The sequence below is a fragment of the Humulus lupulus genome, chromosome 8, assembly GCF_963169125.1.
Source record: "Humulus lupulus chromosome 8, drHumLupu1.1, whole genome shotgun sequence".
Classification (NCBI taxonomy): Eukaryota; Viridiplantae; Streptophyta; class Magnoliopsida; order Rosales; family Cannabaceae; genus Humulus; species Humulus lupulus.
In genome coordinates, this window is record NC_084800.1 from 94,885,286 (window position 1) to 94,957,374 (window position 72,089).

A 72,089-nucleotide genomic window follows, 5' to 3' on the forward strand; every position below is an offset into this window, starting at 1 on the left:
CTGCATGTCTCTCGGATGACTGTCCCGGATAACCATACCGGACCCTCGTCTGGCCCAGAATTGCACTAGGCCCGTGCCCCCTTGGATATTCCCGTACCAAGAGGCCTTGGGTCGGGCCCACATTTTGAATGCCCTAACCATGGGCTTGGACGGTCGTTCCGGGGCCACGCAGGAAATGGGGATAACATTTACCCCCCAAGCCTTCGCCTAGGCCCGCCAGGAGGAGGCTTGCATTGCTCCCGGACGCTCGCACGGTTGCCTTCCCAATTCCTGCTTAGGATCGTGGGTCCATGACAGAGGGCAGTGATGCTGGCCGTATGCTGGGCCCGGACCGTTTACCAGTGTCCGGGTACGTTTACCTTAGTCCCGCTTCGTGGCAAGGGTACACGTGTCACCAGGTGATTGCTGCACGGATGGGTCTCGAACTCGAAAGGTCGCCTAGACATCTCAAGGGTCGCTAGGCCTAGGCTAGCGTGTCAGCACAGATCGCGAAGCGTCCTATCCGCACGGGGGTCCATCATTAATACTTTCAGGTTGAGGTGGACCGTAGGATGGGGCGACCTTTGGCATCCGCCCCTCCTGGACCGTTAGATCTGAGATGGCGAGGATCCAGCCTGAGAGGGCTCATAAATGCACCTGCACGATTCTGGACCGTTCGATGGGGAGACACTTGTCCGTTGGATTGGAGGCCAGGAGTCAGTCCTTTATAAATACCCCGCAGATGCTCATTTGACGTTTTTACGCTCTCGAGCCATCTTAAGCATTGATCAGCTTTGCATGTCCGACATCGCTGGTGACATCCACCATCGTCTGCTAACTCTACGCCGTCGCTTGTTCCCTACGACCCCAGCGTCCGCCCGTTTGCTTGAGAACTCGCCTGGTGTCTATCCTATCGACGAGCTGCTGAACCGGCTGCACCATTTCAAGAACGAAGTTCTGCCGTTCTTGCCGTCGGACAGCCACCATCTTCTACGGCCAACAACTCACAGTAAGTCCTTCTGACCTTCTTGATGAATATGTGAACTTAGGTTGTTCTTTTAATTCGCATGTTTAGGCTGCTAGAATCTGATTGCATTTAAGAGTTGTCAGGAAGGCCGCCTAGTTCGGGTTGCTCCGTATCCGGATGCTTTCCGGACAGAGGGCGGGGCCTTAGTAGCTCTTTTTCCTTTCCCGATCAGGGTCTCGTGGCTCTTCGGTGATCCCGGACCCAATCCGAAGGGGCTCCAAGCAGTCCTTAGGAGACCCCCCGTCCCTTAACCGACTTTCTTGGGTTTAGGTACTGACTGCTTGGCTTTCTTTCTTTGTTCCCAGATCGTCAACTATGGCCATGGGCGTCACACTCCATTCCGAGGAAGAGGTCAATAGGGCCCCTGTCATCATTCCTGGGTCCCGGACACCCAAGGGCAACAAGTGGGAAATGGACGTGGTGCCCAACCTGTTCCAGAATTACCGGATGATGTTGCTCCTGGAGCAGCGTCTGGGCATCAAATCAACTCCCGGACTCTTTCACAACCGCATGGCCAGGATTGAAGAGCGGGCGCACACGTTCATGGAGGGATTCGGGGCCTGGAGCGCCGGCCACATCAGCGCGGGAGCCACGCTCTCGCTTCACGACTATTTCGTGCGGTTCTTGACGTATGTGGGAATCGCGCTGTTTCAGCTCCTGCCGCAAGCGTATCGGCTGCTCGCGGGATGGCGAGTGTTCTGCATCGCGCAGGAGATCACGGAGCCGACTCCTGCGGAAATCTTGTACTTCTACAAGATGGAGCCGCAGGTCAACGTCAAGGATAAGACCTTGGACGGCTTCTACAGACTGAAGCCGCGAGGTAGCTACCCCGCTCCCACCAGCTCCTGGAAGCATCCCCTGGACGTCCGTCATTATTGGTTTATGACGTCCGGGTTCCTCGTGGAGAAGAACCCTACACTGCTGCTGGACTTCCAGCGAGTGGGTAAGTGCTTCCCCGATCCATTTTCTCTATGTTTTCATTCTCTTTTTCTCCGCTTCTTATCATGCTCTTCCAGGTGGCAGGACCTTTCGCTCAAACTCCCCTCACCAAGTTCATCATGGAAAGGAGGAGGTTTTACTCCGGGCTAAGTGCGGAGGATCTGGACGTAGGTGGCTACGTTACGGATGACAATCTCCGACTGGTAGGGATGCTCGCGGCCACCCAAACCTCCTCATCCCGAACCTCCGGGGCATCGCCTGCGAAAAGAACGTTGTCGTCCGGGAACAAATGGCCTTGGACCACATCATGGAAGTGGAGAGGGCAGCGCGAGCTGACGCGGCCCAGCGGAAGAAAGACCAAGCCCTGACGGAGGCGGCCTCTTCGGAAGAGCTGGAGGAGCTCTTTGAGGATGCCCTGCCAAACACGGGGACTCCCGGGGCTAGCGTATCGGGGCGAGGTAACTCCCCTCTAATCTTGACTTATGCTCCCCAAGTTGGAGACTTAGCTAGGGATAGGCTAGTACTTCGAGGCCCCGCGTTCGGGGCTGACGGGGAGGCGAGACCTTCAACTCCCGTCCCCGTAGGCTCGGAGGTCCTTATGTTTTTATCCGGGTTCCTTCAGTACAGGAACTTCCTGAACCCGGACGACATGGGGGACCGAGTCCATTCCTTTGCTTTAGAGGAGTTGAGTCGCGCCCCGGGCACAGATGAGGGTTCGTCCCGGGTCGTTATTAGATTGGATATTTATTTATGTTTTTTCTTTTTTTTGTCCGGCTTGCCATACTAATTCCCTTTTTCTGTGCTTTTGCAGGAGACTCTGACATGTCTACTCCCGCCAGCGAAATGAGGCAGCTGCTCAAGGACAGGGCGGCCAGGAAAGCTACCAGGAAAACCCGCGAGGCGAAGGGCCCGGAGCCCAGCCTCAATAAGGAAGTGTCCGGGACGGAGCTTCGTCCCGGTGGGGGAGCCCTTGCCGCGGTCCCCGTTCAAGCCGTGGAGCAGGCTACAGTCTCCGCCCCCGTCCAACACCCGGTAATTGACTTGGAGGCGGGTGCAGCGGCTAGCCGAAGCTCTTGGAAAAGGGGCCTGGATGCTGGCACCGAAGAGGGCAACACCGGGAAGAGGCCCCGGACGAGGCGGGCTTGCTCGGCTGACGATTCGCACGATGAGAGTCGGCTCGCCGCGAAGGAGGTCCCCGCCTTGCCCATTCTCCCCATACGTCCGACTCTTCTCGAGGAGGGGGAGTCCGCTTTGCGGGATGAGCAGTCCCGGCTGATCAACCAGACCTGGGAAAACGGTCCAGGCTGGAGAGACAAAACGTACAGGGCCCTGACGGTCCGCCGTCAGGTAGAATTTGCGGAACGCCCGGCCGCGTTCAGCGCCCCTCAGCCGATCGTGGATCGGCCAGCCGCCGAAACGGGCTTCCGCCCTAAACTCGGACAGGACACGGCCCCCCTGGCGGCTGACCTGCTAGACCAGGTGGGGAACACCATGTCCAACCTCCAGCTCAAGAGGTACGCCACGATAGCCAACCCGAACATGCTGTTCATCTCCCAGGCGCTCCGCCACCAGGCCACTGCGGTAATTTTTACTTATCTCTTATTTTCCCCCTCTTTGCTCCAGGTTGATCTGTTGTCCCAACGGAGTGCCGATCTGGTGGCCGAGCTAGCCATGAAGATGGAGACGGCCAAGCTGGAGCTGGAGCTGGAGCTAGCCGTGAATCAGAGGGAGGCCGCCAAGGAGGCCCTTGGCCGGGAGATGGCCCGTGCCCAGACAGAGAGCGAGGAGTTCAACCGCGCCAAGGTCGGACTGGAAGAGGCTTTGTCCCAGAAATCAAAGGAGTTCGATGAGCGGGCAATGCTTTTGGAGGCGGTCGTGGCTCAGTCCGTCTTGGATAAGGAGGAGATCCAGACCCTGAAGGTCCGGGTCTGCGAACTGGGCGACTCTCTTCTTAAGGAGAAGGCGGCGCACGAAGTATCCCGCCGCGAAAAGGAGGAGGCAGAGGGCATGCTGGAGGTCACCTTCGATGAGGCCATTTACATGGCCTGGTGCAAGGACAAGAGTATGAACCTCCTTGTCTTCCCCGATCCGGAGTCAAAGTGAGCCGAGTTGGAGGCCAAGGAGAAGGAGGACGCGGAGCTCCGGGCGGATGAAGTCTAGGCCCGAATCCTGGCCTTGTCTCTTGTAACTTTGACTTGTAACTAAGTTCAAAACACTGCTATTTTCTTCGGTTTTTATATAGGTTTCTTTTCGTTATTCCGAGTAGAAATTTCATTTTGTCGCCGCGCCTAATTTATTGTGAGGGTTTGGTCCCGGTTCCAACGGCCTGGACTAGACCGAACGACTTAACTCGCCGATTTTTTAATCCTGGCTCCAAGGCCAGGGCCAACGGGGCTAAGTTTAACCTGGAACCTTGTTCTCCCTTTATTAGCTATACGCCATGGCTTTGCCCTAGGGCATACCAGATGGTTCTTCTTCCCGGACATCACTCATCCGGAGCGGGATGAGCCTTGGGCTCGGTCCTTTATAATTTATATCCCGGACATCTTTCGTCCGGGGTGGGACCGTCCTTGGGCTCGATTCCTCTTTACTTTATACTCCCGGACATCGTTCGTTCGGGGTGGGACCGGCCTTGGGCTCGGTCCTCTTTAGTTATACCCCCGGATATCGTTCGTCCGGGGTGGGATTGGCCTCGTGCTCGGTCCTCTTTACTTTATACTCCCAGACATCGTTCGTCCGGGGTGGGATCGGCCTTGGGCTCGGTCCTCTTTAGTTATACCCCCGGACATCGTTCGTCCGGGGTGGGACCGGCCTCGGGCTCGGTCCTCTTTAGTTATACCCCCGGACATCGGGGTGGGACCGGCCTCGGCCTCGGTCCTCTTTAGTTATACCCCCGGGACATCGTTCGTCCGAGGTGGGACCGGCCACGGGCTCGGTCCTCTTTACTTATACCCCCAAACATCGTTCGTCCGGGGTGGGACTAGCCTCGGGCTCGGTCCTCTACTTTATACTCCCGGACCTTGTTAGTCCGGGGTGGGACCGGACTTGGGCTCAGTCCTCTTTACTTTATACTCCCGGACATTGTTAGTCCGGGGTGGGAACGGCCTTGGGCTCTGGCCTCTTTAGTTATACCCCCGGACATCGTTTGTCCGGGGTGGGACCAACCTCAGGCTCGGTCCTCTTTAGTTATAGCCCCGGACATCGTTCGTCTGGGGTGGGACCGGCCTTGGGCTCGGTCCTCTTAACTTTATACCCCCAGACTCGTTCGTCCGGGGTGGGACCGTGGGGTTTGCATCACCCGGACCTCGTTGGTCCGAGCTGGGACTAGCCTGAGCTTGCGCCCCGCCAAGTATTTGCCTATACCCGGGATACCCCCCGCAAGTGAGCAGAGACGGGTCTGGGGTCACTTGAGAAAGATTATCATTGTTTTATAATATTTCTTTATGACGTTTTGTACACGCCATTTTTATTATTCAAAGGGGGTCGCTTTGAGGCGTACACTGTTTACAATGAAAATACTAAATTGGAACGCACTCTCCCGACTACTGATAGTATTTACGGAGATGCTCCGCATTCCAGGCTCGCGGGACTTCCGAGCCATCGAGTCGCTTTAAGCGGTATGTCCCGGGGCACACCTCGTGCTAGATCTCATACGGCCCCTCCCAATTTGGGCCCAGAACCCCCACTCCCGGATCTTGAGTAGCAGGGAAGACTCTTCGCAAGACCAAGTCGCCAGTTCCAAACTTTCGACTTTTGACTTTGGAGTTAAAGTGTCGTGCGATCTTGCATTGGTACATCTTTAGCTTCACCTGCGATTCCTCCCGGATCTCCTCAATGAGATCTAGCGATTCTTGGAGTAAGGTGTGGTTCTGGGCGGGGTCATACGTGTCTCGTCGGTGGGACGGGACGGTCGTTTCGATCGGGATGACGGCTTCGCATCCATAGACCATGGAGTAGGGGTTGTGGCCGGTTGATGTCCTCTCGGTCGTCCGGTAAGCCCATAGTATGCGGGGTAGTTCCTTGGGCCATTTGCTCTTGCAGGCCTGGAGTTTTTTCTTCAGCGTCCCCTTTAAAATTTTGTTCACGGCTTCTGCCTACCCATTTTCCTGGGGCCTGGCGACCACGGAGAAGCTCTTGACGATACCGTGCCTTTCGCAAAAATCCATGAAGTGGGCGCTATCGAACTGCTTCCCGTTTTCGGACACGATTTTGTAGGGAAGGCCGTACCGACACACTATGTTATTGATGATGAAATCTAAGGCCTTTTTGGAAGTGATTGTGTTCATGGGCTCTGCCTCAGCCCACTTCGTGTAATAGTCCACGGCCACGATGGCATACTTTACCCCTCCCTTCCCGGTCGGGAGGGATCCGACGAGATCGATCCCCCACACTGCGAAGGGCCAGGGGCTAGTCATCAAGGTTATTTCTGTCGGGGGGCCCGTGGGACCTTCGCGTACCTCTAGCACTGTTCGCACTTGCGGACGTAGTCAATACAGTCTTTCTTCATGGTTGGCCAGAAGTATCCTTGGCGCAGGATCTTCTTGGATAGGCTGGGCCCGACTGTGTGATCTCCGCAAAAACCTTCGTGCACTTCATGCATGATGGCGCTCAGCTCAGTCCCGGACACACACCTGAGGTAAGGCATGGATAAACCCCGGCAATAGAGTTTTTCGTCCATCATGACATATCGGTGGACTTGGTATTGGAGTTTCCTGGCTGCGGCCCTGTCGGCTGGAACCTCCCCGGCTGTTATGTAGCGGATAAGCGGTCCCATCCAAGACGTGAAGTGATTGACAGTGTGGACCGCGGGGGCCCTGATGCTTGGGACGGGGAGATGGTTGACGGGGACCAGTCCGGCCAGCTCTGCCTCGGCGTCAGTGGCCAGTTTCGCTAGTGTATCCACGAAGACATTTTGCTCTCGGGGGATCTGGCGGATGGAGTGCTTGATGAATGCCTGCAGCATTTCTCTCGCCTGGGTCACATAGGCCGCCATTCTCTCTCCTTTAGTTTGATATTCCCCCGAGATTTGTCTGACAACTAGCTGGGAATCGTTGTAGATTTCCAGGTTCGCTGCCCCTACCTCCCGGGCCAAACGCTGCCCGGCTAGGACAGCTTCATGCTCCGCTTCGTTATTCGACGCCTTGAACTGGAAACGGAGAGCATTTTGTAACTGGTGCCCCTGCGGTGATACCAAGATGATCCTAACCCCGTTCTCATTCGAGGCTCCATCCACAAAGACCTTCCATACGGGTGCCGCGGGGGCCCCGGGAACATTGTCTTCCTGAGATACCCCGGAACACTCAACGATGAAATCGGCCAGGGCTTGCCCCTTGATAAACACCCTAGGGACGTAGGATATATCGAACTGACTCAGCTCCATGGCCCACTTCAGGAGTCTTCCCGATGACTCGGGCTTTTGTAACACTTGTCGCAGGGGATGGTTGGTCAGGACCTTTATGGCGTGGGCCTGAAAATAAGGTCGAAGCTTTTGGGATGCCATCAGCAGGCAGAATGTCAGCTTTTCGATCAATGGATACCGAGACTCAGCATCAAGCAATCGCTTACTTACATAGTATACCGGGAGCTGTGCCCTTTCTTCCTCCCGTATTAACGCGGCGCTGATCGCGTGCTCGGTCACGGCCAGGTGTAGATACAGAGGCTCCCCGTCTACCGGTTTCGCCAGGATTGGGGCTTGGGCCAAGTGTTCTTTCAGCTTACAAAAGGCCTCTTCGCATTCGGCTGACCATTCGAAACGCTGGCTTCCCCGAAGGACGTTGAAGAACGGGATGCACTTGTCCGTGGCTTTGGAAACGAAGCGGCTCAAGGCGGCTATTCGCCCCGTCAGGCTTTGTACGTCCTTATGCTTCCGGGGAGAGGCCATATCAATCAGCGCCTTGATCTTATCTAGATTGGCTTCTATTCCCCGGAAACTCACTATGAAGCCCAGGAACTTCCCGGAGGCCACGCCAAAAAGCACTTTTTGGGATTCAGCTTCAACCCGTACTTCCGAATGACTGCGAAGGCCTCCGCCAGGTCATTCGAATGGTTCCCGGACATCTTGGACTTGACCAGCATGTCATCGATGTAGACCTCCATGTTTCGCCCTAACTGGGCCCGGAACATTCGATTGACGAGCCTTTGGTAAGTCGCTCCAGCGTTCTTCAGTCCGAAGGGCATGACTATGTAGCAGTAGATTCCCTTGTCGGTTTGGAAGCTGGTGTGCTCCTGATCTGCCACGTGCATAGAGATCTGATTGTAGCCAGAGTAAGCATCCATGAAGCTCAAGATCTCGTACCCGGATGTAGCATCCACCATTTGGTCGATCCGGGGCAGCGGGAAACAGTCTTTTGGGCAGGCTTTGTTGAGGTCCGTGAAGTCGATGCACGTTCTCCATGTCCCGTTTGGTTTTGGCACCAAGATGGGATTGGGCAGCCACACGGGGTACACAGCCTCGCGTATGAAGTTGATAGAAGACAGCTTCTCAACCTCCAGCTTAAGGGCCTCGGCCCTCTCCGCCCCCAATGGTTTGCGTTTCTGGCGGACCGAGGTCGCGTTTGGGTCAATACTTAACGCGTGGCAGATGATATTGTGGTCGATCCCAGTCATGTTTGAGTGAGACCAGGCCAGGATATCCTGGTTTCCCTTAACTTGGGCTATGATGGCGGCCCGAACGTCTGCCAGCAGACTTTTTCCGACTTGGATGATCCGGGTCGGATCGGTGTCGCTGACGCACACCTCTTCTATCTCGTCCATTGGTTCCAGGACGCGGTCATCCCCTATCCGCGGGTCCAGGTCATCTTTTTCCCGGACCATCCTCTCAGCAGGTGGGGGGGGGGGGGGGGGGATCGGTTCGACGAAGTCCTCAACGAGTTTTTCCCTGATCATGTATATGGGCCGGGCCGACACCTGGTAGCACTTCCGGGCGCTCTTCTGGTCTCCCTGGACAGTCCCTACCCCTCTGTTGTCGCATGGGAACTTCATGCAAAGATGACGGATGGAGGTGATGGCTCCGAACTCGACTAATGCGGGCCGGCCAAAGATGACGTTGTAAGCAGTGGGGCAGTCCACCACTACAAAGGTGCAGAACTTGAACGAGTGCTGCAATTCACTCCCCAGCATAACGGGCAGCTGGATCTTTCCCATGGGGAGAAGTGCATCTCCGTTGAAGCCGTAAATCTGGGTCGGGCACGATGCCAGGTCCGCTTCAGTCAAGCCAATGGCGGTGAAAGCGGGCTTGAACAACAGGTTGACGGAGCTCCCGTCATCCACCAACACGCTGGACACCAACTTGTTGGCGATTTGAGCATCTATGACCAGCGGGTCGTGGTGCGGAAAATGGACACTGTGGGCGTCGTCCTCCGTGAAGGTGATGGGGAGGATCATCAATTTAGGGCGCTGAGCCGGGGCCTGGACGAGGGCGCATACCTCCTGATCGTGGTCTACCTTGCTTAGGTAGCGTTTTTGGTCGTTCCTAGATGGTCCTCCCAGGTGAGGTCCGCCCGAGATGGTGGCCACATGTCCGTCAACTCGAGGGGGTGCCGCCCCGGAGGGGTAAGGCATTCCGGGGCCGGGAACCTGCGCGACGGGGGCCCCCTGAGGGGCTTGCGCCGTGGGTCCCTGTGCATACCCTCCCTGAGGGGGGTATGCCTAGGGCGTTCCCGGGACCGTGGGTTGTCCGGGGCCTGCTGACAGGCCTGGGACTCCCACGGGCATCCTAACCCACTGGTGGAGGTGCCCCAGCTTGATGAGATTTTCGATCTCATCCTTGAGCTGCCGGCATTCTTCGGTAGTGTGGCCCACATCCTTATGATAGGCGCACCTTTTGCTGGCGTCCCTCGGATTCCTTCCCCCTTTGAACATGGGGCTAGGCTTCCAGTAGTGAACCGCCCTTTCTGTGGCCAGGTAGATGTTCTCTCTGGTGTCCACCAGATTGGTGTATTCTGAATATTGGGGCTCGTAGCCCCTCTTTCCCTTCTTGACCGGCTCGGGCCGGTTCTGGCCTTTGCCAGATCGCTTCCCCCGGGAGGGGTTCACGCTCGCCTCAGTCACTCCTGCCTGTGACTGCTGGGCCCCGACGGGGCGATGCTATGTCCTGTCAGCGCAACGCCATACCCGGAGAAGTGGGTGGATTAGGCCGGGGCATACCTTGAAGTGGCAGGGCCATACACCGTAGGAGTGTAGCTGACTCCAGGCGTGACGGCCAATCCCGGGGCAATGGGGGGCGCGGTATAGGACTGTACCGGGAACTGCCCCCCATATCCCGAGAACGCCTGGGGGACGGGCTGTGGAGCCGGAGGCCACCCGAAAGCCTGAATCTGAGCTTCCTCCCAGTTGATGAATCCTTGGGCCCTCCTGATGAACTCTTCCAGGGTAGTGGCCTTGCTACGCTGCATGTCATCCCAGAGGGGGGACCCGGCCAGGATTCCAGACTGCAGCGCCACTAGGCGCTGTCCGTCGTCTACTTTCGTCTTGGAGGCTTCCTCAGTGAAGTGCTGAATGTAGGCCCTCAGTGTCTCCGTGGGGAGTTGTTTGATATTTGCGAGGGCGCTGATCTGCATGTCCATCCTCATGGCGGCCACGAACTGCTTGCGAAACGCTGACTGCAGCCCGGACCAGGATTAGATGGATCCCGGCTTAAGTCTCTTCCACCACTCTTCGGCGGGACCGCCCAAAGTGATCGAGAAGCAGAGGCACTTGCCGTCGTCGCTGACGTGAGCCAGTTGTATCAGGACAGATGGTCCCTGGGGTCAGTGTTTCCAGTATAGGCGGTGAGGCTTGGCATCTTTAACCCCTTGGGGAGTATGGCGTTCAGGATGTGCCTCGCGCAGGGCTCTTTATCCTCTTCATCGGAGTCAGTGTCTGCGCCTTCTTGTTTGCGGACCAAACGACCCGTGACCTTTTTCAGAGCGGCTAGCTGCTCCATGAGTTGCCTGGCCGTGCCATCCTCTAGGGGGATTCTTTCGTTCCTCCTGTCGTTGATGTTGTTTCTGAGGTCGCCACCTCGGGGGAGGATCTTTTCCTTGCGGGCTTGCTCTTTTCGAGCATTTAGTCAGTCGCGTAAGTCTATCCGGGACGTATCGTCCCTTGAACTGAGGGCATGATGTTCCTCGCTGCGAGGCCGTTCCCGACGGTTCTTGTTAACCGAGGCACTCGGGTGCAAAGATCTCTCTCGCCCGTCTCGCCCTGGGGCGTGCCAGGGCTGCGTGTGACATGCTGTGTCATGACACATCTCCAGGGGGCCATTTTGTATGTATGAGCATGCCTTGGTGCTTGATCATTAGTCAAGTCTTGCACCAAGTAACCTCAGGGGTAGGGAATGGCACTTTTGTAATTATGCATATGTCTCCCAGACAAAAATCATATATGTTCCTGGGAAGACTTCATTTGCTTAGAATGCTCCTTAGGGGGGGGTGACCTGGTGACTTAAGGAAGCACCATGGCCACCAGCAGATAGGGGCTTAAGCTGTGTACTCCCTTGCCCTATCAAGGCCTTATATGAATAAAACAATGCTTTGCCATGTCCCTTTGTGTGTGCTTTCTTTATGGTCTATGTGTTGCTTGTTTGTTGCCTTCGTTGGGCCATTGCGTGCCACTTGACTGTGTTGTATGCTCTGATTGTTGTGTGGGATGTTGTCTCTAGATTGCTTGCCTCGTGCTTGCTCCCGCTTCATAATTTCCCTTACTTGTATGAGACTTGTAATGCGGCTAACCATTGACTTTGCTTGCCGCAGGTGTTGAATTCTAGGCTGACTTGCTAGTTAAGAGCGCTAACAAGTGTCGCACGTTCTGCCAATTCGAGTATTGAAGTTGGCGGCCCGTGACAGTTGGTATCAGAGCTAAGTTTGAGAAAGCTTGGTGACCCTGCAGGATGGTGAGCAACACTCAACGGATTGAAGCGCTGGAGAGGCGCATTGGAGAGATAGATGGCCTGGACGAAAGAGTCAGGGATCTTGGCTCTGTCAGGCTAGAACCGGAGACGACTAACGCACTAAACCGCGTGGCTGCGTTGGAGCGGGATACGACCAATCTACTAGCCCTCATAACGGAAATCGAGCGGAGAGAAAACCTTTCAAGCACATCCAATGCCCCTCCGAGGGAGGAACGGATCAAGGCAGTGGACGAGCGGTGAAGGACCTACAAGAAACATTATATGACCTCATAGAGAATTGTAGGGAGTCAGTTGAGGCAATGAAGGATGAAATGCTGGAGATGAACACCAAGCTGAACCTCACCATGAGGGCAGTTGGGAGTCAGCTGGCAACTGGACCCATTGGCATGGAATATGGGAGAGTAAAAGTCCATGAGCCGAGGCCCTATGGGGGGGCGAGAGATGCGAAGGACTTAGAGAACTTCCTTTTTGATATGGAGCATTACTTTAGAGCCGTGAGAGCTGAATCAGAGGATGGCAAGGTCGCCATGGCAACGATGTACTTGTCTGCAGATGCCAAAGTATGGTGGAGGACGAAGTACGAAGATGTTCAGAATGGCAGATGCACCATAACAACATGGGAAGATCTCAAAAGAGAGTTGAAGACGCAGTTTCTCCCTGAGAATGTTGCCTACATAGCTCGACGCCATTTGAGAGAGCTGAAGCACACCGGAACAATCCGAGAATACGTGAAGAAATTCTCCAGGTTGATGTTGGATATCAAAGACATGTCCGAAGTGGACAAACTCTTCGCGTTCTTAGAAGGTCTGAAGCCTTGGGAAAAGCAAGAGCTCGAGAGACAACAAGTGGCTGACCTAGCCACTGCTCAAGCTGCTGCCGAACGACTGACTGATTACTCTTCAGGGAACATTCAATCCAAGAAGACCAATCCGCTGTCTAGTGGAAGTAATGTTGGGAGTAAAAATTTTGGGAAGTCTTGGCAAAGCAAGAGTAGGGGAGGAGAGAAAAGGAGTGTGGAGTCAAACTCTCCTAGCAAAGGTAGCAACCCCCCGTTCAAGAAGCCTCTTACATGTTGGATCTGTACTGGACCACATAAGTCGACAGAGTGTCCTCATAAATCCAAGATGAGTGCCCTCCAGGCGACGTTTGCTCAAGGAGAACAAACCAACGAATAGGAGGAGGAGTATTTTACGCACATGGGTGCCCTCCGGATGCTGAATGCTCTCAAGAAACACGGTGCGAAAGTGAAGAAGACCCCCGGAAAGGGACTAATGTATGTGGACGCCGCTCTAAACGGTAAGATGGCCGGAAGTGTGATGATCGACACGGGCGCCACTCACAACTTCATTTCGGAGATCAAAGCTAAACGTCTGGGACTGAAATGGGAGAAGGACCATGGCCGCATGAAAGCGGTTAACTCAGAAGCCTTGGCCACAACCGGCGTGGCTAAAAAGGTGAACATGAAGATCGGCTCACGGGAGGGGCAGACTGACTTGGTGGTCGTACGAATGGACGACTTTGATGTGATATTAGGTATGGACTTCCTTACGGAAAAGGGAGCCATTCCCATCCCAGCTACGGGAAGCTTACTCATAATGGGGGAGACACCTGCAGTGGTGCCTGCTAAAGTAGAGCAGCCCCCAAAAACCAAGTTGTTGTCAGCCTTGCAGTTGAAGAAGGGCGTGAGAAGACAAGAGCCCACGTATATTATCCTACCCACAATATACGAGGATACGGTGGATGAAGTCATCCCACCAGAATTTCGTATGGTCTTGAAGAAGTATGGGGATGTTATGCCGGACCAACTCCCCAAAGCCTTACCACCTAGAAGAGGGATTGATCACCAGATTGAGCTGGTGCCGGGATCCAAACCACCCGCGAAGGCGGCCTATAGAATGGCACCCCCCGAACTAGCTAAACTGAGGAAGCAGTTGAAGGATTTAGTGGAGGCAGGCTTCATCAGACCATCGAAGGCACCATATGGTGCACCCGTGCTATTTCAGAAAAAGCACGATGGGAGCTTGAAACTATGTATTGATTATCGGGCTCTCAATAAGGTGACAGTGTGCAATACGTACCCCATCCCCTTGATCGTCGACTTATTCGACCAGTTGAGTGGAGCGAAGTTCTTTACAAAACTGGACTTGAGATCGGGCTACTACCAAGTGCGGATAGCAGAAGAGGATGAGCCGAAGACAACGTGTGTGACTCGATATGGAGCATACGAGTTCCAAGTCATGTCGTTTGGGTTGACAAACGCACCAGCCACATTCTGTACGTTGATGAACCAAGTTTTCCAGGAATACCTAGACAAGTTCGTGGTAGTCTACTTGGATGACATTGTGGTCTATAGCTCCACAATAGAAGAACATCAACGACACTTATCCCAAGTGTTTCATAAATTGAGAGAGAACCAACTCTTTGTGAAACGAGAAAAGTGCTCCTTCGCACAAGAGAGAATCAAGTGTAGGATCTTGGAATTTAAATCTAGATGCATGCTTCCTATTATTTTTCCAAACACATAATAGAAAAATAGAATAACATGACATACATATGAACATTAGATTCGTAAATTAACATAAACACAATGATGTAGAAACTTACGAATACGCAGCGGAACTGGAACAACTCCTTCCTTCAATCTCTCTAACCCTTGATTCCTTTCTGTAGCAGAGTATTATCAAGAGATTGAACTAGATCAGCAACACAGTCTTCCTCACCAATCCTTTGATCAATCTAGAACTAGTGTGGGCTGGTTCTCAACACATGAGATAGAGATCTAAAAAAGAAGAATAGAAAGTGGCTAAGAAAGGATTAGAGTGTCTAGGTTTTCACTTACCCAATGAATCAACTGAGACTGACATCTGAAAACTCTAGATATCATATTCCTTATATAGACAACTTAATGGGCTTTATTTAAATTTAAATTTAAATTTAAATTTAAATTTTGAATTAATTAAAATAATAAACAAAAAGATAAAAGCCTTGGGCTCCCACAAATGGACTTGGGCCCAATACTTTTATTTTGAATTTAATTCTCAATTGGGCCTAAATTCAAAACCTTTTATTTATTTATTTATTTTAATTAATTAACTAAATCCTTATTCAAATTAACTAATTATAATTTGAAACTTGATTTAATTTTTATTTATTTATATTGACACCAATTTATCAATATTAATAAATTTACCCAAAGATTCTCTTTTATTCTCTAAATCTCATATCTCTATAAATTTTCCAAAATTGACCTAGTCAACTTTAAAAAATCATAATTGATAATTAAATCAATTAATTGAGACATTCTAGATGATTTACTCAAAGGTGATGCGGGGACCATGGATCCATGAAATCAAGCTCCAATAAGTTACCGTGAATTTATTTACGAATAATTTCACTACCTTATTAATTCCTTGTGACTCCACTATAGACTTGGAATTGAACTCTTGAATTCATAGAACGTATTTTCCAAACCATAAATACGTTATCCATTGTTATAACCATTACAGTTAGTCAATCCTCTATCGATGACTTACTAACAAGCTGGGTGAAAATTACCGTTTTACCCCTCATCAGTATTTTATCCTTAACTCCCACTAAGTTCCTTATAAATGATATTTCCGTGAACTTAATCACAGAAATGAGATCTCAATCATTTAACATTTTGAACAAAGCAATTAAGGAAATCATCTTTTCACTTCTCATACAGAAGTTATAGATTTCATATCTATGAATAATACTCCCACTCAATTTCATTACTAAATCTCCAAGATGTAAGTATGGGCTAGACCGTAGGGTAAGCTGGTAACGAACAAGTCAAAAGATTTAAATAATATAATTAGCAGAATATTATCACTCAGAATTAAGATCGACTTAACCTATGGTCAACGTTGTGATATTGATTAGATTCGATAACAACGATACTTATTTATCAATCAATAATCAATATCGGTCCTAGTCCGATGTAACCAAATACATCCGATCATATCTACTTGGTCAATGCTTTGGACAAGACATTACACTCCTAATGTGTAAGTAGATCATATCGTAGATTTCCTAATCAGTGAAAATCCAATGCACTGATCTAATCTAGGACTCGTTCTTTTGAACATATAATTACAACTATAATCCACTGTGACCTAGTCACCATAATTGTAACTATCCATATGTTCAGGATTTTATGAATGTTTGTATTAATTGAATAAACATGTAATAAAACAAGCGAACAATGCAATTGAATAAACAAAATGATTTCTACTTCTTTTATTGATAATAATAACGTGTTACATAAGAAATATGGTTTTATTAAGGGCATAAAACCCAACATCAAGTTCCTAGGCCACATAGTAGAACATGGTCGGATCCGCATGGATTTAGAGAAGGTGCGGGCCATTCAAGACTGGAAGGCTCCCACCAATTTGAAGGAATTACGCTCTTTCCTTGGTTTAGCCAACTATTATCGAAGATTTGTGGAGGGCTATTCAAGAAGGGCGACACCCTTAACCGAGTTGTTAAAGAAGGGTGTAACTTGGACGTGGACCGATAAGTGTGTCGAAGCATTCAAGAGTCTGAAGGAAGCCATGATGTGAGATCCTGTCCTAGCCTTACCAGATGTTGGTAGGCCCTTTGAAGTGCAGACAGACGCGTCTGATTTTGCCTTGGGAGGAGTGCTTGTACAAGAGGGCCACCCCTTAGCTTATGTAAGAGCCGCAAACTCACGGAGGTAGAGAGGCGGTACACTGCACAAGAGAAGGAGTTTCTCGCAGTAATTCATTGTCTACGAGTGTGGATGCACTACTTGTTGGGGTCGAAGTTTGTGGTGAAGACAGATAATGCCGCGGTGAGTCATTTCCTCACCCAACCAAAGCTTACCCCTAAACAAGCACGATGGCAGGAGTTCATAGCAGAATTCGACTTTCATTTCGAACACAAGGCGGGCCATCTAAACTAGGCAGCTGATTCCCTAAGTCGCAAAGCTGAGTTAACGGCTCTGAAATTGCTGGAAAATATGTCAGCTAGCATGGTGACCACTCCACTCAGAGAGCGCATTAAGGAGAACCTGGTGAAAGACCCGGTGGTGAAGGCCATCATGAATCTCGCAAAAGAGGGGAAGACTCACCAATTTTGGGTAGAAGACGATCTTTTGTGGGCTAAGGGTGGCCGCTTATATGTTCCCAAGATGGGAGATTTGCAGAGGACACTAATGAGTGAGTGTCATGACACCTTGTGGGCGGGTCATCCAGGGTGGCAGAGGACTCATGCCCTATTGAAGCAGGGGTACTACTGGCCACAAATGCGCGACGATATCGTGGAGTATACCAAAACCTGTCTCACCTGTGAGCAAGACAAAGTGGAGAGACACAAGACGCCAGGGTTGTTGGAACCTTTGTTAGTCCCAAGCTGACCATGGGAGAGTGTGTCGCTTGACTTCATTACTAGTTTACCAAAGACGGGAGACTTAAGTGCGATCTTAGTGATCGTGGACAGATTTTCAAAGTATGCAACCTTCATACTGGTGTCAAAATATTGCTCGGCAGAAGAGACAGCGAGACTTTTCTTCAAGTATGTAGTTAAGTATTGGGGAGTACCCCAAAACGTAGTTAGTGACCGTGACGGAAGATTCACAAGGACCTTTTGGTCGGAGTTATTCAACCTTTTGGGGTCACAACTAAATATTTCCTCGAGATACCATCCTCAAACAGACGGACAAACTGAAAGATTCAATGGGATGCTGGAAGAGTACTTGCGGCATTTCGTCAGTGCCAACCAAAAGAATTGGCCGCAACTACTAGACGTAGCTCAGTTTTGTTTCAACTCTCAAAAGAGTTCTTCATCAAACAAGAGCGTTTTTGAAGTTGTTAATGGTCAGCAACCGCTGTTACCCCACACAGTGGATGAGTATCGCAGAAGAAATCCGAGAGCCTTTAATTTCACGAAAGACTGGAAGAAAACCACCGAGATTGCCCGAGCCTACCTGGAGAAGGCATCAAAGAGAATGAAGAAGTGGGCAGATTATAAGAGGCGACCGCTGGAATTCCAAGCAGGAGACTTAGTGATGATCAAGCTGAGGCCCGAACAACTGAGATTCCGAGGGAATAAGGACATCAGACTCGTCTGCAAATACGAGGGTCCTGTTCCAGTCATCTCGAAAGTGGGCCTGACCTCCTACAAAGTCAGCTTACCAGAATGGATGAAGAAACACCCGGTCTTGCACGTCAGCAACCTCAAACCGTATCACGAAGATCCAGAAGATCCAGTGCGCAACCAGTCTACCAGAGAAGGAGTCAGCGTCAAGCCATGAAGCAGCAGATAACCTGAAGAAATCCTAGCAGAGAGGACCATGGTCGTAGACAGAAAGAAGAAGAAAGAGTTTCTGGTGAAGTGGAAAGGGCTCGGAGATGAAGAAATTTGCTGGGAAAGGGCGGAGGACTTGCACAAGCATGCGCAGAAGATTGAAGATCAGCAAGGGGTAGGTTCGTCGAGGACGCCAAAGATTTAAGTGGGGGAGAGTGGGACGTGCTGCATCATGACACATCTCCAGGGGGCCATTTTGTATGTATGAGCATGCCTTGGTGCTTGATCATTAGTCAAGTCTTGCACCAAGTAACCTCAGGGGTAGGGAATGGCACTTTTGTAATTATGCATATGTCTCCCAGACAAAAATCATATATGTTCCTGGGAAGACTTCATTTGCTTAGAATGCTCCTTAGGGGGGGGTGACCTGGTGACTTAAGGAAGCACCATGGCCACCAGCAGATATGGGCTTAAGCTGTGTACTCCCTTGCCCTATCAAGGCCTTATATGAATAAAACAATGCTTTGCCATGTCCCTTTGTGTATGCTTTCTTTATGGTCTATGTGTTGCTTGTTTGTTACCTTCGTTGGGCCATTGCGTGCCACTTGAATGTGTTGTATGCTCTGATTGTTGTGTGGGATGTTGTCTCTGGATTGCTTGCCTCGTGCTTGTTCCCGCTTCATAATTGCCCTTACTTGTATGAGGCTTGTAATGCGGCTAACCGGGTTTCCTGGTGTTGGCTCAGGAAATGGCTCCGGAGGAGGGGCTAGGCTAGCTCCTTCGGGGACCCCGGCTCGTGCTTGTGGAGCGGATTGCTGCGCTCCGGGAAGTGGGCCAGTCGTGGGATTGGCTGCCGGACCCTACGCGGCTATGAATGCATGTAGGGTCTGGAGGGACTCTTGCATCCGCCGATGCGCCTCTGCTTGCTCAGCGATCCTGGCCTCCTGGTCCAGGACTTGCTGCCGTAGTCTGGTCACCTCCAGATCCTGTTGGTTGGGCTCTTCTTCGGGGATCACGGGATCCGCAGCTTCGTCGTGGTACTCCTCATTTTCCTCTTCGTAATACTCCTCATTCTCTTCTTCGTACTCTGTCCCACCTTCATAGTCTTGTGACTCCTCATGGTGAGATGTTTGAGGAGGTGCGTTCTCGGGCAGATCCTGAGGGGGATGCTGCGAAGGTCGCGGGTCTCCGTTGCTCTGTTCGGGATTTCTAGGGTCGAACGTGGTGTGCCGTGTGTTCACCATTGTAGTAAAGGCTTGACTTTAGCACTGGCTTTCTTCAGCTCTCAATGAAAGCACCAAACTGTTTACCGAGATTTTCGGAAACTATACTAATGAATATTAGCTAAGACTAATGATATGGAGTTGAGAGGATTAACACAGGATTTTTACGTGGCTGGGGCATTAATAAGCCTTAGGCCACGAGTCAGTTGTATTAGAGCTTGTAAAGTCTTTTACAATGGAGTTTCTCTCTAGGTTTTGACAGAGTAACTGTATACAAGTCGAAGAGAGATCCCTTTTCCCAGTGTTCTATTGCCCGTATTTATAGGCTCATGGGAACACTGGGTCTGGGCCGGGTATGACCCGGGCCTATCAGAGATATAGATATTATTGGCCTCTCTGGTGGAAGCCCAATATAAAAGATAAAACATACATAAATTCCAGACCAATTAAGGCCCAATAAGGTGGCCCAAGAACTATATTTCGCCCGAAAAAATGGTGCTTTTGGTCTAGACACTTCGAGTTACGAGGCAGATTCAGGGGACAAAACCAGTCAGAATACTTGGCAGTGCAGATCTGAAACAACGGCGTGCAATCCCGAGGTGGCCTTTTCCGCAGGTGAAAAGTAGGGACAACATCCACGCGGAGTGGGGCGGCTTTAGGGTCCTGGACACTTTTCCCACCAACCGGGGACGACGTGATCCGGGTTCATTTACCTTTGTCCCTCTTCATTTACCACAGGCCCGGACCATTACCAGGCTCCGGGACCAGGCACGTATACCGCCGGGGGGTCCGAGTTGTCTGCATGTCTCCCGGATGACTGTCCCGGATAACCATACCGGACCCCTGTCTGGCCCAGAATTGCACTAGGCCCATGCCCCCTTGGATATTCCCGTACCAAGAGGCCTTGGGCTGGGCCCACATTTTGAATGCCCTGACCATGGACCTGGACGGTCGTTCCGGGGCCACGCAAGAAATGGGGATAACACTTGCAAAATAAGGATAATGAAATAGCTGAATTTGAGGTAAAACTCAAAAGATATAACCCAGAATCAGAAACTAACACACCAGGAAAGCAATAGACTCGACATGAGACAAAAGAGTTACATCAACCAAAGAGCATGTTATGAAAGAACATCGACATGATTTAATAAGTTATCAACTTGTTTGTGACAGAACATGAAGAGTTATTCAGCCACGGACCAAATATGCAAAAGCAGATTTGATTGCCTATGCACTTATAGTAGTGCATCAAGGAGAAATACCAAATCCAAACATTTATGAAGAGGCTATATCATGGAAATTTGAGAAGGAATGGAGGTTTGCAATGAAATAAGGAACAAACTCACTAACTAAGAATGGCACTTGTGAATTAGTTAGTAAACTAGTGTTTACCGAGATTTTCGGAAACTATATTAATAAAAGTTAAGGGAGATTAATGATAAGGGGTTTAGAAGATATAAACAAGATTTTTACGTGGTTGGGGCGTTAACAAGCCTTAGTCCACGAGACAATTGTAACGCCCTAGCTACCCCAGAACAGTTACGGTGAACGGTGGACCGGAAATTTGACTCGTTACCTAAGTCCTTTGGTCAAAAATGTGCTCTAAGTGTAATTAACAGGTCAAGGTATAAAACCATTAAAAAGGAAATGGAGATTTTATTACAAACTGCTCTGCAGAGCTAAACAAAACATTTACAGGTGGTTCTCAGTACAAAAAGGTCACTATAGTTGTAAAGTTACAATCCCGCCGACCTAAGCGGCAAAATAGGGTAAACCCCTAGTTCCTCTACGAACTCCATGGCCGTGGTGGTCAAGCGGCCGCATATGTACACAACACCACATCAGCTCTCCACTCAAGGCTAGGTGAGCTTTTCTTTCCCTTTACCTGCACCACAAAGTACCCATGAGCCAAAGCCCAGCAAGAAAACATAACACTTTTCATAAACATTATCAAATGATTATCATTATAATCACACTGAGCAACAAGCTTTAAACAAATGAGTGAACATCACATGAGGTCCTGATAAACCACACTGAGTGACTGACAGGCAAGTCACTAATTCAAATGGAAGAGTGGCTGTTAGGTAAGCCACTAGCCTTCAACAGGTTCTGGTAAACCATACTGAGTGACTGACAAGCACGTCACTGTTTTCAAATGGGAGAGTGGCTGCTAAGTAAGCCACTAGCCTCCAAGCGCTTATTTCATTCATCGACCCTCGGGGTCGGTCTGGCATTAATGCTCTTTGAGTCATTCAATGCTGATAATCGATTAGATCAAATCTTGTTGGCTTGCGTAATACACGCTAAGGCCATCCTGACTAATGAGTCAGCTCAACGTGATCAGTGCCCAGTACCACTGCCGAACCTGACTAATAAGTCACAGCTTCACAGTTGATACTAGCACCCTTGCCAAACCTGACTAATGAGTCAGTACCGTGCACAAGTGAGCAACATATGCTAAACATTCTATATTCAATCCATGTCCATATTCTCACAATCAACATGCCTCATGATCATCCATGCATGTCACACTTGGGGTGCAGTTCTCTTACCTTTGATTCGAGTTAGAATGAACAAAAGAACGACCCTTGAGAACGGTTTAGCTTTTAGTCCTTTAGCGGTTACCTAATCACAACACATTTGGGATACCATCAATAATCAAGATAATCAAGGGTTCTCAAACCATTATCTAACCTCCAAGAGATCAATCCAAACTAATCCAAGTAGCAAGGACACTCCCGAGGCCTAAAACTAGGTTTCCGGGGTCAAAACGAGCAAACGGGGCGAAAACAGGGCAAGGGCTGCGGCCCTAGCACTTTGGGCCGCGGCCCCCAAAATTTCCAGAGGCAAGCGTCGCGGCGCCCCACACAAGGGCCGCGGCGCCCAGCGAAACAGAAAGGCCACCTGCTAACTCGAGCTAGGGCCGCGGCGCCCAACCCAGAACCATTCTCCCACGTGTTTTCAACACTTCAACATCCCCAAAAACACACCTAAACATTCCCCAATCATCAAAACAAAGTTCCCAAACTTCCCAATACATCAAAACCCTCAAAACCCAAGACTCGAACGAACTGAAAACTCAACAATTCACAAAATCAATTCAAAGCTTAGAAACTCGGAAAAACTCAAAACTTAAACTTCGATTACCTTCAATTGGGTTGTTTTCCGTCGAATCCTTTGGTTAAGAAGCTTCTAATCTTCCCTAGGATCGCTATGCCTCGATCCTCACTCGATTCCGACTCTTAGAACTCAAGATTTCGTAAAAAAAGCTTAAACGGTAAAACGGACTTCGAAAAGGAAGAACGGAAGGTTTTCTTATCGTATGTTCTATCTGATAAGCTACTTCAACCTTAAGTAACCTCAAATAAAACCTAATGCTCGGGGTCCCGAAAACACCCCCGGGGACATTATAGTCAAAACATCCAAAATTGCACCCTGATCTCAAATATTCCCAATTTATCATCAAATAAACATTTCTATTACCCCAAAATTGACCCCATTATGGTAAAACTGCTAATCCACTAAAAATAACCGTCTCATGACAAATAGCTCGAATATATCTCCATAATAATGGAATCTCATTCACAAATCAAGTTATGCACCCAAATACACAAATTACCCTCAACGGGCCAAATTACCATCACACCCCTGTAATGAGAAATATGAACTCACATGCATGCATTTCACATCATATCATAATATAATCAACATATACATGCATTTAATCAATTAATAACATAATTAAGCAAGTATGGCCCTCCCGGCCTACTGTTCACGCCGTTAAACACATCGGAGAATTCGGGGCATTACACAATTGTATTAGAGCTTAGAAAGTCTATAACAATGGGGTTTTCTCTTCGTTTTAGCTGAGTAACTGTATACACGCCAAAAAGAGATCCCTTCCCCAGTGCTCTGTCACATGTATTTATAGGTTCACAGGAGCACTAGGTTTGGGCTGGGCTGACCCAGGCCCAATAAAGGTATAAATATTACTGGCTTCTCTATCGGAAGCCCAATACAAAGGATAAAAACATAAAAGACAAACATTAACCAGAGCCCATTAGGGCAGCCCAAAGCCTATCTATCACCCGACAAATTGGGGCTTTTGGTTTGGGCATTTCGAGTTACGAGGCAGATTCAGGGGACAAGATCAGTCAGAGTAGTGGCGGCACAGGTCTGAACCAGCGGCGTACAATCCCGATGTGGCCTTTTCCGTAGGTGAAACGTGGGGACAACTCCCACGCTTCATGGGGCGGAGTCAGAGTCACGGATGCTTTGTTCTGCCAACCCTGAAGGCTCGACCCGGGTTTGTTTACCTCTGTCCCTCTTCATTTACCGTAAGCATGAATCATCCACCAGAAGCCCGGATCATTTACCAGGCTTCGTGACCGTTTGCATACATCCCGACTGTAACCCCAAAAAGTTGTACCTCTCCCGGATGAAGGTCCCGGATTATTCTTCCCGGACACCTTCCGGGCCTGGGCCCACACTTGGGTTGTCGAAGTCAATCATACTTCCTGCCAAACGGGCCTGGGCTGGGCCCAACCTCAATTGCCCGACTAGTGGGCCTGGATCGCGATCCGGGCCCAAGGCAGGAAATGGAGATAACAACTAGCAAACAAGAAAGTGGTCTCTTATAAATGGATTTACAAAGTGAAGGATGGTGTAACACAAGATGAACTAGTGAGATTCAAGGATAGGTTATTAGCCAAGGGATTCACACAAGTTATAGGGATAGACTACACAAATGTATTTTCCCTGATTGTGAAGTATGAGACAATTCGATTTATGTTGTCTATAATAGCTTAATATGACCTTGAGGTGGAATAACTAAACGTGAAAATAGATTTTCAAAATGGCTTTCTTGATGAAATCAATTATATAGAACTGTTTTTCGTGTTTTGGTCGTCCGACACGTGGCAATTAGGAGTAATTAATGATAGTCTATGAAGTCCTCGGGGTGCTAGTTTCTTGATGTAGTCCAGTCTGGCCGAGTCAGAGATGTCTCCAGGTGAGACCACGCCCTGAGGTCTTCTCCCAGGTGAGGATGCCTCCAAGTGAGACACGATCCGAGCTAATTTCTTAAGCATGGATACCTCCGGGTGAGGCCATGCCCCAAGGTCTCCCCTCGGGGAGAGGATGTCTCCAGGTAAGGTCACGCCCTGAGGGGACCCTCTCACTCGGCCATTCTCCAAGTTCAGGACTCCGGTCCTCGGGCCTGGAATTAATGCCAAGTGTTAATCACTGCAGGTGTTGGCCTTGAGAAGATCGTCTGGCAACTTTTGGTGATCCTTGATTAGTGGTGTTGAGCTCGTACACTCGACAATCGACATTTCCCATAATGCCGCCTGACATAGGCAACCATGCGCCACACCCTGACAGTCACAAATATGTTCCCCATAAAGTTGGTGTGTGACTTTCTGCAATGGACCCCGTAGAATCCATGTGGGTCATAGTCTTTATTTTAACACAGCCCTTTATGTATTAACTAAACATTAATACCCTGATATCAATGAGAAATGATTAACATTAATGACCCCGACCTCTATAAATAGTGTTGGGGTATCTCCTTGTAAGGGGTTTAGTTTTTTAGAGAGAGAAACTCTGTACTCAGTGCAATATATACGCTGTCTGAGAATCACCATTGAAGGTTGCTACTACAAGCTTCAAGCTCACTAAATAACAGAGACTCATGGACTAGGGCTCTTTTATAGCCTGAACCACATAAAACATTGTGTTCTTTCCTTATTTGTCATTTAATCTCTTAGATCAAGTTGGCAGCGAAAAAATCAGTCAACATTTTTGGTGCTTTCATTGAGTACTTGAAGGAAGCTTGGAAAATAGTGATGGTGACCACTCGAAGGAATGCACCAGACGATAGCACCCCTCAAATCACAACCGAGGGAGGAGAAACCAGTCACATGTCGCCGCAAGACCACCCTGACGCGGTGGAGGACTACGACGAAAACACCAAGTATGACGACATGGACGACAGAGGTGGTGATGAATACTATGAGGAGGAGTATCTTCATCCCATGGACACGGAGGAGACACCAGAAGTGGTGGCGCTCCATGACCAAGTGGCCACTCAACAGTAGAAGATCGACACCCAAGAAGGTAATATCGCCACCTGCATGAGATAATTAATGCCATGAGGGCTACTTTGGTAGCCCAAGGGCGGCGAGTGGACCCCCATGGTGAAGTACCGTCTAAGCAGCCAGCTAAGGTGCCCCTTGTGCCCCCATCTAGAATGACACATGTCGCTCCAGCCGATGTGCCTCCCGAGCACCCGACTGAGTTGGCGCGAGATCCGCCAACTGGCGTGCCTCCCATGCACCCAGTTGGAGATGGCACCCCACCTATTCCACAGGACCGTGGCGAAGGTAAGGCTATCGATAACCTTGCTCCCAAATTAAAGAAGGCTTGTCGGAACCCAAAAGACAACTAGGTCCCGAGGCCAGCTAGCATAGGTGAAGGCCCAGGAGCTCGAGGACACTGCCAGGCCACCAGCACCCATGGAGCCCGGGTGTTCCGCCCAGGCGCGCCAATATGGATCGTGCGTGTAACACCCTGGTTAGCCAAGACCGCTACACTATGTATTTTAAATAGTGCTGAAATCGCTAAACGAGTCATTTGGCCGTAAACGTGCAACTAAATGTGATTAATGGTCCATGGTTAAAAAATTTCGTCAAAAGGGATAGATATTTCATTAAAACGTTAAACTGTACATGGTATCCCATAATAAACGTTTACAAAGTTGTTTACAGTTACAAAAGGGTAATTACAACTCAAAAGTTACAATTTGCCGACCTAAGCAGAAAAAATAAGGTTTAACCCTAGTTCCTATGAGAAACCTTGGCCATGGTAGTCAAGCGGCCGCATATGTACACGTCGCCACCTAAGCTCTCCAACTCATGGCTGGTCCAACTTTCAATTCCCCTTACATGCACCACAGAGCACTCGTGAGCCAAGGTCCAACAAGAAAACTTAAACATTCTCATAAGCAGTTAATAACACATTACCAAATCATAATAAGCATGCCTACAGTTGTAACCCTACTCATGCATGCATACCGTTCATATAAATGACTACAATGTAATACGAGGCTAGATGGTCTAATTACATGATTAATGAATCATATTGGGGCCCAGCGCCCAAATCATGTGATTAATAAATCATATCGGGGCTCAGCGCCCTAGGATATGGGACTAATAAGTCACCTCGGGGCCCATTGCCCTATCCTCTGTATAACCAGCCTTAGAGCTGACCCAGCGTACCTGGCGCTTAATTTTCCATGACCATTGGGCCGGACAAGCGTATAATACGCTGCCGATTAGGTCTAACCATATCGACCAACACTCAACGCGCTATTTCCGGCCTTGACTTATAAGTCAATGCTTTTTGACCAACGCCATTGTCGTCCTTAACTCATAAGTCAATACTTTTCTCAATCAGATAATGCAAACAGGCATATATCATATACCAAATATCCGAATACAGAGCATTCAATATGTTTGATCAACAATCACAGGCATAATCATAATCATGCGCATTTACAAGGGTCCAAGCCTTAATCAAATCTATATTCAACATTCGGGCTAAGCCCTAGTCATGTACGTCACATATTAGGTGCAGTTTTCTTTCCTTTGGTCTAAGCACAAGTTAAATATAAACGACCATTGAGCACGATCCTATCCCGAGCCCTAGCGGCAACCTAGTCACAACCATAAATAATGATTTCATTAGGATTCAATCCCTAAAACAAACGCCGAGACCACTCCCGTGCTCTCGGGACTTTCAATCCCACCCAACGGGGTGGTGGAACCAATCCCCGAGCCCCCCAAGTTCTCCCAATCTCTAAAAATGAGCTTTGTTGAAATAGGTATAGCGCTGGGGTGCCCAAGGATGGCGCTAGGGCACCAGCCAAGTCAGAGAGCACCCCCTTGGCTTTCCCTGTCTAGCGCGGGGGCACCCAAAACCAGCGTTGGGGCGCCAACCCTACAACCCAGAATCCCCTGGGTTTTCCCCTAAATTCAAGTCACCAAAACCTCATCTAAACACAATCCAAACTCACAATTTAACCTCAAAACCTCATTAATACACTAACCTCAACAAAACCCAAGTTTACACTTGATCAAAAACCCATTAACACACAAAAATCCATACTTGAGCTTTGAAGCTCAAGAACACCCTTAAACCCATAAAAAGTATGAATCAAAAAAGGGGTTATAGCTTACCTTAGTGATGGAATCCAATCTTTAAGTTCTCCTAACCAAGTCCCCAGCTTAAGCCTCAAACTTCTGAGCTTTCTTCCTCAAAACTAAATAAAACCTCAAAGCTACAGAGAGAGAAAGAGAAAATGTGATGCACAGCTGAGAGAGAGAAGGTGGTATGCTTACTCTATTTTTTGGTTTCCTTCAGCCAAAGGAAAGAGTGACTAAGTCACTAGCTTTGGCACAAAAAGACCTAACTGCCCCTATGGCCAAATCACTCTCTCAAAGCCCTGCAAGGGCAATTTTGTCATTAGACACATACCCCGTTAATCCTAATTAACGCCTTATAATTCTCGTTGATTCCAATATCCTAAAATAATTACCAAACAATTTCCCATTACTCGATCAATCCCGGTAATGTACTAAATTATCAAACATCCCTAGGCTCGCCCCGAGCCAGGTATTTGACCCCGTTATGACTAAACTGCTACTTTGCTCGCTAGGATCGTCTCATGCCGGATAATCCAAATATATCCACATAATAATGTGGTCTCAATCCATATACACACAAATATACAAATATGTCATCAACGGGCCAAAATTATAAAAATGCCCTTCTAATAAGAAACGGGCCCACATGCAAATACAATCAAATAGTAATACAACTCATATAATCATCCATATTATCACATAATGATACAATAAACCAATTATTGCCCTCCTGGCCCCTTAATCAAGGCACTAAGTCATATTAGGGAATTTGGGACGTTACAGCGCGAGGTTCGAACGTGGTTCCCCGAGGCACCTCGTCATCACCATAGGAACAATAGTCAAGGGGCCAGTATGCGAAATTTCCCTATTGGCGGAGAGCATGACATTAGCATCTCGGTTAACAAAAGGAATGTTGAGTCTAACAGGGAAACGGAGGAGGCTCACCCCGAGGACAATGTGTAACGCCCTGGTTACTCCAAGACTGTTACTATGAGCTTTAAACCGTGCTTAACTCGCTAACCGAGTCATTTGGTTATAAACGTGCATCTAGGTGTTATTAATAGGCTAAGGTGAAAAATATCGATCAAAAGGAAAGAATTTATTTTATTTAAAACATAAAGTTGTACATGGGCCCATAAAAGCGTTTACAAGGTATTTACAATTCAAAACGGTCATTACAGTGTAAAAATTACAACCCGTCGACCTAAGCGGCAAAAATAGGGTTAACCCCTAGTTCCTCTCAGAAACACATTGGTCGTGGTGGTCAAGCGGCCGCATATGTACACATCACCACCTATGCTCTCCACTCAAGGATGGGTGAGCTTTTCTTTCCCTTTACATGCACCAAATAGCACCCGTGAGCCAAGGCTCAGCAAGAAAACTCATTACTGCATGTATACAATATCAATTACGATTATGATAATCATACTGGGCTTATAGCCCTAAACAGATAAGTGAATATCATTTCAAGATTCTAGTAACCATGTTGGGGCATGTAGCCCTAATAAGATAATATCGAGATTCTAATAATCATGCTGGGGCGTGTAGCCCTAATCAGATGGTATCGAGATTCTAATAATCATGCTGGGGAGTGTGGCCCTAACCAGATGGTGACTGATGAGTAAGTCACAAACTTAAACCAGATGAGTGACTATGGAGTCACAAACTTGAATCAAATAAGTGACTAGTGTGTAAGTCACAAAATTGGGCTCCGCACCCATAGCCATGTGACGATGCAGTCACCTGGTCCTTCTAGCCCTAACTCTAAGTAACTAGCCTTTAACATCCTCCAATTCTCGTTATTCCCAATATTCTCAAATTCTAATAAATCATATCTCATTACCATTTAATTCCTGGTAATGCACTAATCACCAAATTACCCCGAGACTCACCCCGAGTTCCGAAATTAACCTCGTTATGACCAAACCGCTAACTAGTATTCAAAGATCGTCTCATGCCGAATAGCTCGAACAAATCCACATTATAATGTGGCCTCATCAATAATCACCAACATGCATGAAAATATACAATTATGCCCTCAACGGGCCAAATTACCAAAATGCCCTTATAATGAAATGTGGACTCACATGCATCCATTTATCATCATATAATAATATAATTCACATAAACATGCATATAATCATTTAATGGCATAACAAATCAATTATGGCCCTCTCGGCCTTCTAATCTACGCGAACCGTACGAAACTTCATTAGTGCTCGAGGAGCTTAATTACTCATCTAATGACTGCCACGTGTCCAGTCGTGAAAACACCACCAACAAAAACATTTTTTGTTTTATTTAAATAAAAAAAATTAAGAGAATAAGCAAAGGATATTAATATTTTATAAAAACTAATTTTGACCAAAAAAAAATGATTTATACTGAATGGTAAAATAGTGGAATGTAATTTAATATTTTCTTTTTGACAAATGTAATTTAATAGTATTGAAACAATTAAAAAAGCAGATATTTAAGGGGGAAAAGTAATATATCTTTTAAAATAAAATATTGTAATTTTTCAACTTTTTTTTAATATAAACTTTTAAAAATTTCAATTCTAAAACAAATTCACACACCTTTTACCTTCTCAATTTTCATAAAGTACAAAGTTGTCTATTGATTAAAAAAAATATAATAGTAAAACAATCTGATATATATTTGAATAAAATTACTCCCTCAAACCCGGACGCCAGAAACCCTTCTTGGCATTACAGACCAATGAAGTGATTGCAAAATTGGCTTAACCGTTTTAATCACCTCCATTGTGTCTTTAACTATTAAATAGCCATTTGGTCTTAATATTCTATCCATCTTCATCATCATTTCTACCATCTCACATCTGAAAAGATATATACAAAAAAAAAAAAAAAAAACTCTCTACTTAACTCATGATCACTAAAATCTTGATAATTAATTCAAATTAGAAAATGCAATACTTTTGGCTAAAATTTACATCATGGGTAGGACTTTGGAGTGAATTGAGAAGAGAATTAGTACCTTTTAGAAAGAGTTTGGAATAGATAGTTGGAATGTAGTAGATCATATGTTCGAGGATATGTGTTAAAAGACTCACACCAGTCATGGTAGACTCCAATTAACCCTCTCTTATATATGATAATAGGCAAAGTATCTGGCATATCAATAGGGACAACATTCATTACCCATACTGGTTGATCAATAAGAGCTGCACCAAAACTGAGAGAAAAAAAAAATCAAAATCTAATATCAGTTCTTAACACCCTTTGATTGTTTGCATATTCAACATTGAAAAAAAAAATTCTTCTCCATTATTATTTGCCAAAAGAAGTTTAAATCAATGGCTAATAAACTGTAAGGATTAATATAGCTGGTTTGCTTTACCCTCCATAACCAGCATTCATGTCCATTACATTTCTCACACTTGACCAAGCTATAGGAAGGTCAGTCAAATAAACTTCTGATACAAGTGCAGACCAAACCTTGGTGTCCTCTTCAAACTTTTGGGCAGCATCTTGCTCAGTTGATAAGCTTACAGGTGTACTAGTAAGTCTATTGGGCCAAGGCATAGGCCCATTAAACAATTTACTCATGCTGTCGACTGGTATTGGGGAAAGACAACTACTAAGAGGGACATACCTGTCAAACAATCCAGAAAGATATGACTGTTCATATATGATGGAAAGACTAATAAACCCATTTCCTTGATTCAATCAAGGCCATAATCATCGTTGATTGTTAGACATGTTGGGGAAGATTACAATGAATTGTTTTTCCTATATGTATCATCACATATAGGTGGATTGTTCTCTTTGCGGTTCTCATAGCAAGAATTTGAGGCAGGCTTTTGGTATATTACAAACCCAACTCCAGATGAATCAACACTTTTAGCTACAGTCTTCCAGCATATAGAGTTGGTCAGATTCACCATAACTGTCCCCCCAACCACATGCATATATTAGTAAATTGTACACTACTGATCAAATAATATATATATATATATATATAAATATTACTAGTAAATGGCTTAGATAACAAACCCTGCCATTGATTTTGATGTGTTTCATCTTTAAGATACACTGGTGTAGCTGACCAAACAAAGAACCCACCAGGCTCCAACAGTGGTTTTCACCTGATAATTCTCAACCAAAAGCATCAAATAAAGACAAAAAAGAGTTAAATGAATAGAATGAGTTTTATAGTAATTAACTCAGTACCATCCATATCCAAGGAACCCTGCATCGTGCACAATGGATCAAATCATAAGCATTGTCTGGAAAAGTCAGCTTTTGAGTTCCAATGACTGAAATAATAGCAGGAATGCCACGTTCTAGAGCAAATTGTATCTGAGCTTCATGTTCATCCTTGGGGGCAAATAACATGGTGAGAACATTTTTTTCAAGCAAGTAGCCTCCAAAGCTGGCAACACCACACCCAACATCTAAAATAACCCTTATGTTCTTTCCCCGTTTAATAAGTGGCAAAGTCTGAAGTCAAATACAGTCAGAATCACAGATGGTGAGAACCAAAACCAAATCCAAGTTTAATACATTTATATAATTTCTCCCTATTGTAAAGAATAGAAAAAAAAATGGTAAGGGTAGATATGAGATTACCTCTTCTATGAACTTAACGTAGTTATCTACTCCATCCTTGAACTGGGTACCACCACCAGGGAAAACAAAATAATCTCCTGATTTACGAACCCAGTTTTGCTCCTTCTTGTACTCAACAAGCTTTGAATGTGGAACATTATCATACCAAATCTAAAACAGAAAGAACCAAATCACCACCACTACTAAGAACACACAACACTCAATGATGTGACCAAGTAACCAAAACCAATACCATAGGTTCCTGTGCTATTGATACCACGTACTCATAAAAAGGGTGGCTGGTAACATTTTTCAAGGTCCCTTTTGTTTTAAAAACCCAATAAATAAGTGCTATTATCAAAATACTAATCTCACCATGTCGATGCTCTTAGGCCAACGAGGTAATGTCTAGGAAGCGGCACCAAACACCGGGGATTGATTCTGGGACAATGGCGCTCGCGGCGCTCCATGTGCCTTCTGTTCTTCAAGGCCTTTATAGCCACGAAATTGTCCAAACATGGTATGTAATCAACGGCAGCTGGACCATCACAGAGCTCCCATTGGACATAGGAGTGTACGGACGAAGGAGAAGAGGATATGGAGGTCGAGACTGAAGGGATTGGAGTAGTGTTATCAGAGTAAAGGAAGAAAGGGTTGTCTGTGGTGCTGGTGTAGAGCAGGACTAGGATAATGCCGCTGGAGAGCATTAAAATTAATGAGAATTTTCTCTCTGTCACTAGTTTTTGGACTTGGCTTGCCATTTTTTGGGTCAATCAGAAATTGGTATAGGTGAGAATGAAACAGAGAGTTGAATGAAGATTATTTGTTTACCATGTTATGTGAAGAAATTTTTTCTTTTTTTTCTTCTTCCTATAATTAGGTTCATTAATTTCGACGTTTTATTGAAATTTAGTCTCTAAATTCCAAACGAAAATGAGTCTAGGATAGATATGGATAATAGTTATCCTAAGGATTCGCGTTAGAAATGCCGTTATTTGTGCAAAAGTAATAAACAAGTACAACATTATTTTCTGCATAAGTAAATTTAATGAAACGCAACGTTGTTGTGTAATAAATTTTGTTTATATGAATTTTTTTAATTTTATATGAATAATAATAATAATTTACTGTGCCGATTTTTCAAAAGAATTTTGCACGATTAAGTAAGTTTAAGTAATTTGCACGTTTGTATTTAATTGTAGGTACATGCTGTATGCTGCAATATTAGTGTTATGCTCTATAAAAGATAGAAACTTCTTTCTGTTTCTTATGAGAAAAAAAAAACCAATACACTACTTTCTAAAATAAACATAATTTGTTACTAAAAAAAAAAAATTTTAAAATACCCACCAGAATTTAATGAGATGCTTTTAATTTATCATTTTTAATTACAATAAATGATCAAATATCTATAAATATATATATAAAAAAAAATTCCTAATATTTCTTGTATCAATATGCTCTTCCTTACTTAAAATGAAAATCAAGAACTTTTTACTTAAGTTTTTTAATTTTCTTCACCCATGTGTTTTTTGGATTGTATTTGTTTAGTTCCAACTTTAAAGTAAGAGGTAATTTTTCTATTATTATTTTAATATCAACTCTGTCTGGATTATTTTAATATCAAATAATCCGTCAAAAATTGAAGTTAAACAAACATTTATTGAAAAAAAAAAACAGAAAAACTAGTTTAAGAAGTTTAAAGCCAAATATATGTCTTTCGGTACTATAGAAATGGGACCATTACAACTTACACTCACGTGAACGCATATTCTCTTCTTCTCTTCATCTTTCCCAAATTCACTCCACCACTTCCATTTCCATTGATGGAGAGAAAGCTAGTACAAGTCTCCGACCAAGAGGTCCGTATAGACTTCGCACTCAACTGCAAATGCCGCGCTACGGTCCGCCTCACCTCCCTATGCGCCACCTCTCCCGTTGCTTTCAAAATCCAGACCTCTTCCCCTCAAAAATTCATGGTTAACCCCCCAACCGGGCTCATCCCTCCCTTATCCTCCGCCACTTTCCAAGTCATCCTCAAGCCTCAACCCCAACTCCCTCACTATTACCCTCGCTCCCCTTCCGATCGCTTCCTCATCAAGACCGCTCTCTTCCCCACCGCTGCATCTTCACCGCCGCGGCAAAATTCCGACTCCGTCAACTCCTGGTTCGCTTCCAGGCCAAATGTATCGACTGAGGACCATAAGCTTAAGGTCGCGTTTGTTGGCCCCGTTCTGCTCCGCCATGCTATCTCCTGCGGAGACTGCGACTCCGCCAGGAACTTGATCAAGCGGCAGAAATCGGTCCTGGCAGGGTTTTCGGCCAAGGAGTCTGAGTCGATCCTACGAGTCGCAACCGAGTTGGCTGATCCGGAGGGTATGGTGAACTTGCTTCTCGATTCCGGGTTGAAGATTGGAGCGGCGGGGGTTTTGGAAGAAGAGGCAGCGAACTCACATGGCGTGGATTCGAAGTGGACGAGTAAAGGTTGGGATGAGTTACACGTGGCGGCGTCGTTTGATCAAACGGAGGAGGTTTTGGACTTGGTGAGAGTGAGGGGATCTGCTTCGTTGGATCGCAGAGATAATGAGGGAAGGACTCCTCTGCATGTGGCTGCAGCGAAGGGACATATCAAGTGTGCGCGGGTTTTGGTGGAATCCGGTGCGGATAAGGACGCTCGGAGCCGTGATGGTCGTACGGCTTTATATAGAGCAGCGGCTAATGGTGACCGTCCGATGGTGAGGATGCTGATCCAAATGGGTGCGGACCCCACTATTCCAAATGATCGCGGTCGTTCTGCTCTTGATGTTGCTCGAGACAAGGGACACGTAAGTAGATACTACTAAACAAGGACAGTTGTAGTTAGTTATTCGAGAACAGTTGAAAAATATGAAACTTAAAAAGGGATTGTGTTTGCACCAAAAATATATATAGGCACTCTGATAATTAAAAAAATTAATTAAAACACTTTTTTTTAATTTTTTTTTTTATTCTTTGAATATTTTTTATTAATTTTAATTATTTTATTTTATCTTATTTTCATAATTTTTTTAATAATGTATAATTTTTTAGAAAAAAAAACTCTAATTTAACAAGTTTTTATATTTTTTTTGTTTTAATTTTTATTTTTTTAATATTTAAAATACATTATTAATATTTATTTTTTAGAATATGAAAAATAAAAAAATAAAAAATTTTAATTAAAAATAGGATGTCTTAATTAAATTTTGAATGGAAATATAATGGCTCAACTTGAAAACTTTGTAGGATTTTTTGTTGTTGACTTGTTAAGGTTTCTCATTTGACAAATAATGCAGAGTGAAGTGGTGGAAGTTTTGGAGAGGGGAGAGGAGGTACTAATGGCTGCAAGACGTGGCGACGCGCCGTGCCTTGAGTTGCTATTGAAAACCGGCGCAATCATAAACTACCGAGATCAATATGGTCTGACAGCTCTTCACGCTGCTGCCATGAAAGGCCACAAGGATGTGCTTGCAATGCTTGCTGAATTTGGTGGGGACTTGGATTCCCGGGACGATGAAGGCCATTCTCCGCTGCATTTGGCAGTCGTAGGCGGAAGTTTAGAGGCAGTTGTCACGTTGGTAGGTATAGGAGCTAATATGTATGTTGAGAGCAATAGCAAAGCCACGCCTCTGTACATGGCAACAATTATGGGGCAACGGGATATTGCAGATTTTCTCGTTAGCAAAGGAGCTTCTTCCTCCGAGCTTCCTCTTCCTACTTCAAATCTATGGTATGACAAATCTAATGGCCTTCCTCCCACGTAGTTTTCACTAGTAAAATAATGATCTTTATAATATGTAGGCATTTGCTAGTGTTTTGCTGAACTATTACAGAAAGAAATATGACAAATCGAAAGATATTACCAAAAACCAGAAAGAGAAAAAATGATTATCGGCTTATTATAGTAATTTGAAGTAAAACTCTTTTAACTATAGGATATCAATATTAAGCAGTAAACAAGAATAGGTGCTAGAGTTCTATCGTCCTTGTATAACACTTGCACTGGACCTTTTCAGTGGAAATGACCAGCTATGCCTATTTAGCTACTTGGACGCCAGAAACCCTTCTTACCAACAAGAAACTGATTTTGATGAAGGGTTAAGGACCAGTGAAGTGATTCCAAAATTGGCTTAAGCTTGTTAACCGTGTCCGTTGTGTCTTGAACCAGTAGGTACCCACCTGGCCTCAATATGCGATCTATCTCCACAACAATTTCTACCATGTCACATCTGAGAAGTAAAAAGAAATGCATTTTAGCTCACCCTGACTGTTAAAAACCAGACATGAAAACCGAACCCAACTAAAGAAATACAATAAAATATGCATGTAATTTCCATATCAGGTAGAATCAGCAAGCAGGACAAAAATTCAATGGCATGGAAAAGATATCCAAATACCTTTGCGTAAGGTTTCCCAAGAGATAGCTTGAATGTAGTAGATCGTATGTTCGAGGATAGGTATTGAAAGACTCACACCAGTCATGATAGACTCCAACTAACCCTCTGTCATATATGATAGACAATGTATCGGGCATATCAATAGGGACAACATTCATTACCCATACAGGTTGATCAATAAGAGCTGCACCAAAACTGAGAAAAAGCAAAAGTGCTGATTAGTTTATGGTTTCGGTTATTACTATTTGCATGTTCAATATTAAAAGGAAAAGAGGATAAAGGAGAAAGGGGGAAGCACTGGAAAATAATAGATCTAAAGCTAAATAATTGTGTAGATTACCCTCCATAACCAGCATTCATGTCCATGACATTCCGCACACTTGACCATTGAATAGAAAGACCTTTTAAATATATATTTGAAACTAGTCCAGACCAATGCTTGGTGTCCTTGTAGAACTCTTGGACTGCATCTTGTTCAGTTGATAAGCTTATAGGTTCACTCTTGAGCCTCTTGGGCCAAGGCTGGGGCCAGCTGAACAAGTTACCCATGCTATCAACTGGAAGTGGAGAAATACAACTGCTTAGAGGCACATACCTGTCACACAGTATAACCTTATAATAAGTGTAGCAAACTCAATTCTTTAAGGCCATAATCACATCATCTCGTCTTCAATATAAATACAATCAGTGAAAAATAGCAGAAACAATCTTCATATGATTAATAGATGTGTTATGGAAGCTTACCATGAATTATTTTTCCTATTTTCATTGTCACAGATAGGTGGATTCTTTTCTTTGCGATTCTCATAGCAAGAATGTGAGACAGGCTTTTGGAATATGACAATGCCGATTCTTGTCGAATCAGAAAGGGTCTTGGCAACAACCTTCCAACACAGAGAGTTCGTCAGATTCACCATAGCTGCAAGAAAAACAAGTACATATATCTTTATCAGCTCTCATCTTTTTTTAGTCAACTTTCCAGTGGTATTAATAGTGATGGTTATGTAAATATCCCACTGATCAAATCATGCATAAAGATATGTTTCAGTTAACAAACCGTTCCATTTATTCTGATGGGTTTGGTCTTTACGATACACTGGTGTTGCAGACCACACAAAAAACCCGCCAGGCCTAAGAATCCTATTGAGTTCCAACAATGGTTTTCCACCTAATAATATCCAACCACACTTGTCAAACTAAGACACGAAAAGGTTGAATGAATTGAAAAGAATTTGGGAGTCAAAACAAAATACCATCAGCATCCCAGTGAACTCTACATCGTGCACAATGAAGCAAATCAAAAGCATTGTCTGGGAAAGTCAGCTTTTGAGTTCCAATGACTGAAAGAATAGCAGGAATTCCCCGTTCAAGAGCAAACTGTATCTGAGCTTCGTGTTCATCCTTTGGGGCAAATGACATGGTAATAACATTTTTATCAAGTAAAGCTCCGCCGAAGCTAGCAACACCACACCCAACATCTAAAATAACCCTCACGTGCTCTCCCCATTTAATAAGCGGCAAAGTCTGTAGTATAACAAACACATCACAATTAAAATCAGAATCACTAAATATTTATATGACAAATAAGGCAATAACTGTGGTTAAGTTTTTCATGAAATGAGGAACCATAAAAGCATTGTAGATAAACAAAGCTTTTACATAGTAGTTTATTTGTTTGTTTCTGTTACCTTTTTTATGAACTTAATGTAGTTATCAACTCCTTGCTTGAACTGAGTACCACCGCCAGGGAAAACAAAGTAATCTCCTGATTTACGAACCCAGTTTTGATCCTTCTTGTACTCAACAAGCTTTGAATGTGGAACATTATCATACCAAATCTGAAAAGAAGAGAAGAAAAAAAATCAAATTAGTAACAAACAATTCAAAACCATGAATTATGAATCGAGTTTTTCTCTCTAGATATATGAAAAGCTTACCGAAGTATCAATCTCACCATGTCCCTGCTCTTAGGCCATGAAACTGGCATCTTATACCCTTTCGGAAGAGGCGACAAACACCGCGGACTAGGATTTGGACAATGCCGCTCCCGATGCTCCATGTGCCTCCTGGACTGCAAGGCCTTGATCGCCTTGTAATTGTCCAAACAAGGTATGTAATCAACCGCCTCGGGATCCCGACAGAGCTTCCATTCGAAACCCACATCGACCGAAGTAGAAGTGGTTGTAGTAATAACGTTATTCCGGAGAGAGCCGACATCTTTGTTCTCCGACGGAGGCGGCGGCGGGACAAAAGGGGTTACTGGATTGGGAAGATTGAAGGATTGTTGTACGGACGGAGGGGAAGAAGATGAGTCGGAGACAGAGATAGGGGCTGAAACAAGCGGTCGGGATTGAGTATCGGGGTAGAGGAAGAGAGGGTATTGGATGGTGTTGGTGAAGAGTAGGAAGATGACGCAGAAGAGGAGAACAGAGAGTGCGAAAATGAATGGGTATTTTCTCTCTTGGAACAGATTATGGACTGAGATTGCCATTTCTTTTTCTCGGTATCGTCAATTATCCAGAAAACGACATTTAAACGAAATTTGCTGACTGATATTTGGGAGAAACTAGATCTGCTGTACTGTAGTCTATATATATATATATATATAGAGAGAGAGAGAGAGAGAGACTTGAGTTATATGGTATTGGTAAATAAGTAGTATTCTATTATACCATGAACTGGCGGAGAGAGAGTCAGGGACGTTGAATACGCGGTACATTTAACGAATGCTTTTGAAATGTCGTTATCTGAGCTAATTAACAAGTATTAAACTAATACATCTTTTAAGGAAAGGGCTCGGCTTTTAATTATTATGCCTACGCCAAATATTCAACTCATTATTCCTTTCAAAACAAAAGCAAAATATTCAACTCATGCCTCATGGACTTTACATGATCGCCAGTAAGTACTCTCTCTCTCCTTTTCTTTCTTCTTTTAATTAATTTGGTTTAGATTAGTAAAATAAATAAACAAAAAACCATTAAAGCTAAGAGTAGTTTGAAGAAATTGCATTCTATGGGGGTGCCCCAAGTCTGGTCGGCACATTTTTATTTTCCATACATAAAATAGAGAGCAAAACAAGCAAATAGATGGAGATGCTTTCTATGGGGGTGCCCCTAGTCTGCTTTGTGGAAGATAAACTAAACAAGGCTGGCAAAAACTCAATAATCAGTCAATTATTGAGACACACTTGTAGTAATAAATGGAGGAACGAGACTTTTTCGACCAAAAAAATTAAATCTTGAATGAAAATGTCGTCAACCGACTTTCAAGAACGACTGGGCTATAGTATAATTTCGCAGATAACCTCAACGATACCATTTTCTCATCATTGACTTTATACAACTGTCAAGAAAACGACTAAAAAGAACAAAAACAAAATAAAACGACAAAAAATTGTTCAAAAAATAAGTGTCAATATCTCTGCCAAAGCTAAACTTTTTTCACTCGGTAATCCCAGGAGCCTCAAGATCAACCTCTCCCATTCCTGTGTCTTCCTCTTCTTCGCTTTCGTCGTCGTCACCACCAACCTCCTCATTATCTTGACGTAACTTAGCCATATGCTCAGCCAGTAATTTGTCATCACGTTCACTCACCTGCATTGATGGTACATCACACGAGATTAAACACTCAAATTCTGAGTATTGGAAGGACTTGGTGATATGAAAACAATGACCATTCAATTAGTTAAGTTTTTGCATCAGAACTTGATGATAAATTCATATTCAACCTCAACATGAATGTCGTCAGACATAACATAGCGAAAACAAAATAAAAGAAGATTGACACTCACTGCTCTGGCTGCCTCCTTTACAACGAGTTTCCCCTTCTGTTGTTCTATTGCTTCTGAGCAAGCTACGATAGCATTGTTTAGAACCAATATCCCTTGTTCCTGCCCACATTAGAAAATCACATTTCTTAGAAAAGGTAAGATTAAATAAATAAAAAACTCTACAGTGGAAAAAGATAACTTCCTCTCATGTTCTGAAATGTGTGTGTGGAAAAAAAAACAGCACGGTAATATTATTAGATAACTTAATGCTAAAATGGGAGTAGGATCCTTTTCAAGGTTATTGTCACTTGCCAAACGGAGGAATATAGTTTGACTGAAACCCGAATAGAAAGCAGCCCCTTGCGGTCACTAATTCATGGCTGAATCCCAGATACTCGAACTATTACATTATTATTAAGTAGCCAATACTGGCATAAACATTAAATGTCAAATAGAATCTAATTCCCTATTTCTACAAGATCATAGTAATGACATAGCTGGTATGAGGTAGTGGCTTCAGGCACAAAGTTAGAGCTCTAGATTCACCATAGGAATCATTACAACAAGGGGTAAAAGAAAAGAAAGGTGTCAAAGGGTCCACTGCACCTAAGAGTTTTACTGGCGGCTGGTCTATACAGACACAGTTTCATATTTCGTAAATAAGCACAAACTAATTAGGATAATTACGTGCAGGAATCTAAATGGCAATTTGGTCTACCTTGTCAAGAGTCTGAGTAGTCAAAACATACAGTGGAGGAGCAACAAGCTTAATTTTGACAGGACAATCATCGTTGCCTGCAGCTTCAGCTTTCCGCATTGCATCCTGCAAAATGGCCAAAAGGATAAATAAATAGTACACTAAATTACTAATTCAAAATTGAACCAAAAAATTATCATTTAAAAATAAAAGCCGTAAATTTATATAGGTGAAAACACAACAGAATACAAACAAACCTTGATGTGAAGAACACCATCAAACTGGAAACATTTCATTTCAATATCAGCACGGATCTTCAAAGGTTGTGGAGTCATTCTTCTCCTAATATTCTTAACTAGGGCATCTTTAACTTCCTCCGACAATGCAGGAACCACCTTAGTCACCTATAAATATAAAAAATAAAAGAGAAGGAAAGCACAGCTTTAAACATGAACTTGAGAATTTTGGCCTAAGGTTACTGAAAAATGTTACCTCCTGTCCATCAGGGCCACTTTCTTTGACTTCACGGGTGAGGGTATTCAGAACTGTATCGGGATCAGTCACAACTATTTTGAAAGCCTGCAAATTCAATCATTCAGGCTCTTTGCTGCAATGTAAAAGCCAAAGACAACTTAAAAGTGGTAAAAAATCTCACCTCAAAAGCATGACCATATTTTCGGTATAAAGGCCAGCCAACATGAATGTACAAATCCTGCAACAAGTGATTGAATTCAGAAAACCCAAATGAAGCAAAATATATATATAAACAAATATACATGTTTGTGTATATATGTCTGTATGTACAATCAAGCTAGACACTACCACCAGTCAAAATATTTGTTTGGCGTGAAAGAATCAAAGTGGTTAAAAAGAGTGCGGAGAATTAGAATTAAACATGGAAGGGCACCTCTAATAGCTAAGCTGCTAAACAAGCTAAAAATAAATTTGATTAAAGAGTCGAGAATACAAAGACTTTTTTTTTAATGAGAAAACAAACACTTGTATCTTAATCAAATCAGTCACTTGAAGGCAGGCAAACAAAATTGGGTTCACCCACAAATTCAGTAGCATAGTTCACAAGAATGATATGCATAAGTGCGCTACTATAATTCTCTTACTTATCAGATAAATACTTCTACAAACGTAATCATGTGTTAAGACTTGGCCCCCACCTAAGACATAACTATTTGGCTTCTTTGAAAAAACTCATTGTTCAAATTATGTTCAGTATAGAATCATTCTTTTCTCTCAACAATCAAAGCAGAACTATCAACACACAATTCTCTTATAGACATTATCACATAAGGAATACCAAAAAAAAAATGAATAAACAGGATTCTCCTATAGACATTACCACACCATGAAATAAGCAAAAACCATCTCAACCAAAAAATATAAATATGTATCATTGAAAAGAATGATTAAAAACAATTGAAAATACCTCCAAATCGATTCCCATCGTCTCAGCAACGTGGCGCATGATGGAGTGAACAAGCTTGCTCTTGTTGTACCTTTCCTCACAGGCCTGAATATCCTCCTCAGAAACCCTCCTCTTACTCAAATCGATGTAACCCTTTTCCTTATCCACCCTAAGAACCATGACGGGCTCGATGCGGCCGACCTTGATCAAGCTGCTAACACTACGAATCCTACGGCGGGAGAGCTCGGAGAAGAGTATCATACCCTCGATGTTGTTGTACTCGAGGAGCGAAACGTAGGCGCCCATGTCGGCGATGTTTTTGACCTGGATCATGACGGCCATGTCGACTTCTGGGTATCTAGCCTCGTACATGCGGCACTCTAGATTCGGAGAATGAGAAGCCATAGTAAGGGTTGAGTGAAGATTAGTTCACCGGGATTTTCTTGGAAATCAAGGTTCGTTTTGAGTGGAGAAGCCGGACTGTTTAGGTGCGCTGGAAAATTCGGGGTTAGGGTTTTTATGCTATGAAGACTGTATTTCGCCTCTCTATTTTCTCGGCTAGATAAAATTATTCCTGTCGAAAACGACACCGTTTCCGTTGTTGGGGAAATAGGAAAACGAGTAAAAATAAATAATAATCGTCGACAGCAGGATTCGAACCTGCGCAGGCAAAGCCCAACAGATTTCGAGTCTGTCTCCTTAACCACTCGGACATATCGACATCTTGTATGATTGGATATGAATTTAAAATTTAATTTAAATCATATAAACTAACAAAAACAATTTTAACGGAATCGCCCACCGTGGGGCTCGAACCCACGACCACAAGGTTAAGAGCCTTGCGCTCTACCAACTGAGCTAGACGGGCAGTTGGTATTTGGTTCTTGATAATAATAAATAACAATTACTAATTAGCTGGGAACAAGTTCTTTTGACATTTCCATATTATCAAAACTAAATTATCTTTTGCCAAAAAGAAAAATTAGGAAAAACATTAAACCATATCTAATCACTAGCATAAAAATGTGAACTTTGCACTAAAAAACTGACTAAAATTAGGTTTGGGTGAAGCTCGTATAGATTTATGTTATACTCTCTCTTTGATAATATAATTGTTGACGCGGTTTTTCACCAACAGTGAATTATGAAAGTAGCTGGGATGAATTAATGCTAAATGATAAACCGTAATTAGAAAATGATATTCAAAAGAAATCAGTAAAGAACTCTCAAGAACACTTGTCTTTTTTACGTGGTTCGATAGTTAAAATTTACTTAGTCCACGAGTCTATATTATTACTGTTTCTCTCTCTAAATCTTGGCAGAGTTTTTGTATTACAAAAAACAACACCTTTTTCTATCCAAGATCCTAGTATTTATAGAGAAAACCCTGGATAGGCTATGAGGTCATCACGTGACTTAACCCCCAGTGTGACCTGTACCACATAAATGATAAATATTACAGTTTAACCTAAAGTATGGTCATATCATTAGGTAAAACTAATCATGGATCCTCAAAGGTAATCGGACATGCGATGCCTGATCATGCATGATTATATTACGTGTCCGGGATTTCAGGGATTTGTAGACTTGTTATGTCTGACCATGCACGTCTATACAACATATCCGGGTTTATAAAGATCCAAGGATACGTCAAGTCTCCAGCGTACCTCGAGCTGAGTGCATCGTCAGCTTGTGTCTCGGGTGCTATGCCTTATAAACGTTACAAGCTCGTGCTTATCGCTTTGCATTCTCCAGCTCATGCTATTGACCTGGGGAACCGTGCTGCCTTTACGGAGGGAATATGGACTTATGGATCATCTATTACAATTCTTTACTTGCCAGCTGTACATGAGCTAACTAAAAGACTCCTGCTGAATCTTAGGATGTACAGTAATATTCTAGTTGGGAGAGTGAGCTCTGAGATATCACAATTGAGCTTGAATTTTAATATTACTACCATTAATAATATTTCTACAATTACGAAGTAATGAATTATTTCAGCTCGAAGTAGACAAACTAGCTCAAAAAAGCAACTAATATATGTCAGCTTGATACTGCGTTTAAAAGAGCCAGGGAATATTATTCCAGTAATTTATCCCTATTTTCTAGGGATTAGTTTAGATATTGTATTAGCTGAGTCGTTTGTATTTAAAATTCAAATAAGATATTTGTATAATCCCTCCATAAAATCATGGAGGTGAGTATCTGTAATTAGGACTATAAATACCATAATCGTAGTCATTTACAGGGGACGCACAAATTTTGTTTCGATATTGTGTGAAATTGCTTTGAAGCTTTAACGCAGAAACATTAATAAAAGTGATTCGTGGACTAGGTAAAATTAACTAGGGTAAATACCATTTTCTACCCTGTGTTGTGCAAAATTTACCGATCAGACCATCTCTTTTGTTAAATGACAAATCGGACCTTGCGTTTTGCAAAACAGAACAGAATAATACCCTAAGTCTAGTTTTGGTCAAACTTTTTTTAATATGATTAAAATACCCCTATATTTTAATTTTATTTTTTTGAAAAATATCAATTTGGCCCCTATGTTTTGTCCGAATGCTCGATCAGCCTCTGGGTTTTATTAAATGATAATACAGACCATGTGTTTTGCAAAACAAATCAATTTAATACCCTGAACTCGATTTTGGTCAAATTATTTTCAAATATAACCAAAATGCCCTTAGTTTTTCAACTAATGAATTAAATAAATAAATAAAAATATATATTAAAATATAAAATAAATTAAAATGATTTTAAAATAAAAAAATAATTAAAATATTAAAAATTAAAACAAAATTATAATTTTTTTGCCATGATCTCACCCAATATTAACATCAAACCTCCAAATTTAATTTCTGTATAGAAATACAAACAAAAGTGAAAAATAAAATTAAAACTTTTAATTTTCCCTCTTTCTTCTTCTTTTGTTCTTGACCATGACAATCATTTTCAGTGTAACCTTCATCCCCCCTCACCTAATTCTTCGTTGTGGCCATCATCTCCTTGCTTCGTTGTTAAATATTAAGCAAAGTTTGTTCTTGAGTTCATCATTCAAACCCAGATTTAAGCAACAATACAACTTCTATAAAAAAAAAATTCAAACTTGCAGACCATTAGAACAATCTTACCCATAATTGGGAATACAAAGTCAAGTAGAAAAAAATTACATATATGAAATCAACAAAAGCACACCTAAATTTGAAACACATCAAAGAAATGTGAAAATTTTCAAAGAAATTGTGTACCAAGCCATTGTCTGAGCAACAACCCAGCGACGAAAACTTCGGCCCCAGTCATTGACAGAGCAACTCCAATTTCATTATTCTGATTCCCAAAGCTCTCATAAACCTTCTTCCCACAACCTCCAAGAGCCAAAGCTATCATAGCCTTTGTAGTAGTATTTCTTGCACTCTCAGTCTCTCCTACCACTTCACCATTGAATCAACTCCTTGCGTAACTTACCATCCTCATTAACGAAACTATGGAATCGCCATTGGTTATCACAAAACCCTTGTTCCAGTACTCGGAAACCCAGTTCCCGATCACTCCAATACATCCTTTTTGGGATAAATCCAGGTTAATGAAGTCGTGGGCGTCAAGATCTGAAAAACCCAAAAAAAAATTGAAGTGTGGGAATGTGTCAACTTACGAAATTCTTTTGCAAACTCATGAACAAGATCTGAAAAGGTGATGGACAAAGGTTTTCTTTGAAATGGGCTCATGAATTTCGAGTTGGAACTCTTCGCTCGATGGTGTGAGGGACGCAGATCTCGACGGTATGAGGGACGAAGCAAGCTGTTGCCGAGCTTCCTCTGTCCTCTCGACGACCAAGTTGTTGCCAAGCCACTGCCTTTCCAATCTCGTTCAAGCCCCAAATCTGAGAAGAAAATAGAGAGAATGAGTGGAGGTGAAGATGAGAGAGATGGAGAGATGCAGATTTTTCTGGGTAAGGGTGAGGAAGATCGGGAGAGGGAAGAGAAGAGAGAGGAGAGAGAAAGAGAAAAAGAAAATTAAAATTAAAAAACTATTTATTATTTATTATTTATTTTTTATTTAAATCTATTTTTAATTATTTAATAAATTCATTAATTAAAAAATTTGGGGGCATTTTAGTCATATTTGAAAATAGTTTGACCAAAATCAAGCTCAGGGTATTAAATTGATCCATTTTGCAAAACACAGGGTCTGCTTTGTCATTTAGCAAAACATAAAGGTCGATCGAGCATTCGGGCAAAACACAAGGGTCAAATTTGTATTTTCCCTTTTCAAAAATATTTAATATATTTTATTTAAAATAAATAAAAACAATTTAATAAAAACTAATTAACAAATCTAAAATATCAAAAAGTTAATATATTATAAAAAAAAATTGTTAAAACTTCTTCTTCAGGATTGTCCACTTCTCTTTCCCAATTCTTCATCTTCTTTTTTCTTCTTCATTTAAAAAACCCATCTCTCTTCTTCTTCAGATCTGGACTTCGTCGGAGGAGCTAGGCATGGACGAGCTCGAATCTTCCTCCTCTCTTTCCAGCTGGTGTGCTGGGGTCGAGCCGTTGCTGGCACGGTGAACCGTTCGTTGAGATCTGGTTGCAAGTCCCTTATTCTTCATATCTGGTTGCTTCGCCCCTTCTTCTTCTTTTTCTTTTGTGGCGGTGCAGACCCGGTGCCCTTCGTTGCGGTGAACACTGTTGGATTAGCTTATACAAGATCTTTATTTATTTTCATGTATATCTAATATTAAACAAATTAATACGAGATAGCCTAAAACATGTTTCTAAAATTGAATTCAAAGAGAAACAAAGAATAGAATACTTACAGTATACGCAGCAGAATTAAAGAGTCATTCCTTCAGTTTCTCTAACTCTTGTATTGTTGATCCCTAAAGAGGGTGTTTTAAAATTTAAACTCGCAAGTGCACGATTCGTTTCGGAATATAATGTTCATGTAAGTACGAGGTCGAACCCATGGGAGTTGACTAACATCAAAAGAAACTATTTCAAACAAAGCAATAATATTCTAACCTAGTTCCAAATATTTGATGAGATTTTGTTTTAGAAAAATAAAAGACAAGTAATAAAAAGATTTAAGATTAAATAGACAAATGGTTTTCAAATAAGATAAGTAAAATAAGATTATAAAGATTTTAGAATCCACAAAATGCAAGTTCAATAGTATTTATAAGTATATTGATTCCCAAATTTTAATATAGTTGAAATAAATCACACTATATATTTTTTCAAAATATATTTTCTATTCAAGCACTAGTTACTCTTTCAAAAAGGTAGGATTTTTCTTCACTTATATAAGATATAATTGCTAAGCATTAGTTGTGCTACAACCTAATGAAACTACAAAAAATCAAAGAGATTATGTTTAGGCAAAATATGATACTTATGCTCTAAGAATTAGATGTGAACAATTTAATGAAAAACATTTAATCAAAGAATATCATAATTTTGCATAATGAAGAACTAAGTGTAATATGCTTTAACAATCAATAATAGATGAAAAATGCATATCTTTGATAGAAAAATCCATAAACAATGTTGTACAAATGGGAAATCAACATACAACAAAAAAAATACTATCTAGTTACATTTTGCTTCATCATCATCTTAATAACCTTTGAAAAAGATTAGAAGCTCATAACTAGATTGAAATAAAAATTACAAAATAACATACTTGGCATGCTCTTCCAAAGATGAAAATGGTAGAGAAAAGAGAGAAAAATATGTGTAGAAGATGTTGAAAAAAAGATGAAGAAGAAGAGCCCCCCAAATGGTCTTACAAGACTCTATTTATAGGCAAAATATGGAGATTAAATTAATCAAATTAAAATAAATAAATTGATTAATTTAATTGTGTTGGGAAGTGGTAGGATAAATAGAGTAAGTGTAAGAGTATTGGAAAGATGAAATGTTTGGTTGGGTAAAATATTAGTGAAAAGCTAGGGTAAAAAAAAAAAAATTAGGAATGTTTATTTAGGTAAGAAAAATAGGGAAAAGTGAATTGATATTTGAGTGAAAAATATTGGGAATGAAAATGTGATTTTTGGGTCTTTTTTGGTGGTTGTTTGATGCTTGGTCTAGGCTGGGCCGAAATGGGCTGGCATATTGGTTTGGGCGAATGCTGAACTGTGAGGCAAATGGCTGAATTGGTGAGATGCTGAGGGATTTTCATGGGCCTGGGGAGTGAACTGAAGAGGCCCAGGCGTGTGTTGGCTGAAGTGTTTGAACGTGAGGTCATGGTGAATGCCATGGTTGATGTTGTTGGTGGGTGGCAAGTTTCGAAATGGGCCTAGGTGCTGGGCTTGGGCCCAAAGTGCTGTGAGCTTCTCAAAAATGCCACAATTTTTCCTTCTTTTTCTTGCTTTTCAAGAGTCCAAAAATACAACATATCTCCTATAAAAAAAACACAAATCAAATTAAAACTAAATATTTTCAATAATCAAATATACAACATAAGTTCTATGAAAATATTAATTAAAACTTAATTTATATTTACATTTAAGTTCAATAATACAACATTTTTTTTACCTCAAATTAAACAACAATAATTCAAAAATTAAACTACAATATATCAAAATTAATTAAAAACTTAATAAATCAATTAAAAACTCAAGATTTAAGCAACAATTAGCACATAAAAAGTGGTAAAATAACTCTATTTTGTAGAGTTATCATGTATTCTCTCTGTCGCAGAGTATTATCAAGAAATTGAACCGATCTTCTATTTTCTTCACAATCTTCCAATGTATCCTTAGAACCACCTAGACTAGTGTGGGCAATTCTCAACACATGAGATAGATATAGAGAGAAGAAGAGAAAATAACAAAGTGGCTTAGAAAATGACTTGTATTTAGAGAGAATCTAAAACTATCAGAAAATCTGACTTGTGACTTATCAAACTTATGTTTTGACTTCTCTCTAAGCACTCCTTTTATATACTCAATTAGCCTATTTAATTTAATTAAAAATCAATAAAATAATAGTCATTTTGAAGCCCTAGGTCGAAATTATCATGGGCTATAGGCCCGTGAAATTTCTCATTTGATTATAAGCCCATTAGACTTAAAATCAAGGCCTGTATTATTTTCTATTGATTTAATTAATTAAATAATTATTTAAATCCTTTATCAAATTATTTTTTTATATTTTGAACTTTGATTTAAATTTATTTATTAATTTAGATACTATTTTATCTTAATTAATAAATCTGCCATAATTTCTCCTTTCTTCTCAAAATTACACAACTCTGTGAAACTATCCAAAATTGACCTGGTCAACTTTGATAATTCTAATTGATGATTAAATCAATTAATTGAGACTATCTAGATGATTTTATCCAAGGTACAATGGGGATCATGGACCTATGAAATCAAGCTCCAATAAGTTATCATAAATCTAACAAATAAATTTACTAACTTATTAATTCCTCGTGACTCCACTATAGACTTGGAATTGCACTCTTGAATTCATAGAACGCTCTATAACAAATATAGATACGCTATTAATTATCCATTGTTACAACCATAATTGTCACTCAATCCTCTATAGACGGTCTACAATGAGATAGGACTAAAATACCGTTTTACCCCTCATTGTATTTTATCCTTAAAACACTTAGTTCCTTGTAAATGATATTTCAGTAAACTAATTTAATTACTGAAATGAGATCTCTATCATTTAACACTTTGAAGCAAACTAAAAGGAAACCATCGTTTCACTTATTCATCAGAAGCTATAGATGTTCATATCTATGATTAACACTCCCACTCAATTATACAACCGAGTTCCCAAGATGTTTGTATGGGCTAGTCCGTAGGGTAAGCTGGTAACGAACAAGTCAATGAACTCAAATAATACAATCAGTTAGAATACTAACCACTCAGAATTGATATTGAATTAACCTATGGTCAACTATATGATATGACTAGAATAGATAATAATGGTATGTTTACTTATCTTATCAACTGTCAATATCGGTCCTGTCCGATATAACAAATACATCCGATCTTATCTACTTTACTAATGTTCTGGAAATAACATAACACTGTAATGTGTAAGTAGATCATATCGTAGATTGGCAAGTCAGTGTAAATCCGGTGCACTGACTAATCTTAGGACTAGCTTATTTTGAACATATAATCATATTTATATTCCACTGTGATTACGTCACTATAAATAAGATTAGCTGTATCATCGGGATTTAATAGAAGTTTATATTAAACAAATAATCATGAAAATAAACACATGTGAGCAAAGTGATTGACCAAGTCAAAAAATAATTTCTATTATTTTATTGATAATAAAATGAGATTACAAAGAATTTGAGTTTTAATTAGGACATAAAACCCTAACAAACACTTCATTTAGTTGCAGGTTGTCGGACAGGCAAGCACTCTGGCATTCTTGCAGTCTTCAACGAGGACATCGGCTTTGTTGAGGGTTTTCTGGGCAAAAGTCAAGATGAGGATGAATTTGATATTTTTTTCTTTCCTTTTTTTGATCTGGTTGTCTCGAAACTTGTATGGGTTTTCTATTATTAGAAATGAAATTTTGGTGCTAAACTTTGATTTTGTGATATTTTGGTGATGGAAAAGTTTGTAAAGTTGAAGATGAACATAGTTGTGATATCGATTACCAGATATTTTATGAAGAATCCATGAACTTGAAGAACCCATGAACTAGATGAAGAACATATGAACTAAATAGTGAGTATTAAAAATTGTATTACGTTTAATAGGTTTAATTTACCTCTTAAGTTGAGATTAAATTCTTTTGATGATAAAATATGATTTTTTTTTATAATATATTAACTTTTTAATAGTTTAGATTTCTTAATTAGTTTTTATTAAATTGTTTTTATTTATTTCAAATCAAATATATTAAATATTTAAAAAAATCAAATTAAAATTAAAATTAAAATCTAGGGTATTTTAGTCATATTAAAAAAAGTTTGATTAAAACTTAACTCATGGTATTATTTTGTTCCATTTTGCAAAACGCAAGGTTCAAAATATTATTTAACAAAATAGAAGGTCCAATCAATAATTTTTGCACAACGCAAAGTCCAAAATAATATTTATCCTAAAAAAAAATAGGAAAAATGTTGAAAAGAGCTCTAAAAATTCTATAAGTGTAGAGAAGGAAATTAAAAAAAAGAATACCTCCAAAACGAAGAATGTATTTAAAGGAGTTAATAGAGGTAAATTTAATCAAGTTTCTTTAATTTTTTAAAGTAGTAGCTTCTTGAAAGATCTTCTAGAATTTTAGAGTTCTTTTAAGTATTTTTCCTATTATTTATTTATTTTTCTTTCTTTATCTTTCTAAATTTATTAGTTTTTTATTCATTTTTATTATTCTATTGAATAAAAATGTTTTGAGATAAAATATTTAATCATTTTGATGTAAAATAAAAAAAAACGTGGGTTCGTATTTTGAAAGTAGAGAGTAGAGTGAGAGCACTTCCAATGAGTGTTCTACTCCATCTTTTAAAATATTTCCCAAAAACACACATTTTTCTATTATACTTCAAAGTTTTACATTATACCATATATCAGTTTCTCTATATATTTCTCTACATCATTTAAATATTATATCTTTAAACATATTTTATTAATTAAAGTAAAATAAAATAATTGAAAAAGAAAAAAGAAATAATAAATATATATTAAATGGGAGAAAGAAAGCTTATAAAGAAAAATAATAATTGTTTACCGAGTTTTTCGGAAGCAAGAATTATAAAAGATTAGAGAGCTTAAAAGAAATGATTTAGGAAATGCAAGCAAGGTTTTTACATGGTTGGGGCGTTAATGAGCCTTAGTCCACGAGTCAGTTATATTAGAGCTTAGAGAGCTTTTGACAATGAAGTTTTCTGCAAGTTTGAGCAAAGTAATTGCTTACAAGAAAAAGCTCGGATCCCCTCCTCAATGCACCACTATTCATAATTATAGGCAAGCAAGTGCACTGGGCTTGGGCCGGGCTAGTCCAGGCCCAATAAGGGTGTAAATATTATTTGCTCTCTGATGGAGGCTCAATACAAAGGATTGAAATATAAAACATATATTAACCAAGGCCCATTGGGCCAGCCCAAACATGATCACATTATAAGACTTGCGACAAACCGGTGCTTCAATTTGGGTGTTATGGGCTATGAGGAAGATTTGGGGGACAAGATCGGTCAGTGTAGTGGCGGCGCAATTCTGAACCAACGGCGTACAATCCCGAGGTAGCCTCCTCTGCAGGTTACTTATGGGGACACAGTTCCACGCGTCTTGGGACGATGTCAGTATCGGGGATACTTTATCATGCCAAACTCGGCCAATCGATCCAAGTCCGTTTACCAACATCCCCTCCATTTACCAGGGTCCCGGTTTATTTACCAGGAACCAAGTTCATCCACAACGATCCCGACCTAATCTTGGACTAGGGAGTCGCGACCTCTTTTACAGCATCCCGGGAGACATCCCGGTACGCGGTCCTAGGTTTATGCAACCTGCTCCGATGATGGTCCCAGCCTACACTTCCAGATGCCCTTTGGGCCTTGCCGAGACTTGGACTACCAATCTTTGTTTTCTCTTCGTCTACTGGGCCCAATCTGGGTTTTAACTCCCTGGAAGGCGGCCCATAAACCTAGAGTGTGGATTCGTACATTTTGGAAGAAACGGGGATGACAATTACCCCCCAAGCCTTCATCTGGGCTTGCACGGTGGAGGCTTGGCTCCCTCCTGGACCGGCTCAGCACTTCCCGGTTCATTTCCAAGGTGACGGGTCCGCAGATGGGGGGGCAATGCTTGCTGAACGATCATGGAGTGAAAGCCTGTTTCAATGTCCTGGACCGAATCCAAAAAGCCCGATCCGTTTACCAGGATCCGAGTTCGTTTACCAGAGCCCCGATTCATTTACTTTAGGGTCGTCTAGAGGCCTCCTGCTCTCTCTGCTTCATCGTGAAGTGTGTACGTGTCCCATTGCTACTGGCACATCAATGGCACTCGAATTTGAAGGGTCAGCAAACATTCTATTGGTTACTGTGTTGGCAGTTAAATGTCAGCTCGATTTCTGAAGCGTCCCATCTGCATGAATGGCCCCATTATTATATCTGCGAAAAAGAGGACCGTTGGATGGTATGACCTTTGAGGTGCTCTTCTTTTGGGTCGTTGGATCTGGGCAGCGCAGATCGCACCTTTGGGTAACCGTGATCTAGTACTCGAGTAGGCCAATTAATGCCCCTGCACAATCCAGGACCGTCTAATGGGGGGGATCACACCGAACCGTTAGATAAAAAATAGCCTCTCGGTTCTTATAAATACCTTGAGGTCCTCATTTCAAACTTTTACACTCTCAACACGAAATTGCACAAGGGACCTTTTATGTCCGAGCTCACTGACGACATTTACCATTAGCTGCTTCGCCTTCGCCTTCGCCGTCACTTATTTCCCACGTGCCTGATCTCTGCAACTCTACTTGAGCAGACGACCTTGGCCTATCCACTAGACAAACTTCTACATCGCCTCCACTTGTTCAAAATGGTGATTCTGCCGTCATTGTCGCCGGACACACGCCATTCTTCACGACCAGTTATTTTCAGTAAGTTTTCCTAACTTTTTGCTTTTAATTTCTCACGTTTACCATATCGTCAAGTTATTTTTATAGTCGTCAGGTTCCTAGAGTCATTGCCTCTGTTTAGGGTGGCTTTGGGTGCGTTAGAGTAGGCAAGGAAAAAGTTGCCTAGGCCATCCCGGACCTTCTCAGATTCGGGCTGTCCCGGGACAAACGACAATAGGTCGGCTTAGGAAAACTTTAGCAAGAACCCTTTCCGTTTGTTCCCGATCAGGATCTTGCGGATCCTTGGTGATCCCGAATCCGATCCGGAGGGGACTCTTCCAAGCAGTTCGTAGGAGAGCCCCCTTACCTTAACCGACCTTTTTGGGTTTTAGTGCTGACTACTTGGTTTGTTTTGCTTCCCTTTGTTCTCAAATCATCAGCCATGACTTTCGGCGTCACCATCCATTCAGAGGAACACGTTCAAACAACCCCTTTCACCTTGTTAGGACCTAAGGCTCCTAGTGGCAACAGATGGGAAATGGACGGGGTGAAGAACTTATTCCGGAACTATCGAATGTTGTATGCCCTGGAGAAGCATTTGGGTGTGGAATCGAATCCCAGACTATTCTACAACTGCTTGTCCAGAAAAGAAGAAAAATCCCACACCACCGTGGGTGAATTTGGAGCCTGGAGTGTGGGCCACATCAGCGCGGGAGCCACTCTCCCGCTTCATGATTACTTTGCGCAATTCCTCAAGTTTGTGGCGATTGCGTCATTCCAGCTCCTGCCTCAAGCATACCGGTTGCTTGCAGGATGGCGCATATTTTTCATAGCGAAGGGAATCCCGGACCCGACTCCTGCAGAGGTGCTGTACTTCTACAAGTTGGAACCGCAACTTAATGCTAAGGACAAGAGCTTGGACGACTTCTATAGACTGAAGCCCTGCAGAAACTACACGGCTCCCACCAGCTCATGGAAGCACCCCCGGATGTCAGACACTACTGGTTCATGACATCCAGGTTTCTTTTGGATAAGAACCCCACTCTGACGTTGGACTTCCAGCGAGTGGGTAAGTAGCTTCCCGTTTCATAGTCTAACTTGGTTTCTGTAATGCCCCGGATTCCCTATTTTGGTTAATGGCTGGATTAGTAGTCCGAGAGGGCCATAACTGTTTAATTATGCCATTAAATGTGTTTATGCATGTTTATGAGAATTATATTATAATATGATGTTAAATGCATGTGTGTGAGTCCACATTTGTTTACAGGGGTGCTTTGGTAATTTGGCCCGTTGAGGGCATAATTGTATATTTTTATGTGCGTTAATGATATATTGTGAGACCACATTATAATGTGGATTGGTTCGAGTATTCCGACATGAGACGATCGTTGAACGAGATTTATCGGTTTGGTCATAACAGGTTTGAGCTCGGGGCTCGGGGTGAGTCTCGGGGTGTTATTATAGACTATAGCGTTACCGGGGATTTTAGGGTAACGGGATATGAATTATTGGTGTTTGAGGATTTTGAGATTAGCGGGAATTGGGAAGCGTTAATTATAATTAACGGGATAGGCGGAAAGTACCAATTTTGCCCTTGAGGTGGCTTTAGAGGCTTAAGATGACACAAGGGTATTTTTGGCTTTTTGGGAGGATATATGTGACTTAAGTGGCTTAGAAGGCTGTAGAATAAATAGAACAAAACAGAGACACTTCCTCATCCTTCCCGTACATCATCTTCTTCACTTCTCCTTTGAGGGTTTTGAGTTCTTGGTGGGGATTCAAGCTAGGGAAACTTAAAGGCTGGGTTGGAGACTTGGTTCAGCTTGTAAGGGAGGTCCAAAACCGGTTTCAAGGTGAGTTTTAGCCTTTGGTTTCAGGTGTTGCTCTGTTTTCATTTTGGTTTTCAATTCATGAGTTTTGATGTGGGAAGTGAGAATCAAAGGGGGTTTTGGTGTTAGTTTGATTGGGGTTTGATGAGGGTGAGCTAAGGGTGTTGTTTGGGGGTTTAATTATATGTTTGGAAGAGGTTTTATGAAGGTTTGAAGGACTGGTTTGAGAGGAAATCGCACAAGGGAAAAACTGGTTCGTGCGTGGGCATGTTGCTGTTCTGGGCTGGGCGCCGCGGTGCAGCAGGGGTGCGCCGCGGCCCTTGGCATTTGGCAGGCGGGGAGCCCTCTCTGTTTGAGGGCGCGCCGCGGCGCAGCAGGGGAGGGCCGCGGCCCTTAAGGCCAATTTTTCCAAAATGTGGTCTTTAGCTTGGGGATTCAAACCTTAGGCCTCGGGGTTGGACCTAGTACCTGGTTGGGTAGTATTTGATGTCTCGGGGGCTGGGATTTGGTTTGGGAACCCTCAGTTATCACTTTTATTGATAAATTCGATAATTTGGTTATGACCAGGTGACCGTCAAGGAATTTAAAGGTTGATCGTTCTCAGGGGTTGTTCTTATAATAATTCTCACTCGAACTAGAGGTAAGAAAACGGTGTATGAATACAGTTGCACCCTGTATAGGTATATGACATGCATGGTTTGATATTGGGGCATGTTGGTTGATATATGTGGACATGGATTGCTTATTAAATGCTAGTGAACGCTGATTACCTGTTTGAGACACTGACTAGTCAGGGACTGACTCTAAAGTCGATGATCACGCATTGAATGGCTCTATGGCATTAATGCGGGACCGACCCTAAGGTCGAAGAACTTATAAGCGCTTGCCTGGTCTATGACCAGATGACTATAGCCAAGGTATATGACCTCGGTGACCGTTTGTCACATGGCTAAGGGACGTTGTCCATAGTTTCGACTCTAGAGTCGTGAGAAGGGTTATGTTGGTGACTAATCACCATACACCTGCCCTGAACAAACTTATGAAAGAATTACTTATTAGTTAAGCCCTGGTGACCCTATCGTCACATGGCTAGAGGGAGCGATGCTCATTATTATGACTTTTGGCTATTGTCACCTATTTGTTGGACTGATAGTCCTGAATGATTATTATGATCGTTGTTGCTATTATATCATGCTATATTGTGTTTTCTTGCTGGGCCTTGACTCATGGGTGCTATGTGGTGCAGGTAAAGGGAAGGAAAAGCTTAACGAACCCTGAGTGGAGAGCTTGGGCGATGTGGTGTACATACAGGGCCGCTTGACCGCCACGGTCAAGGAGTTCTCAGAGGGACTAGGGGTTTACCCTGTTTTTGCCGCTTAGGCCGGCGGGGATTGTAAATTTGAAACTGTAGCTACTCTTTTGTATTATGGACATCTTGTAAACATTTTAAAAGGCTCATGAGCAGTTTATTTACTTAATGAAATGTACCATTTCCTTTTTACTGGTTTTTCACCTTAACCTGATAATAACACTTAGATCACGTTTTTAACCAAAGGACTCGGGTAACGAGTCAAATTTCCGGTTCACTGTTCACCGTAACTGTTCTGGGGTAGCCAGGGCGTTACAGTTTCACTTTTTGTTTCTCGTTTTCAACTTACTGCCCTGAATGACAGGATCTTATGCCCAGACTCCCCTCACCCAGTTTATCCTAGATCGGAAGAAGTTCTACTCCATGCTAAGCATGGAGGACCTGGACGTAGGGGGCTACGTTAACACTGAGAACCTTTGAGTGGTCGGGATGTTAGCAGCCAACCAGACGATCAGGGCCCCTAGTCTCCGGGGGATACAATGTGAGAAAGATCCAGCCTTGAGGGAGGAGCTGGCTCTTGAGCACATCAAGGCTGTGGAAGCCACGACTCTGGCGGATGCGACAAAAAGGAAGAGGGACCAGGCTCAACAAAGGGAGAGTGCCACCTCCGAGGAGCTGGGAGCCCTTTTCAACAAAGCCCAACCGAACACGGGGACTCCCGGTGCTAGTGTATCAGGGCGAGGTAATTCACCTTTGCTTTTGACTTATGCTCCCCGTGTTGGGGACTTAGGTAGGGATATACTAGTTTATCGAGGCCCCCTGTTCGGGGCTGATGGAGAAACGAGACCTACATCTCCCATCACTATAGATCCAGAAACTCTCATGTACTCGCCCGGGTTCCTTCAATATGGGAACTTCCTGGACCCGGATGACATGGGAGACCGAGTCCATGACCTCACCGCGGAAGCACAAAGATGTTCAGAGCCTGACAGGGCGGATAACCCCTTTGATCCGCTTTGTCTCAAAGGCCACGTACAAGTGCATCCCTATAACGACTCAAATTTGCTAATAAGGCTTAGGGCCTTGATTAGCATGCCTGGAGGGCAATATGTGAATTATTGTTTAATATGTGGATTTGTGTGAATATGTGATTAATGCTGTATGTTTAGGCGAATTAAATATGCATGTGGGGCCCGTCTGGTTATTAGGGGCATGATTGTAATTTTATCCCGTTGAGGGTATAAACATGATAATTGTGATATACTTGTGATATATCTGTGTTGCACGATCCGAGACAGTCCTAGGGAGCGGTTAGCTAGAAAGTCACAACCGAGTCGAAAATTCGACTTGGGGTGAGTCGAGGGCTAATTCGGGTGTTAGTCATTTTATGGGGTTATCGGGTTATGGAAATAAATATTTGGAGATATATTCGAGGTTAGAATGTCTAGGAGGGAATATTGGGAAAATTTACCATTTTGCCCTCATGGACGTTTTTGGTACCCCGAGCCTTGAGGTAACCTTATAGACTTAAGTTAAATAAAACAAAATATAGGAAACCCCCAGATTTCTATAAACCGACCCTATCTCTTCCTTCACCTCTCTTTTGAAGATTTTCTCTCCATTGGAAGCTTGGGAGAACTCTTGGTGAAATCAAACCAAAGACTAAGAAGTGGAGCTGGGATTTGGGGAGCTAGAGGCTTGGAGCTTAGAGAATTAATCCAGGGATCTAACTCAGTTCAAGGTAACCTTTAATCTTAGTAAAATGTACTTAATAGCTGCTGGTATTTTCAAATTTTGCATGTGAGTAAGTGGTGAATTGCTCTTGAGTGTTTGGTTGAGCTTTGAGGCTAGTTTCTGTTAGGTTTTGATGCTAAGGCTGTGTTAGAGAACTTCTGTGAGGAATGTTTGGATTGTTAGGCTGGCTTTTATGGATAATTGGCTTAGTTTTAGGAGAGAAAATGGAGGAATTTTCTGGGTTCGAAGGGTCGGGCCGCGACCCTTTAGAACAATGGTGCGACCTGATAGAAGGGGCGCGCCGTGGCGCCCTATAGTAGGGTCACGACGCGTGTTGGCAGAAAAGAGGCTGAGCCTCTGGTTGAGCTTAGGGTCGTTGTAACGTCCCTAAGGTAGGGTACGTCTGCCACATACTCGTAATTCTAGGGTTTACGAGTATGTAAGGCACTTGACCAAAAGAATTAAATAAAATGATACGAAGAAATACAGAAAAATTTAAAACTTTTATATAAACTTATTAGAAGAAATTATTACACGTATGAATACTTTAAATTTAAGGCAGCCATATGAAAACTCTAAACCATTATTGCATTGCTACTGAGTCCGTGCTCCACAAGTTGCTCAACAGCTAAAGCCACACCTGGAAAAATGTTGGAAAATAACATAATGAGCTAACGCTCAGTAAGCAAATCTCATGCATACACATACACATGAATGTCGTGAGTTTGTAGTGCACATATATTAATATGCTGACTTATATACTTATGCATTCCATTTATTGCTCATGCATTTTCAAACTTTACTTTTATGCTCTTTCTTTTAGTTTCACATTTTTATGGGCCCAATATCACTTGTGCACACTGTTTGATTCAGCCAATGCCTGCAGGGCTTGTTACACATATCATATAGAATCCCATGGGTTCTCCTCCGGCTAGCCATCATCTCAGCTAGGCTCATCATAACACTCATTTCATCGTTGCCATAGCTGCCATACTTATTACACATATGGAGGAGAAAGACGGAAACATGGCAAACATATCTGAATGGTCAACTCTGACCTAGCCCACACTAGTGGGCAGCCACTATAAGTCTTATAGACTTCCGTCTTCTTTACTGAACTTACTTGATTGCTTCATCAAAACAGTGGCACCCTTTTTAAACATCTTATTATCACTTTGCTTAAGCCTTGTGTCATTAAAATGTTTAACTTTACATAAGACTTTTCAAGACATTTCATAACTTTTCTCATATCCATATGCATGGTCTTATATCACATAATAATGTATCACATAAATGTACATGCCATGCATACATGCTGATGCTGAAATGCCAATGTTCGTGTTCATGACTGATGTTGATGGTATTCAATCAAGGCATTGTATCACATCTCATATAACTCAAAACATCTTTAGTCATAATACATGAAGCTTTGGGTTGATGGCGTTGTTATACCTTAACGTAGAGCTATGGCTCAGGTCTAAGGTTTCCAGCCTAAAAACTTAAACGCTTCATATATCATAACATATAACAAATCATGAACATAGAGTAATCCACATATCCATCAACATAAGAACACATACTTGCACATAATTCATATCATTCTTAACCAAGTAAGACATCTTTCACATATCACAGAATTCATCAATTACATATCACACAACACCCTTAAGGTGTTCATATAACCATTCTTCACATACTTATCATATGCATCATCATCATACCATACTTAACTCATCAGATGTACACAATCAATGTAGTCATGCATCTTACACTTAAGCACAAAAGGTGAGATTTACTTACCTTAGGTCCTTAGCTTATTTTAAAACGACTCACCAAGAGTCAATCAATCAAATCCATACAAATCCTATTCAAGGCACATAATTTATTAAATTCTATCTAATCCGTAAATATACACTATTGATAGTGTATATTAATCATACCAGAAACTATATAAATGATAATAATAATTATAATCCTAACAACAATAATAATTATCGTCTATAATTAAACTTATTTCGATATTAATAACAAAATACTTCAATAGCAATACGTATATGGATGTATATATTCAAATAGTCATTTTATAAAAGAAATCATATTTGTAACATAAAGTTGTAATAATCAATATAATGATAATAATATAAATATAAATATTTATATTATTATTAGTTAGTCATAATATCAATTCCAGTGATATAATAAATATACTTTCTCCAAACTTCACCGGTCTTACAAATATCAATAACTGTAGGAAACTAATATTTGATATTATTTTAATATTCAAATATTAATATACAATAATAATGGTTAGATAATAGGTTTACTATAAATCATACTTTTCATATATATATATGAATCTGTATTCTTGATTTACTTAACAAAATAATAACAATAATAATTAAAATTACTTAATCATAATAATTTCCATATTAATATAAAATCAATTAAATATGTATTTTTATACTTGATTTAATATCTAATATTTTCTAGAAAATTAGACAGCACAACGGCTATAAAGTGGACAATTCCAAAATCAAAACCTGTATAAAAAATATATATAATCCCAGACAGCCAGTAAATTACAGAAAATATTCCATATATCAATAATATATAATTATATACCATAAATACACATAATAACAATTACTCTAATCAATCACAATTAAATCACAATATATAGGTTAAAGAAATTATACCAAAATGATCGGGTTCCACAATAAGTCAAACGATGATTTTCTGAGACTCAAAACGTACTTCGGAACCCCGAACACTAAGTTTCGACCGTCGGTCTACGGTGGATCGCGGTGGCTCGTGGTGGGCCCACCACCCAACTATGGTAGATGTAGGAACAAGTTATTGGGTTTTGAAGCCCACAACACGAGGAACACGATGGTGGTGACGGATCGGCAAACGGATGCCCGAGGTGGCCGAATCGCAACTTTGAAGTCGCGGGGTGGCCGAACTTAAATCGAGTGGTTGAGGCGTTTAATCGGCGAGTGAGCTCTAGATTCCCGCGTGGGTCGATAGTTCGGAGGCCTCTGAATCCAACGGTCCGGGGCGTGGCTAAAAATGGTGGCCGGAAAGTACTCCTGCGTCGTCGGCAACAGTAATACGCAGAGGAGAGAGAGAGAGAGAGAGAGAGAGAGAGAGAGGGAGAGAGTTTCTGAGGAGAGAGAGAGAGAGGGGCTCGGGTAAAATGAAAGGCTGAAGCCTTTTATTTTATTTTTATTTTATTTATTTATTTATTTATTTTTAAAAATTATACTTGGACCCAAAATACTAAAATTCTTTTCAAATAAGCCCTTTAGCCAAACTTTCTTAATTTTATAAAAATCCCCAATTAAAATTATATGACATTTGGGTCCAATACTTGACTACTCAAGTTTCTCTTTCTTTAATCTCATTAAAAACATAAAATCATATTTTAAACACTATTTTTCCATTACTATTTCTTAAATTTGTAAAGTTGTACATTTTATGTATTAAAACTTTGATTTATAATAAATAAATGTATTATGAAAATGTTGGATATTACAGTCGTGGCATGGGATCTTAGGGCCACGACGCTCAATGCATTTTTGGGTTTTTAAGAGGTTTTAGGCTCGAAAATTCAATAGTTAAGGCTCGGGATGGATTTTATCACCCGGATTGATAAAATTCAATGTCCTGGAGACTAGAACCATAATCTAAAGCTATTTAATGGATTAGAACTTGATGAGTAGAAATTGTTAATGCGTTGTGACTAGGGTTTCAGTGAGGCTCGAACTAGGGAACTATGCTCGGGACATCGGTGCTTGGAAAGCTCGGGACACAGGTAAGAGAACTACTATTCCCATAGAGCTTGTGTTGCAGGGCTCGGCCCTATATGGTTGTGTTGCAGGGCGTGGCCCTTTGATTGAATTTATGAGTGTTTAAATATCTCTTTAGTTATATTATGTGTGTGTATATAAATGATGGAACGATGATGGCCGAGAAAGGCAAAGGCCAGAAACGGCGAAGGCTGAGAACGGCAAGGGGCCAGGAGCAGCATTTAGCACGCGGAGTGCGAGCTGCTAAAGCGAGACCCCAAAGGGTACCTGGGATATCCTCACGGTGTAGACCGCGAACCCAGGGCCTGGTAAAGCGCCTGGGACAACATGGTCGTACGTGTAAAACCTGATGATGGCTTGATTTTTATGTTAAGTGTTTGATGTGCATATATTATCTGCTTGTGAGGGTTTTCTTGTTGGGCTTCGGCTCACGGGTGCTCTATGGTGCAGGTAAAAGCAAGGGGAAAGCCGTTCAACCTTGAGTATGGTGAGCGTGACGAGCGGTGCGTACATGTCTGGTCTGCCCGGCTGCCACGGCCAGGGGTGCTTTTGGGGGATGATTGTACTAGACTTAAATTTTGTCGTTTAGTCAACTCTGGTTATATTTTGAGTTGTAAATATTTCTAAACAATATTTTGGGATCTCAAATGTTAAACGTTTTATAATTTTTCGATGCAAGATTTATTTTCAAGTTTATGACTCTGATTATGATTTAATTACACTTTTGTCCTAAAGCCTCGATTAGCGAGTTAATTGCACATTTTAAACTCACTTAGTAACGGCTCTAAGGCAGTAGGATGTTACAATCCCGTTCTTCAACGTCCTTCGGGGAAGCCAAAGGTTCGAATGGTCGGCTGAATGCGAGGAGGCTTTCCAAAGACTAAAAGAACATCTGGCCCGCTCACCAATTCTAGCGAAACCGGTGGAGGGAGAACCGTTGTACCTTTATTTGGCTGTGACTGAACACGCCATCAGTGCTGCGCTAGTACGGGAAGATGGGAAGGCCCAGCTCCCGGTCTATTATGTAAGCAAAATGTTATTAGGTGCGAAATCACAATACCCACTAATCAAAAAGTTGACATTTTGCCTGCTAATTGCGTCCCGAAAGCTTATGCCTTATTTTCAGGCCCATACGATAAAAGTATTGACTAGCCATCCCCTCAGACAAGTGTTGCAAAAACCCGAATCATCGGGAAGGCTCTTGATGTGGGCCATGGAGCTGAGTCAGTTCGATATTGCGTACGTCCCTAGAATATCAATCAAGGGGCAGGCCCTAGCCGACTTCATCGTGGAATACTTCGGGATCACTGAAGAGGACGATCTCGCGAATCCCACAACGCCCTTGTGGAAGGTTTTCGTAGAGGGAGCCTCGAATGAAAATGGAGCAGAAGTCGGAGTCATCCTAGTGTCACCACAAGGACACCAGTTGCAAAGCACCCTGCGTTTCCAGTTCAAGGCTTCGAACAACGAGGTCGAACACGAGGCCATGTTGGCCGGAATGTGCCTGGCCCGGGAAGTAGGGGCCGCAAACCTGGAGATCTATAGCGACTCCCAATTGGTTGTCAAACAAATCTCAGGAGAATACCAAACAAAAGGGGAAAGGATGGCAGCTTATGTGATGCAGACGCGGGAGATACTTCAATCTTTCAAGAGGCACTCCATCCGCCAGATCCCAAGGGAACAAAATGTGTTTGCAGACACGTTGGCAAAGCTGGCCATGGATGCTGAGGCAGAACTTTTCGGGCTGGTCCCGATCAACCATCTCCCCGCACCAAGTATCCATGCCCCCACAATCAACGCTATAGACTACTCCACGTCTTGGATGAGACCCATCATCCAATACCTAACGATCGGGGGGTTGCCCACGGACAGGGAAACAGTCAGGAAGCTTCAGTACCAGGTCCCCAGATACATCATGATGGACGGGAAAATTTATCACAGAGGGCTATCCATGCAATACCTCTGATGTGTTTCCGGGACTAAAATGAGTGCAATCATGCACAAGGTGCACGAAGGTTTCTGCGGAGATCATACAGCCGGACTCAGTTTGTCCAGGAAAATCCTGCGGCAAGGATATTTGTGGCCAACCATGAAGAAAGACTGTGTTGATTACGTTTGCAAGTGCAAACAATGCTAGAGGTATGCGAAGATCTCGCGAGCCCCTCAAACGGAAATAACTCTGATGAAGAGTCCCCGGCCTTTCGCAGCATGGGGAATCGACCTAGTAGGGTCGCTCCCTACCGAGAAAGGTGGAGTGAAGTATGCAATCGTGGCCGTCGACTACTACACCAAATGGGTTAAAGTCAAACCCATGAACACCATCACCTGAAAGAAGGCCTTGGACTTCGTCATCAACAACATTGTGTGCCGGTATGGGCTCCCTTACAAGATTGTGTCTGACAACGGGAAGCAGTTTGACAACATCCACTTCACGGACTTCTGTGAAAGACATGGCATCATCAAAAGCTTCTTCGCGGTCGCCAGACCTCAAGCAAACGGGGAAACAGAGGCCGTCAACAAGATCTTGAAGGGGACGTTAAAGAAAAAGCTTCAAGCCTGCAAGAGCAAATGTCCATAAGAGTTGCCCCGCGTACTATGGGTGTACCGGACCACCGAACGAACGTCTACCAGACACACTCCTTACTCCATGGTGTATGGGTACGAAGCCATCATCCCTGTAAAAACAGTTGTCCCGTCCCACAGGAGGGACACGTATGATCCCGCCCAGAACCACGCCTTACTCCAAGAATCCTTAGATCTCATCGAAGAGATCCGGGAAGAATCTCAAGTTCAGTTGAAGATGTATCAAGGCAAGATCGCTCGGCACTTTAACTCAAAAGTAAAGAACCGACGGTTTGAAACCGGCGACCTAGTCCTAAGGAGAGCCTTCCTTGCAACCCAAGATCCATGAGTGGGTGTTCTGGGCCCAAATTGGAAAGGAGCATACGAGATCCAAAATGAAGTATGTCCGGGAACGGACCGCTTAAGGCGACTCGACGGGACCGAAGTCCCAAGGGTCTAGAACACAGAACATCTCCGCAAGTACTATCAGTAGTCAAGAGAGCCTGTTTCAGCTTTTAATTTTCCTTGTAAACAATGTACGCCCCACGGCGATCTCATGAATAATAAAAATGAGGTGTTCAAAACATCATACATGAAAAAAAAATATTGTGAAACAATGAAAGTTCTCGTCCGTCTCCATAAACAAATGACCCATGACCAATCCTCGCTCACTTGGGGGGGGGGGGGGGGGATATATCCATTCATAAGAGCAAAAAAAAAAAAACCAAAACAGGAGGCTAAATGCTCTTGGTTTGAACCGTACAAACGGATAGTAATGGAAGCCCTACTCCTAACGAAAGGACGCGAGGCTAACGCCTAGTCCCAACCCGGACCGACAAGGTCCGGGGGGTACAAGCCCAAAAGGACGCAAGGCTAACGCCTAGTCCCAACCCAGACCGACAAGGTCCGGGGGGTACAAAACCAAATAGGACGCAAGGCTCAGGCCTAGTCCCGACCTGGACATACATGGTCCGGGAGTATAAACTCAATAGGACTCAAGGATCAAGCCTAATCCTAACCCGGGCACGCTTGGCTCGGGGGTATGAATTACCTAAAGTATCTGTTGACTAAACATGGTCCCAAATAACCAAATACCCATCCTCGTCATCTCTGCAATAGCACAGGACCGTTGGAGCGCGAGTCCCAGGTATAAGTTGTCTAAAATTAGTCTTATAAACGGCCCAGGCCGTGGGAACCTGACCCAGGTTTCAAAATAAGCTAATCAACTAATCCCTGATGGTCTAGACCGTCGAAACTTGAACACTAGAATCGGGACTAATAAATTTAGTGACAATTATCAACTCCCTAATGGCCCAGGCCGTTGGAACCTGAACAACAGGGTTAAAGCGAGTTAGTAAATTGAAACCTAAAAAGAGATCTCTGATGGTCCGGGCCGTTGGAGCCCATATCGTAAAAATCGGGATAACTCGTTCCAGGCCGTAAGGATTTGAACACGAGTCACCAGAAGAGAGATGTTTTCTACAGTTTTTCCCCAATGGTCCTGACCGTCGGAACCATGACCAAACATTCGATTCGTTCATGCATGGTGATAAACACACTTAGTAAAAGCTCAACGAATAGTAACCGGAAAACCTTGTGCAAGTAACGAATAAATACGAGTATAAAAATTGTCTCAGACGCACCCGCGTCCATAAAAGTGTTACAAAAAAAGAAAGAGAAAGAAAAACAAGTAAAATACCCAGGCCTAGGCTTCGCCGTGCCCTGACGCCTCTGGGTTAGCTCCACCTGCTTTTTCCTCGTCCAAGGGCTCTGCGTCAGCTTTCTCCTTGGCCTCAAACTCGGCTCTTTTCGCGGCAAGATCGGGGTAAAGCAAGAGGTTCATTTGTCTTAGAGCCAGGCCATGTAGATCCTCCAGCAAGGCATCCACTTGTTCTTTCTCTTGACGGGCCTCCCCGTGCACTTTCACCTCCGCTTGAAGCAGATCGTCCAATGCCTGGACCCGAGACTCAAGACCGGTGATCCTCTCCCGATCCTGGGTAGACTGGGCTTCGGCCGCCTCTAACTGAGCCTTAACTTGGAGAAGCTCCGCGTCCAAATCAGCCACCAGCTTTCTATTCTCGACTTCTCTCCGGGACAAAGTCTCTTCGAGTTGAAAATGAGTCCGGCCAGCCTCTTCGCGGTCCGCTTTGGCCTGAGCCACCTCCTTGGCCAGGGCTTCCTTAGTGGCTTCCCATTGGTTCACGACTGCCTCTAGCTCTAATTGGCCCATCTCCATTTTCATCACCATCTCGCCCACCAAGTCGGCATTCCGATGGGCCAGTAAAGCGTCCTGAAAAAAATGGAAGTTAGAAAAATCTGAAGAACTAAAAATACGAGAAGAAAAATGAGGTATAAACAGATAACTTACAGCGGTGGCCTGATGGCAGATCGCCTGGGAAATGAATAGCGCGTCCTGGTTGGCTATAGTGGCGTACCGCTTCAACTGTAGGTTGGACATAGTAGCCCCAACTTGCTCCAATAAGTCCGCGACGAATGGAGCCGTGTCCTACCCCAGTTTGGGATGAAACCCAGTCTCATCAACAAGCCGGTCCACGATCGGCTGGGAAGCACTAAAAGCTGCCGGACGCTTTGAGAACTTGACCTTACGACGAATCATCAAGGCCCAGTAAACCTCCTCCTTCTTCTCCTGACCATTCTCCCACATCTGGGACACCATTTTGGACCTCTCCTCCCGCAAGATCGCTTCTCCCTCTTCGGGTGAAGCCGGATGGATGGGAAGCACGGGCGCTTCTGGAAGTTCCTAGGCAGCGAGTTGACTTTCCCCGGAGGACTCCTCGGCCAGGCGGGCGTCTTTGGTCTTGGCTCTCTTTGCCCCCTTCGTAGACTCACCTGCGGCCGGGTCCGCAGCTCTCTTCTTGGACCCTCGACTAGCCAGGGGGTCCTCCTCCAGGTCAATCACCAAAGGCCGTGTGGGAAAAGGCGGCATAGTTTCGGCAGGGACTGTCGAAGCAGGAAGCACGAGTGGGGCTTCCCCGACCGAGTTCGGCTCTGACATTGAACCCTCAAGTACCGCGTCCAACGCCTTCGCCTTGGACACCCCCTTGGCAGCCTTCTTAGCTAAAGCACTGGCCTTAGCAGCCCGGGCCTCAAGGGCCTGCTTCATCTTCTCCACCGGGTTGGACATGTCAGAGTCTTCTGAAATGGATAAACAAAAAGGGAATCACCAAAATAAACGAGCTAGGATAAGTGAGTAAAAACAAAGCTAAAAGTACTTCGAGACGAACCCCTGCCTAAAACTCGGGCTCGACTTGATTCTCCTAAGGCAAAAGAATGGACTCGATCTCCCATGTCATCCGGGTCCAAGAAGTTCCCATATTGAAGGAACCCAGATGAGTACATGAGAGTTTCTGGATCTACAGTGATGGGAGATGAGGGTCTTGGATCTCCATCAGCCCCGAATAGGGGGCCTCGATAAACTAGTCTATCCCTACCTAAGTCCCCAACACGGGAAGCATAAGTCAAAAGAAAATGTGAATTACCTCGCCCTGATACACTAGCACCGGGAGTCCCCGTGTTCGGTTGGGCCTCGTCAAAAAGGGCTTCCAGCTCCTCAGAGGTGGCACTCTCCCTTTGTTGAGCCTAGTCCCTCTTCCTTTTTGCTGCATCCGCTAGAGTCATGGCTTCCATAGCTCTGATGTGCTTGAGAGCCAGCTCCTCCCTCAAGGCTGGATCTTTCTCGCATTGTATCCCCCGGAGACTAGGGGCCCTGATCGTCTGGTTGGCTACTAACATCCCGACCACTCGAAGGTTCTCGGTGTTAACGTAGCCCCCTACGTCCAGGTCCTCCGCGCTTAGCGTGGAGTAGAACTTCTTCTGATCCAGGATAAACTGGGTGAGGGGAGTCTGGGCATAAGGTCCTGTCATCCAGGGCAGTAAGTTGAAAACGGGAAACAAAAAGTGAAACCAAGTTAGACTATGAAACGAGAAGCTACTTACCCACTCGTTGGAAGTCCAACGTTAGAGTGGGGCTCTTATCCATAAACAACCTGGATATCATGAACCAGTAGTGTCTGACATCCAGGGGGTGCTTCCATGAGCTGGTGGGAGCCGCGTAGTTGCCACGGGGCTTCAGTCTGTAGAAGTCGTCCAAGCTCTTGTCCTTAGCATTAAGCTGCGGTTCCAACTTGTAGAAGTACAGAACCTCTGCAGGAGTCGGGTCCGGGATTCCCTTCGCTATGAAAAAGATGCGCCATCCTGCAAGCAACCGGTATGCTTGAGGCAGGAGCTGGAATGACGCAATCGCCACAAACTTGAGGAATTGCGCAAAGTAATCATGAAGCGGGAGAGTGGCTCCCGCGCTGATGTGGCCCACGCTCCAGGCCCTAAATTCACCCACGGCGGTATGGGCTTTTTCTTCTTTTCTGGCCAGGCGGTTGTAGAACAGTCCGGGAGTCGATTCCATGCCCAAATGCTTCTCCAGGGCATACAACATTCGATAGTTCCGGAATAAGTTCTTCACCTCGTCCATTTCCCATATGTTGCCACTAGGAGCCTTAGGTCCTAACAAGGTGAAAGGGGTTGTTTGAACGTGTTCCTCTGAATGGATGGTGATGCCGGAAGTCATGGCTAATGATCTGAGAACAAAAGGAAGTAAAACAAACCAAACAGTCAGCACCAAAACCCAAAAAGGTCGGTTAAGGTACGGGGCTCTCCTACGAACTGCTTGGAAGAGTCCCCTCCGGATTGGATCCGGGATCACCAAGGATCTACAAGATCCTGATCGGGAACAAACGGGAAGGGTTCTTGCTAAAGTTTTCCTAAGCCGGCCTATTGCCGTTTGTCCCGGGACAGCCCGAGCCTGAGAAGGTCCAGGATGGCCCAGACAACATTTTCCTCGCCTACTCTAATGCACCCAGAGCCACCCTAAACAGAGGCAATAGCTCTAGCAACCTTACGGCTATAAAAACAACTTGACGATATGGTAAACACGAGAAATTAAAAGCAAAAAGTTAGGAAATGCAAGCAAGGTTTTTACGTGGTTGGGGCGTTAATGAGCCTTAGTCCACGAGTCAGTTATATTAGAGCTTAAAGAGCTTTTGACAATGGAGTTTTTTGCAAGTTTGAGCAGAGTAATTGCTTACAAGTAAAAGCTTGGATCCCCTCCTCAATGCACCAATATTCATATTTATAGGCAAGCGAGTGCAATGGGCTTGGGCCGGGCCAGTCTGGGCCCAATAAGGGTGTAAATATTATTTTCTCTCTGATGGAGGCTCAATACAAATGATTGAAATATAAAACATATATTAACCAAGGCCTATTGGGCCAGCCCAAACATGATCACATTATAAGACTTGCGACAAACTGGTGCTTCAGTCCGGGTGTTATGGGCTACGAGGAAGATTCAGGGGACAAGATTGGTCAGTGTAGTGGCGACGCAGTTCTGAACCAACGGCGTACAATCCTGAGGTAGCCTTCTCTGCAGGTTACTTATGGGGACACAGTTCCACGTGTCTTGGGACGATGTCAGTATCGAGGATACTTTATCACTTCAAACTCGGCCAACCGATCCAGGTCCGTTTACCAACATCCCCCTCCGTTTACCAGGGTCCCGGTTCGTTTACTAGGACCCAGGTGATGAGTCTGTTTTTAGCATAGTTTTAACATGTGTTTAGGATCAGTTTGAGTCATTTTTGGTGGAGTGTGTTGCGGTATTATGCTTGTTTTGGTATGTTTTCAGGAAATAGGAGAGGAAATCGTGAAGTTTGGCAAATGACTGGAAAATCAGTTGAAATTGAGCAATTTGTGCTAAAAGTTGATAAGAAGGAAGCTGAAGACTCATTCGCGGAGATAATTGGTAGATTTGCAGTTTGGAATCGAGATTTTGGAAGAGTTTTAGGGGCCGCGGCGCTTGAATGGAGAGCTGCGGCGCAAGGGAGAAACAGAAAGATGCCTAAATTCTGGAATTTTGAAGGGCCGCGGCGCCTGGGGGACGCGCCGCGGCGCTTGCTGAAGTCAGAGAGGATGCGCTAAAGCATTGACACGCACTGCGGCGCTTGGATGCTAGCGCCGCGGCGCGTGTGGCTGCACGTGAATTTTCGAATTTGTTAGTTTTTTTAGGGTTTTGGTTTAAATACGTTTTTAGAGTTAATTTTAGGGATGATGCAGAAATAGAAAGAGATAAGTCTTTGGAGGCAGAAGAAAAACATTGAGGATCTAAAAGTTTGAATTCTTCTTCTCTTCTGTAATCTCTCTACTGATGTTATTGTTTATAATTAATCTGGTTGATGTCATTATGTCTGCTTTGAACTAATCTTGTTATTAGGGTTTTAGTGGATTCTTCTTGAAACTATGATTTCTTAATGAAATTTTTCTGAATTTCTTTCTTCTGCTGTGGATTATTTATCGTACACTTAATGCTTGTGAATGTTTGATCGTCATTTACATGTCCATATGATTTTAACCTAAACTCTGAAAAGAAAAGGATAATTATGCTAGAGATAAATAATCACAATTTCATGTTAGACGAAAGTACTTTTATGAGTTGTGTAGTTTAGGGATTATGTGTTTAAAGCCTGCAATATATTGATTTACCACAGAGATGTAGGGAATAGTATATTGTAGAGAATTATAGATCCTAACAAGACTATAATATATAATTATAATCTGCTACTACAACAGAATTAAGAAATCTTGAGAATTGAGTAGAAATCATAAGTGGAAAGTTGATGAAACTAAAGCCTTAACTCTTGCATCTATTAAATTAAATCAACTCTTATTACTGCATTTATTTAAGTGTTAGTAGTTTCCTAATTTTTAGTAGTAAGCATTTTAATTGTAATATGAAATTATTAAGCAAATCAATTAGAATTAGGAATTAATTGTTGGTGATTAATATCAGTC

At 43.3% G+C, this 72,089-nt stretch overlaps 3 protein-coding genes, 2 non-coding genes and 1 pseudogene across 5 annotated transcripts; 1 reads left to right on the forward strand and 5 right to left on the reverse strand.

Annotated features, from left to right (window-relative positions):
• Positions 1–28,957: 28,957 nt before the first annotated feature.
• Positions 28,958–33,399, reverse strand: LOC133798168 (probable methyltransferase PMT23; annotated as a pseudogene).
• A 528-nt stretch (positions 33,400–33,927) lies between these two features.
• Positions 33,928–37,597, forward strand: LOC133798166 (protein VAPYRIN-like). The gene is made up of 3 exons (XM_062236375.1): positions 33,928–34,951; positions 35,441–35,874; positions 37,319–37,597. Coding segments are annotated over exons 1-3 (1,434 nt in total). The 5' UTR covers positions 33,928–33,952; the 3' UTR covers positions 37,320–37,597.
• On the reverse strand, positions 36,021–39,159 carry LOC133798165 (probable methyltransferase PMT23). Its single transcript, XM_062236374.1, has 8 exons — positions 38,496–39,159; positions 38,230–38,379; positions 37,795–38,065; positions 37,599–37,709; positions 37,286–37,460; positions 36,882–37,136; positions 36,542–36,736; positions 36,021–36,373 (listed from the first exon to the last, which is right to left on the reverse strand). The coding sequence occupies exons 1-8, from the start codon at positions 39,030–39,032 to the stop codon at positions 36,184–36,186; spliced, it is 1,884 nt and encodes a 627-aa protein (XP_062092358.1). The 5' UTR covers positions 39,033–39,159; the 3' UTR covers positions 36,021–36,183.
• Positions 39,160–39,775: 616 nt separating this feature from the next.
• Positions 39,776–42,970, reverse strand: LOC133798167 (eukaryotic translation initiation factor 2 subunit alpha homolog). Its single transcript, XM_062236377.1, has 7 exons — positions 42,452–42,970; positions 41,666–41,722; positions 41,503–41,589; positions 41,268–41,414; positions 41,032–41,136; positions 40,335–40,433; positions 39,776–40,137 (listed from the first exon to the last, which is right to left on the reverse strand). Exons 1-7 carry the CDS (start codon positions 42,833–42,835, stop codon positions 39,985–39,987), a joined length of 1,032 nt encoding a protein of 343 aa, XP_062092361.1. The 5' UTR covers positions 42,836–42,970; the 3' UTR covers positions 39,776–39,984.
• A 99-nt stretch (positions 42,971–43,069) lies between these two features.
• Positions 43,070–43,151, reverse strand: TRNAS-CGA (transfer RNA serine (anticodon CGA)). The gene has a single exon. It is a non-coding gene; the product is annotated as a tRNA-Ser (tRNA).
• A 74-nt stretch (positions 43,152–43,225) lies between these two features.
• TRNAK-CUU (transfer RNA lysine (anticodon CUU)) lies at positions 43,226–43,298 on the reverse strand. Its single transcript has one exon. It is a non-coding gene; the product is annotated as a tRNA-Lys (tRNA).
• Between the last annotated feature and the right edge of the window lie 28,791 nt (positions 43,299–72,089).

Coding starts and splice junctions, on each gene's coding strand:
- LOC133798167 (XM_062236377.1), bottom strand. CDS start 42,835: ATGGCTTCTCATTCTCCGAATCTAGAGTGCCGCATGTACGAGGCTAGA. Junction 41,137..41,267: donor ATGGTGTTCTTCACATCAAG/GTTTGTTTGTAT, acceptor GCCATTTTGCAG/GATGCAATGCGGAAAGCTGA. Junction 40,434..41,031: donor CTACTCAGACTCTTGACAAG/GTAGACCAAATT, acceptor TAATGTGGGCAG/GAACAAGGGATATTGGTTCT.
- LOC133798166 (XM_062236375.1), top strand. CDS start 33,953: ATGGAGAGAAAGCTAGTACAAGTCTCCGACCAAGAGGTCCGTATAGAC. Junction 34,952..35,440: donor TTGCTCGAGACAAGGGACAC/GTAAGTAGATAC, acceptor CAAATAATGCAG/AGTGAAGTGGTGGAAGTTTT.
- LOC133798165 (XM_062236374.1), bottom strand. CDS start 39,032: ATGGCAATCTCAGTCCATAATCTGTTCCAAGAGAGAAAATACCCATTC. Junction 37,137..37,285: donor AATAGGAAAAATAATTCATG/GTAAGCTTCCAT, acceptor ACTGTGTGACAG/GTATGTGCCTCTAAGCAGTT. Junction 36,737..36,881: donor ATGAATGCTGGTTATGGAGG/GTAATCTACACA, acceptor GCTTTTTCTCAG/TTTTGGTGCAGCTCTTATTG.